Source organism: Rhineura floridana, chromosome 15, assembly GCF_030035675.1.
Source record: "Rhineura floridana isolate rRhiFlo1 chromosome 15, rRhiFlo1.hap2, whole genome shotgun sequence".
Lineage (NCBI taxonomy): Eukaryota > Metazoa > Chordata > Lepidosauria > Squamata > Rhineuridae > Rhineura > Rhineura floridana.
Genome location: NC_084494.1, coordinates 25,450,104 through 25,522,007, shown reverse-complemented (window position 1 = coordinate 25,522,007; position 71,904 = coordinate 25,450,104). Strand labels below are relative to the sequence as shown.

Sequence of the window (71,904 nt, the reverse complement as noted above, 5' to 3'; positions counted from 1 at the left end):
ATGCTTCCCCAAAGTTATCACATTATTGCCATCTAGAAGACCGCTCTTGTGGTACAACACAACAGAAGTGGAACAAAACAATGAGACTGGGACATTTGTGGTATAACACACAGCAGGATTTTGGCATGAAGTTACAAGACATTCATCAACTGGGAAGAAAGTAGTATGTCCATCCCAAAACCTTTGCGGGTGCAAACAGTACAGACAGCAGGAACATGTATCATCTCCCCAGTATCATCATGCACACAAATAATCATGAATATGCAATTAAAAAGACATCTGGGGGGACCCCAAGTGTATCCCGACTGCTACATGACTAGATTAAGGGCATATCTTGAAGCTGTAACCAGTAGGGACACCCCTCGTCCTTTGAAGAGAAGTCTTGACAAGAGGAGGGTCAAAAAGTGCCATTGTTTCATCCTCATGCTTTGCTAAGATTGTCTGAAGGGACATTGTCACCAGGGAGGTCAGTCTGGCCTTCCAGGCTGCAATTAGCCACGTCTCCCATTGTTATCTGGTCCCTTTATGCAATGCTGCAGTCCTCTCTCTCTGGCTGAGGTCCCCATGCTCCTTTGCTCGCAGTAATGGTGCCTTTACAGAGCAGCCGTGCAGATCACAAGCTTGATGGCTTTTGTTCTTGATGTAATAGGTAACTCATAAGTGCCTCAAGGCCTTTTTTAAAAACTTAGGCACTGGACAGTTCTAGTTTCCAGTTACCATCTCTAATACAGCTGGAAGGTCCCTGAAAAACATCTCACACATGTAGCTCATCAAGAAAAGAGTCCTGCTAGATCAAGTCAATGGGCTGTCCAGTCCAGCATCCTATTTCCCACAAGGGCTCATACTATCACTCCATTGGCAGTATAAGAGGAGGTACCAATTTCAGACATTCTCGGATCTTAAGATCACTTCAAGGAGGTCCCCTAGCAGGATGACCTGATCCTGAAGTTAGGAAATAAGTACATAGAAGAGCCATGCTGGATCAGTCCAAAAGTCCATCAGGTCACATCCACACCACACATGTAAAGTATTCTTATACCACTTTAACAGGCGTGGTGTCGCCCAAACCACATGCTGGGAGCTGTTGTTTGTTACAGGTTCTGGGAATTGTAGGTCTGTGAGGGGTATCCTAACAACTCTCAGCACCTTTAACAAACTATACTTCCCAGGATTCTTTGGGAGAAGCCAGGAGGGTTAAAGTGGTATAAGACTGCTTTGAATGTATGGTGCAGATGTGACCCTAGACCGGCATTCTGTTTCCCACAGTGCCCAACTTGATGCCTCTGGGAAGCCCACAAGCCAGACATGAGCACAACTGCACTCCCCTGCTCATGATCCTCAATCTTCTGTAACATAACAAGGGATTCTGGGTTGCAACTGTCTGCAAGGCCAGCCCATGACATTTTGCTGACTGAAGCAAAGCCTAAGATGGTGTCTCCACCTAGTTCCTCATACAAAAGCTAACTGAGCTGGCAGGTGAATCCTGCTTCACCACTGTTGATGGGACAGTCTCTTCTACTGCACCTTAGGATGGCAGGATGGCTTAAGGTGTGCAAAGCAGGCCTGCTCTATGACTCTCAGAGTCTGCTGCCATAGGTAGCTGCTTCACTCTGCCTAATGGCAGGGCTGGCAGTGTGTTATATGCAGAGTTTGGAAAAGTTACTTTTCTGAACTACGACTCCCATCAGCCCCAGCCAGCAGGGCCAGTGGATTGGGCTGATGGCAGTTGTAGTTCAAAAAAGTAACTTTTCCAAGCTCTGGATATGGGGCTGCCTTTGAAAACCATCTGGGGAATCTGCTCCAAAGTTTGGCAGCAAGACTGTTGATTGGGGCTATTCACGAACAGCCACGTTACACCAGTGCTCTTCCATCAACAGTGGCTGCCAGCTCCATTTCTGGGCCTAGTTCAAAGCATAGATTTTAGCCTTTCAGCCCTAAACCACTTGGGGCCCTCCCAGCTACCAGAAAAAGGATCTTTTCGGTGTCAGCACTTTTGATTGTAGAATGCCCACCCACAGAGGTTTGCCTGATATTCAGGTTATAGTGTTTTCACTTTCTCAGGCATTTTATACTTTTAATTTTAAGCCCTTTCAGAGCCTTCTGCTATTATTTTCCCAGTGGCCATTTTATTTAGTTGTAGTTTCATGCTGCAGTTGATGCTTTACTTCTTATAGTTAACATGTGTTATTGTATACACATTTTGTAAAAAGGCAGCAGCTCAGCAGAAGAATATCTATTCTACATGCAGAAGGTCCCAGGTTCAATCCACAGCATCTCCAGGCAGGTTTAAGAATGCCCCGTTTGAATTCCTGGATGGCCGTTGCCAACAGGGACAGGTGAATCGGTCATTTTTGGTTTCTCCGTTTGTCAGTTTTCCAGTTTTGAGTTCTGTTCTCCACATACATCAGTTTGCATTAGGAAAAAAAGGCCTCGTGAAAATTCATGAGTGAATTTATTTTATTTATTTATTATTTGATTTATATCCAGCCCATCCTCCAATTTATCCTAATATACAGGCATACCCCGCTTAACGTTGCTTCACTTAACGTCGTCTCGCTATAACGTACATGCTCCATATGTCCCCATCCCCCGCTTCATGTTTGCGCGCTTTGCAATAACGTACATTTTATTGGCATGACGCCGCTGCCGTCTAGTGGTGATTGTGTGCAGTACAAGTGAAGACAATTGCTTCACTTAAAGTAGATTTTTACTCTCCGCCCATTGCGAACGTTAAAGCGGGGTATGCCTGTACACATTTATCAGTACTTTTGCTTAATATATACATTTTTACAAAGCAAATGCATTTTTATACACAGTTTACTTTGAGTATATGCATTTATGTGCATATTACTTAGCTGTAGAACTGGACTGCAAAATTCAGATTCCAACGGATGGCCGTGTTTCAGTCTCTTTTTGTTTGTTGGTTTGGTTTCTTTTTGAAAGTGTGAATTAGGTAGGTTTGCCTTTCCATCCAAACTGAACTGAGTTTCTCGCCCGTCCTCATCAGCTAATTCGTGTAGACAGTACTAGGATGGATGGATTGTCTGACTTGGTAGTATAAGGAAGTCTCCTGTGTTTCTAAATTGTAAATAAAATGAGACATAAATTACTGGCATTCCTGAGAGATCTCTTTGGCTGCTACGGGTGCAGTCATGAGGACCGTGTGTGTTTGGAAGGTAAGATCCACCAGTGTGTCGTGGATTCTCCCACTATGCTTCCACGCTGCTCTCACACTTTGGGAGAGCCATGGCTCAGTGGTAGAGCTTCTGCTTTGCATGCAGAAGGTTCCAGGTTTAGTCTCTGGCGTCTCCAGATAGACCTGGGAGAGAACAATTTTCTGAAATCATGGAGAGCTGAAGCAAATCACTGTAGGCAACACTGATGGGCCAGTGGTCTGACTTGGCAATGGTTAGACCTCATCTTGAGTACTGTGTCCAGTTCTCGACACCCCCCTATGAAAAGAGGCTGAAAGAACTGGGCATGTTTAGCCTTCAGAAGAAAAGACTGAAGGAAGATCTGATAGCACTCTTCAAATATATGAAAGATTGTCACACAGAGGAGGGCCAGGATCTCTTCTTGATCATCCCAGAGTGCAGGACACAGAATAATGGGTTCAAGTTACAGGAAGCCAGATTTTGGCTGAACATCAGGAAAAACTTCCTAACTGTTAGAGTGGTGTGACAGTGGAGCCAATGACTGAGGGCGTGGTGGGCTCTCCAACACTGGAGGCATTCACGAGGCCGCTGGACAGCTACCTGTTAGGTATGGCCTTGTAAGCCCCTTCCAGCTCTACTATTCTATTATTCTGGGATTCTGTTATTCTGTGACTCAGTATACAGCAGCTTCCTATGTCCAGTCAAGTGAAAGTTTCCTAAATGCACACATACTTTTGCATCAGCATGTATGCACCCTCCAGGGCATGATCCAACCACAGTTAAGGACCCTGCTCCATCTGGAGTCGAATCCTATGCATGTTCACTTACAAAGAAAGTCTTACCATGCTCAATGGGGCTTATTCCTAAGTAGAGGCAGAACATATGAAGCTGTCATATAGACAGGTCAGTCTATTTGTCCATCTAGCTTATTAATCTCTGCTCTGATTGGCAGCAGCTCTCCAGGGTCTCAGGCAGAGGTCTCTCCCATCACCTGCTACCTGATCTTTTCAACTGGAGAAGCCAGGGATCAAACCTGAGATGGAATGCATGCAAAACATGCGCTCTACCACTCTATCTGCTCTCCCACAAGGAAGCTGTAGAGTGATAAGAAAAATTTAGCACAGCTCTCCCACTGAAATCAATGCAGAGAAGTACTTAGCTTTGCTTTGCTTTTTCCTGCAGAGTTTAATCTTGAACCACATTTGCTAAATCAGAGATGGGGATATGCAGCCTTTCCCAGTCCCAGCCAGCATAGGCAAAGTTCAGGAATGATGGGAGTTGTAGTCCAACAACATCTGGAGTGCCACAGGTGTTGCACAAGCTTGATTTCCACCAAGGTCCATCCCATTTCCAGTAGAATTCACATGGATTTGATTTCAAGGGCCTTTTTATTTTTATTTATTTATTTATTGCATTTGTATACCGCCTCATAGCCAAAGCTCTCTGGGCGGTTTACAAGAAGTTTTAGTGATGGCACTCCACATTTGGAATAGCCTCATGGGACAGATTCCTGAGGCTCCTACATTTTATTAGCATCCAACCTCCAGATTTTATTCACAAAATACTGTTTTAGTAATCCTATTTTCAAAATGCATATTTTTGGGGGGGGACACAGTGGGGAGGACAGCCTGGCTGGGAGTCCAGAGTCTGTGAGTTCAAATCCCCAGTAGTGTCTCCTGGGTGTCAAGGGCCAGCTAAAGATCACTCCCACAGTGAGTGACTCAGGAGTTACATGCCCTGCCACCTGTGCAGCCGTGGGCAAGCTGCATAGTCCCAAGAGCCCAGTTGCCCCCCAGCTGGCAGTTGCAGACAAGGCAGGGGCTGGCTTGTGCAGCTGTGGCAAGCTGAGCAGGCCCTAGCCAGCTGGGGAGGACTAGCCTCAGAGGGAGGCAATGGTAAAACCCCTCTGAATGCCACTTACCATGAAAACCCTATTCATAGGGTAGCCATAAGTCGGGATCGACTTGAAGGCAGTCCATTTCCATTTTCCAAGGGAGTCTTGTTTGGGACATGAAAATGCCATTGCTCTCATGTCCCTCTCCCACTTGACAAGAGGCTAAGGGCAGATCCACCACTTAGCAGGGACCGAGCGCAACCAGCTCCAGCCTCCTTCCAGGCTGGGAGTGAGATCAATCAGACATCCCAGCCATAAATCTTAGCACAGTGACTCCACAGTGACCGTGTCTTTGCTTTTGATTTGTTCAGCGGTTAAGGAAAGAAAATGCGTAATTGGGTGGCAGTGACATGATCTTGCTTTGACCCATGGCATAATGGCAGACCGTGGCTCACAAATCTGATCAGAGAAGGGCAAAGAAACAATGCCTCTTGGGTTGGCATCATATGCATGAGACCCAGTAAAACCTGCATTTACCACCATGGGACAAAATACTCAAGCGGTATTCATTTTAACTCTCATTGTGCTGTGGCTCTAGCTATAGTCTAGGCAAGATGTTCATTTGGAATAGTTAAGTGGGGGTGGGAATCTATTTTAAAAAGGTCCCATGAAAGCACATTGCAGATTTGGCAGTCAAAAATCAACACTAGCAACTCTATGACCGCCTCCCAGCTGCCAATCCCAAGACTGATTTAAAAATCACAACATTGCCATGTTCATCAATGCTGCCCTCCTTGTGCTTTGAGCAGCAGGGGAGCGACATTATCGTGCTCTCTCAATCTGTCCACATGTTACTGTTTAACCACTGCTGAGAGGAAAATTAAAGATGCAACAAGCAGGGATAAATTCGCCTCTTAAAGAACTTAGGTAGCTGTAACATATAGTCAGTTAATCAGTTAGATTAATTGATTAGAGGGTTGAACCAAACTGGTGGGGTTGACATTTTTCACGAACAACTTAGCCCCCATATGATGATGTCACCAAGAGCAAATGGAGCTAATTCAGAGTGAGAGCACTTCCCTTACTCTGCGCTGGCTAAACTTGCTTTCAGCGAGCTCATTACAGGCAAATCCACTTGCTACCTGAAAACGTCACTGTTTCCACAACAGGAAGACTGCCAATCTGAGCTGTGAACACCAGAGAACAGGCATTAAAGAGGTAAGCACTGGAGGAATGTCTGGGGGACATTTTGGGCCCATGACAAGGCCCCCTTTTTGTACTAAAAAAAAGGTTTGTTATCTAAAATTCAGCTCAGCCCTAATTAAAAACTTTTTTTCAGCTTACCATTTTATTTCCAAACACTTCACAGTATGTTAAAAAATGTTTTCTTTGTTTTGACAATTAAACATTTAACAATTCTTTCAACAATTTAAATGTTTTAACTATTATACATTTAACTAAATATTAACACGTTAAAATTGTTTGCTCAGCTAAAAAGGTACTCCTGATTAACCAGGCAGCAAAGTTGTTTTTTTTTTAAAAAAAATGATAAATATTATTAATGTAAGGCCTTATTAAAACTGCAGGTGACTGTCACTGTCCTAGAAGAGGCAGTAAGCCAGCCCTGCTGACTTTGGGAGCCCTTCTGTTCATTCTCAGAAGAATGCTGACATAGGGCCCTAGATGTCTGCCCCAAAGTCCTGGCCTGAAAGTACCACTGATGCCTTTTCTAAGTTGAGACCTGCTATGAAATGTGCGTGCATCAGCTAAAGATTCCCCCCCGAAAAATGCTTTCTTTCTGTCATGGCTACTATTTTATACATATGCACATTTGGACAGAATTTATCAACTAATGAATGAATTAAAACTTGATAAATTAACTAACATCTATTTTAATTGGTGCCAGGTAGCCCTAACAATTTATAAGAACAAAATGCTTGCCTCCAGTGGCTGTTTTCCAGAAAGCAGAGCAGAGGAGAATTGTGGGATATTCTTGCCAGGCTTCAGGGAATTGATCCATCTTGGAAATGATAAGGAGTGTCTTCCTTCCTTTACATCAGGGGTAGACCCGTGATCCTCCAGATGTTGTTGAACTGCAACTCCCAACAACCTTGACCAATGGCCATGCTGAATGGGGCTGAATGGAGTTGGTGTCCATCGACCTCTGGAGGGCCACAATTTCCCCACCCTGCTATACGTGATGAATTATTGAGCAATTGCTCCTGAATAATTCCAACACAAAGATTTGATCATTGTACCCATTTGTTTGTGCAAATGCAATGTTAGCTGGGAAGCAAAGAAACATTTGCCTGCGTTAGAAGAAGTGGGTCTCTGAAGCAAATATGCTTAAATACGGCAAAAGTCCTCTCAAGGCCCAGATTAAGTGGAGCTTGCTCAAGGATTTCAAAGGCTATTATGATACAGACAAAAGGATCTGCAGCTTCCTATTTTACAGCAACCCCTACTAGGGATGGGAGAGGAATTGGGTTCAGTTCCATTTTTTATGTGAAGCTGGCAAACTTGCACTTCCTGAAACAGTATGCAAATTGAAACAGTTATCCTTGAAATTTGCAGTTATCTGAATTTTGCAGTGCAGTTCTCCAAGCATGTGTACAAACAAGCAGAGCTTGGAAAAGTTACTTTTTTGAACTACAGCTCCCATCAGCCTAATCCAGTGGCCATGTTGCCTAGGGCTGATGGGAGTTGTAGTTCAAAAAAGTAACTTTTCCAAGCTCTGCAAACAAGTGCCTATTACGGGAAAGGGTGTATAAAAATGCATGCATGAATGAAGACAGCATACAGAAATGCATTATATTATGGAGAATTTGTCTAACAGGCAAAAATCGCATACAAAAATATGAATGAATATTAGGAGAAATGCACACTATAATACCAACAAATGTTCATGATTTGTCATGAAATTCTAAACTGATGCAGAAATGCAGGGAGGTGAGCTTAAGAAGGGGAAATTGAGAAACTGAAATTGACAGATTCGTCCATCTTTGACTCCCACCTATGTGACCAATCATGCTGTCTGTTTGTTTTTCTGTACTTGTATATGGCTAGTGGTTTAAGAACACAACACTGTTCAGGCCAGTGCCTTGCTTGCTTGCATCTCTTGAAACTTTGCCAATGCTATATGGTTTGTATCTCCTGATGCATTGCGCTGGAGCTGATTGCTTTCTTTGCTTTTCCCAGTTTCAGCCCAAGAACATTGGCTCTCTGAAGTGGAGTGTGTGTGTGCACACATGCATGTACACACACACGCACACACACTAGGGCTAAACAGCACTGGCTGCACCATTCAGATGTCATTTCTTGCCTTCCTGTATCAGTTTGCAAATTTCTTTGTTTCATTCATTTTTGGAACACTATGAAAATTAAATGTTGGACATTTCCACCCTTCTCTACTATTTAAGTTGTTATTAGGGACAGCAGTGCCCCCAAACAGATCTGAGTGTAGGGATGGAAGGATGTTTCAATTTTGGTTCTCCCAATTTCTCATTTTTTTTCCAGTCTTAAATTCAGTTCTCTAGATTTCTGTAGCAATTTGTGATTTTTTTTAAAAAAATCGTCATGAAAATTCTTCAGTATTTTAGTGCAAACTTCTCCTAATAAACACATTTTGTATGTATGTTTGAGTAGTATATATATTTGCAAGCAATTCCTCTTAATATAATGCATTTTATGTTATTTTCACTATATTCATTTTTATGCACACTTTCTGCTGATGTATGCATTTTTGTAAACATTGGTTGGAGATCTGCTGCACAAAATTCAAAGAAATATGATTTCAAAGGATGGCTGTGTTTTGGTTCTTATATTGTTTCGGAAAGTGTGAATTTGAAAGATTTAGCTTGAAATGAAAACTGAATCAAATTTCTCCCCTATCCCTAACTGAGCATATGGGGCCTTGAAAGATGAGAAGCTCCACACAATTTGCACTCAGGACTGCCCCTATGTGGCAGCTGTGAGCATTACCAGTACCATGTCAAGATTGGTTCCCAAAGGAAGTATGGAGGAAAAAGATCCCGCCTTCTGTTTTATTAAACATCCAATAGGCAAGAGATTCTGGCTTCTACGTAGAAAGGTACAAGCAGAATAGTGCTGAAGGGTGTCAAAAAGGAGTGTTCCTTCCCCCCCATTGGCTGGTACCTTAATCACAGAGACTAGAAAACCAAGATTTTGAGACCAGAATCTCAGCCGGGAGCCAGGAAAGAAGTAAACCAAGACTGGGAAGACTAAGTCAATAAAGGTAGGAAGGAACAGATATTATAAGTGGGAGAAAGCATGGTAGGGATGACATTTAGGGGAATTTAGGAACATAGGAAGTTGCCTAGCAGAAGGAAGAGTCAGACTATTGGCTCATCTAGCTCAGAACTGTCTACAGCAATGGACAGCAGCTCTCCAGCATTTCAGACAGAGGGCTTTCCCAGCCCTGCCGGGCGATGCCAGGGATTGAACCTGGGACCTTCCACATGCAAAGCAGGTGCTCCATCAGTGAGCTACAGCTCCATTCCCCAAATCTCATTTGGTTCACATTTTAAAGCAAGCCAACCTAATTCACTAGCTCTGGACTTGTCTGTGGGCTGGAGAGCAACTTTCAATAAGACCGCACACTTTCGTGAACCTTACGATGCAGTTTCACTTTTTAAAAATTTTATTTTATTATTATTACTTCGTTTATGAATTGTTTCCTATGAAGCTTCTTGAAGCATATATGTGTGTGTGTGTATATATATATATTGTGTGTATATATATAAAGAGTAACAGTAAAATTACATATATGAAAGCAATTACGACAACTGCATATATCAAAATAAGTTCAAATCCAATACAGATACTGACTGGGATAAAAATCTCCAATTAGATGGCTTGTTGTTATTTCATTTTACAGGGAATATGTATAAAAACTGTGTATTTTGGGGGGGATGCATAGAAAAGTGTTAAAAATGCATATTGGGGGGAAATACATACAAAGTGTGTATTTCAGGGGAAAGTGCACATAATTTAAATGTGAATTGTTCATGCATTTTTTTAAAAAAAAAAGTAACCACAGAAAACAGAATGGAACAGACTTATGCACTGGCTCCCAATATGCTTCCGGGCCAAATTCAAAGTGTTGGTACTAACCTATAAAGCCTTATATGGCGCAGGACCTCGATATCTGTCGGAACGCCTCTCCCGCTATGAACCGGCTCGTACACTACGGTCTGCTACGAAGGCCCTTCTCCGGGTTCCGACTCATAGGGAGGCCCGGAGGGTGGTGACAAGATCAAGGGCCTTCTCAGTGGTGGCCCCCGAACTGTGGAATAGTCTCCCTGAGGAGGTCCGCCTGGCGCCGACACTGTCATCCTTTCGGCGCCAGGTTAAAACCTTCCTTTATTCCCAGGCATTTTAATTTTAATTTTTGTTAATGTACTGTAATGTCTGAAACTTGATTCTGAGCCTTTGCTGTTTTAGACTGTGATATTTGATTTTAGACTGTGATGGGTTTTTTTGTACCATATTGTATTTTATTGTATCTATGGTCACCGCCCAGAGAGCTATTGCTAGTCGGGCGGTATATACGTTTTATAAATAAATAATGTTTTGAATGCATGCAAAACTGACACAGGATAGAAATAAGTTGAACTGTCCACTGAGTCCATATCTGTATGAGCATGCAAATTACAGTTACCCACGAACTAACAGCCTATGGGTTCAGCCCATCACAGGCCAACGCAAAAGAGTTGTGCAGCAACTAAAGAACATTTGGTGTGGGGTGGTGAAAACACCTATGTGCATTCTGTGAAAGACATCAACAGCAAGGTTGGAGCCAAAGGCTAGCGTTGGTGGGCACCACCTATAGGGCTGGCATTGTCAAACACCACCTATAGCAGGAAGCAGGGCTGGTGCCAGGTATGACTGGGCTCTTGGGCACCAGCCTGCCCTGGGCCCATGGTGCCCACCTGCACCTAACTCTCCCGCTGCTGTAAATGCTGGCTTCGCTGCATGCACATGCCTACCATCAACCAAGATGGCAGCAGAGGCATCAGCTCCTTAGGGAAGCCTTGACTGCCATCTTGGTTGATGGCAGGCATGTGTGCAGCGTGGCCAGCATTCACCCCAATGGGAGAGGTAGGTGGGGTGTGGAGACGGGCATCACGGGCCTGCATGGTTGGGGGGGTGCGTAGGAGCTCCCTCTCTGTGATCCATGGCAGAGTCAGGAGCCGACGCTGCCATGGATCACAGAATGGGAGTGCTACCCTCCAACCCTAGGGAGGGCCCTTTCAGGGGCCCCTCTGGGACACAGAGGCCCTCAGCCAGGGCCTGACCTGCCCACCCTCTGGTGCCAGCTCTGGCAGGAAGGGGTGTCTTGTGCTCTGTTCTACCAAGCAGCCAGGGAAAAGGTGCTAAGGGGAAAAAGCTTGACTTAAGTTATGGGAACTTGGTGGAACATCACATATCTATTCAGTGTTAGCAATAGCCATCTGCTGAACAGGCAGCAGCGGGTACAGGATCAGCCCCAATAAGTTCATTTTCCATCCCTCCCCAAAGTCCTGTGATTGGAAGTATAAAGGAAAGCCCCAATAACCTTATTCCCCAGTTGGCAGCCAAAGCTAGCAGCCACAAAAGTATGCCACCTATCTCTCCCTCCCTGCTTTGCTCACCCTGGTGTTTTTCTTATATGGACAGTTGGGGGAGAGTAGAGATGGAAAGATCTATCAATTTCAGTCCTCTCAGTTTCTTAGTTTTCCAATCTTAAATTCAGTTCTCCACATTTCTACAGCAATTTGTGATTTTTTTAAAAAAAAATCCAGCATTTTAGTACAAATTTCTCCTAATAAACACATTTTTGTAGGGAGTTTTGACTAATGTACACATTATTGCAAGCCATTTCTCATCATGGAATGCATTTATGCATGTTGTTTTCACTCATATATTAATTTTTACGCACAGTTTCCCCTAACATGCATTTTTGTAAACATTGTTTGGTTGACGAACTATGTTGCAAAATTCAGATAAGTTCGAAGGATGGCTGTGTTTTGGTTTTCATATTGTTTCAGAAAGTTCAAATTTGATAAATTTGGTTTGAAATGCAAACTGAATCAAAATTGTCACCCATCCCTAGGAGAGACACATTGTCATTTTTGCAGACATGCTGCCTGCCTCTCCCTTGCTCTCTGAAACTCCAAATCACTTGTGAGACTTTAGGATGATCTAGATTTAGTTGGGAGTGATTCAAAGGAAGCCTGCTTTGGCTTGGACATCAAATCAGATCAATTCAGTGCAGGATTTGAGATTCATCTGAATCCGATGCACACCCTTGAACTATAACATCACTGGTGGCACACATCCCATACCTGGAGCATTTTAAAACTTTTTTTTAATATGGAGAAATAAGATGGTACAGATTTACTTATGTGTGAGAGAATCCATGCAGCACTTTAAATACATACAGTAGGGTTACCCACACCTCCCAAGAACTTCCTCATTTTTGTAAATTCTAAGTGTCTTACAGTAGTGTTTACGTTTGCTTTCCTGCATAGTCAAGAGTCAGTCTGCCTGCCTGCCTGTCTGCCTGCCTGCCGTTTCTGTTCGGGTGAACTTGACAAAGGGCACAACCTTAGTGGTATTTATACTGGGCTGAGGGGATATAGGATGTGTCGATCTCCAGCTGAGTCGGGGCTCAGCCAGCCCAATCTGGCTCAGCCAGCACAGCTGAGACTGGTATAAATTAAGAGTGTAAATCCAAAAATGTGCATTCTGGAAAAAGCTCTGCCTGCTCAGCTGGTGTTCTCTCCTCCCAAGGGCTCCTGAACAGAGAAGATCTGGCGTACTTTAAGTTGGTTTAAATTAACCTATAGGATTGTGCCCTTAAACTATGCCAACCTCCTTGATGCAGAATTGCTCCCTAAGCCAGAAGCTATTTATAATTTGGTCTAGTCAATTTTACCCTTTCATTGATTTGTACGAGATTAGGGGAAGTAGCTACAACTGGGAATAGTGGACAGGCTGTTTCTCCCTTTAGCCATTCTCTTGTCCTTCCCTCCATTTTATGTTTGCACAAATATTCAGCACCAGTTTGGTTCAGGGTTAATGCCAGAGTAGTGCAAAGGGGGGAAATGATCCTGTTGTCCTACAGAAATAATTGCCCATGCACAGCCTATGGCAGCTTCCTTCCTATATCTGTTCTAGGGTTGCCAGGCTCAGGGCCTGAGAATGATTCTGCATCTTTAAGAGAAGAGACAATTCAGCCAAGTGCAGGTTTCTTGCGACACTGTAATGGGAAAAACCACAAGGTGGAATTCTCCCTTCCCCCTGCACAACTTTGAAAGCTACAGAAGACCTCTTGGTTGCCAGGCCTGGCCTCCAAGAGGTCTTCTGTATCTTTCAAAGTTGACTTTGGGCCAGTCACAGTCTCTCAGCCTAACCTACCTCACAGGGTTGTTGTGAGGATAAAATGGAGAGGGAGGAGAACCATGTACATCACCTTGAGCTTCTTGGAGGAAAAGTGGGATATAAATGTAATAAATTTAATTAATTAATTAAAATCAACAATAAACTAAAATAAGATTTAAGCGGCAATCCTAGACTCACTTACTAAGGAGGAAGTCCCATTGAACACAGCAGGGCTTCCTTCCAAGTAAACATGCATAGGATTGGACTGTTTACTCGGAAGGGAGCCCCACTATGTTCAGTGGGCCTTACTGTCAAGTAGGTGTGGTTAGGACTGCTGCCTCAGTGGCATAGACTTGGACCGAACAACTTCCTCATGTGGAGGAACCAGCAATGATGCCAACGTTACTGCTGAGCACAGTTTATTCATGCATTCCAATACATTTTGTGTTTTCCTTTACATTCCAGTCTGACGTACGACCAAAATGTTGCTTCTGTGGGCCTGGATCACCCTTCTGTGTGGTAAGTATAGTCAAGTCTTAAAACATATGTGTGGGGGATGTAACTCAGAACTACAGAGATCTTATATCAGGAGTGGGGAACCTTTTTCAGACCAAGGGCCACATCCCCTTCTAGTCAACCTTCTGAAGTGCCACATGCCAGTGGTGGTCAGGGACAGTGGCAAACGTGGGAGGAGCAACAAATGTAAAATTTATCATTCTGCGGCCGGCAGCTATATAAAATGCTTAGTATTATTAAAATAATGAGATATAGATTCTAGAAGCATCTGCAGAACCTTTCCCTAGTGTTTTATTTTTAAATAGCTGAGGCACGTCTCTAGTTCTCATGATTGTGCAGCAAAAAAACTGGAAAGGGTGTACTCTGTTTAAGGCATACAACATCAAAATGATCTGTGACCTCTCTTTTTACTGAATGTGGACAAACGAATGGCAATAAAAAGGCTGCCTATTGGCAACATGCCACGAAATTATGTCTCAAAGAGCAAACCATAAATTCTGGTCCTGCCATGCAATAAGGTAACACTAGAGGTCACATTGCCATGTGATCTTTTGGGGTCCTGTGCCATAGGCTTTTGGCTGTGACAATGCCATCACCGGCAACTCCTTGCATGCATACAAGTGTCTCTGAGGGGAAAGCGCCAGAGGAGGTGTTGAAGGGAATTAGAAAGTAAGATAAAAGGTCAGGTATTTATTTATTAAGTTGTTGTTGTTGCTGCTGCTGCTGTTTTGTAAACTGGGAATGGAAAGGAAGGGGATAAGAGAGGAAGCTGTTACAGGAGGCAGAAGGGAACGTAGAAGGCCCAGGGAGGAGAGATGAAAGAAACTTGACAGTTTAGAGAGTGGGCATAAAGTATAAGTTGAACATGGAAGGAAACTGGGAGAAGACATATTGAGAGGCATTTTGGAGTGGGAAGGGGGAAAAAAAGAAATAGTCTTATCCAGAGCTTGGAAAAGTTACTTTTTTGAACTACAACTCCCATCAGCCCCAGCCAGCATGGCCACTGGATTGGGCTGATGGGAGTTGTAGTTCAAAAAAGTAACTTTTCCAAGCTCTCTTCTCCATTTTGCCTTTTTCTCTCTTTCTCTAGACTGTCCCAGATATTGTGGAGTTCCAGGACAATCTAGGGGTAAATCTTGCACTGCCATTAAAAAAAAATGGAGCTCCCCACTGATTGCTGCCATTTTCCCTCAGAATGCCCCGGGATGACTCAGTGTCTGAGACATTTTGGAAAAACAAAATGGCAGCTCTCAGGAAAGGGAGCAGCAACCATCCCCTCCCACTGGAAGTGGGTTTTGTTTTTACATACACCTCTTTAAACATTGCATAGAATTTAAGTAGATGCAGCTGGTCTTTGCAGGTGTGAGATGAGCTGGCATTCTGCCATCACATATCATTTATTTAATATTTCTAGGCTGCCTTTTACGGTGTAGCCCTTAGAAGGCTTACAATATATTAGAAACAAAAAAACCCCATACGTTATAAGTCACAGCATAATATACTTTTAAAAATCAAACAAACTCAGATCCAAACATTGATAAAACCACACATAAATCCCAATAAATAAATAGCACCAAAACCCTTTCAGAACAGCTTGATCATTTTGAAAATGGAAATGGACTGCCTTCAAGTTGATTCCAACTTATGGTAACCCTATGAATAGGGTTTTCATGGTAAGCGGTATTCAGAGGGGGTTTACCATTGCCTCTCTCTGAGGCTGAGAGGCAGTGACTGGCCCAAGGTCACCCAGTGAGCTTCATGGATGTGTGGGGATTCAAACCCTGGTCTCCCAACACTCTAACCACTACAACTCACTGGCTCTCTTGATCATTTTAAACCAGCTCTATTAGGAGACTTCATATAAGGTGGAGAACCTTTTTGGCACGGCAGATTGAAGTCTCCACTCATCAGCTGTAACCATGAGGGCTAGAAACCTAACTTCTTATCTTAAAAAAAATTGATAGTCCCACAATTCCAACAGCAGTCTGTTGATTAGAGTCATGAGCTTTGGGGCCCATGTGCAGCCTGCAATCAGTGTTGCACTCAGATCCTGCTTTATTTTTATTATGTTGTTTAATTTTATATAACAAAATTCATACGTTGCTTGCTAGAACAAAAAGCCTCTAAGTTGTATACAATGAAAAGCCATTAAAATAGCAATAAAAACCAAACATTAAAAGCAAGTCACATTTTTAAAAAAGTGAAATAAAATCAGTAATTATAAAACAAGTTAAAGTTACATGCCTGAGTAGGCCTTCTAAAACAAAAAAAGTTTTTTGGCAAGCATCAAAGAATAGAGCTTGCAGGCTTCCCAACGGAATCTGCTTGGCCATTGTGAGAATAGGATGCTGGACGATGGGCCTTTAACTTGGCTCTTATGAGCTGTCTGATACTGCATCAAAGCCTTCAGAGCCATTTTGATTTTCACTTCGGGTTAATTCAGCAAGTGCATCTGTCTCTTGTCCCTTTAGGCAGAGTTTCTGGGCGGGCCCAAGGGAAGCACTTCATAACTGCCTTCATGCAGAATGGATTGCAGCAAAGCTACGAGGATGGCAAGTTCAAACTCTTTATCACTGGCCTAAAAGATGGCACCTCTGTCACCGTCGCTGTCCACAAGAGCAAGTTTCTGAGGGACTTTGCAGTCAAGCGTGGTGAGACAGTGCCAGTACAGTTGCCAACCAACATCGAAATGGTTGGAACTGCAACATTCCACTCTGCTGTCATGGTCAAGGCCTCCCATGACATCACGGTCCTTTCGCTTAGCTCCAAGCCCAACTCTGTCGCCACCACAATTGTCTACCCCAGGTATTTACTTGGGAATACCCACTATGTGGTGACACCTTCTGGGCACCCTTCCAAGGGCTTCCAGGAGTTCTCTGTGATAGCCTGCCAGGACCCTGCCCAAGTCTACATCTATGTCACGTGCCAAGTGACTTTCCAAGGAGTGACCTACGGGCCAGGAAGCAAGCTCACCATCTTCCTCGAAGCTTACCAGGCTGTCCAGATCCAAAGCCATGAGGACCTTTCGGGCAGCAAAGTGGTGTCCCACAAGCCTGTAGTGCTCTTGTCTGGCCACAATTGCATCTGGGCACACGACAATTGCCAGCACGTCTTTGAACAGCTGTTGCCCATCCGTAAATGGGGCAAAGACTTCTTGATAGCACCACTGCCCTTCCAGACAAATTATGATGTGGCCTATGTGACTGCTTGCCAAGAGACACAGCTCCAAATCCGGGCCGGCACCCACCACACCAAGCACCACTTGCAAGATGGGCAGGTGGTCGTTCTCGAAGTGAGAGCTCAAGCACCTCTGTACATCTCTGCCAATGTGGGCATCCAGGTGCTCTTCTACGCCACAGGCGGGGTGAAAGAGGGTGTTCCCTATGACCCTTTCCTCTCCAGTGTTCCTGCAGTATCTGACTATTCTAAATCCTATGGCATCTTGGGTCAGGAAGGCTTCCACAACCTGGGGCTCATTGTCGCGGAGAGCAGAACATGCCAAAGCATTACCTTAGACAAGCAACCCTTGCACTATGCACATTGGCAGGTCATACCGGGCACTTCATACTCCTGGACTGAGTTCATCTTCAGTGGGCACAAGGCAGTACACTTTGTAGAACACTCCAAGTCTACCTTCAGTCTGCTGAGCATTGGTGTCGCCCCACACAATAGCTATGGCTCAGTAGCCTTTGCCATCCATTGTAAGTCCTGCCTTCCTTCCTCCTTTCCATCCTTTCAGTTCCATGCTCTGCATCCAAAGTTCCCCTGATCTCTCCAACATCTCAAAGTCTTCCCCAGCTGCCGTATCTATTTCTTCCTCTTGACCTATGTCACTATATCCCAGGGATGGAGGAGCCTTGTGGTCCTCCAGATATTGTTGGACTCCAACTCCCACCAGCCTCAGTCAGCATGGCCAATGGTCAGGGATGGTGGGAATTGTGGTCAAGAACATCTTGAGGGCACAACAGTAACTACCCCTGTTCTAAAGCATCAGTTAGAGCAGGGCTGGACAACTTGTGGCCTTCCAGATGTAGGGACGGTAGTAGTTGCAGTCTAGCAACGACTGGAGGGCCACAGGTTCCCTATTGCTGCCATGTCCCTTTCCACCTTCTCCTATAGCCCTATGAGATGTTTTTCTCCACACATTTGCACTGCATATGGAAGAGGGAGCAGGACAGTATCTGTCCTCCCCCACCCCCCGCCTTGTATCCCTATGAAGGGAATCCTGCACCAAATAAAACTAAACATCTCCAGTGATCAGGAGCTCTGCTCAATCGGAGCTCCCAATTGCATGACAGCCTATGTGTGTACACTTGTGTACATATACGTTCGCCCCTACAAATGTTACACCAAACAAGCATGTAGTGTAAACAGAGAGGAAACATTTATATAGGGAAGGGATGGGGAACCTGTGGCCCTCCAGATCAGCCCCAACCACATGACCAATGAGCAATGACAGTGGTTGTAGTCCAACAACATCTGGAGGACCAGTGGTGCCCAGTCCTTCGTTATAGGGTATCTTGTGTGTCTCTTTCAGCTTGAGAACAGTTGCAGCAAACAAAGGTTGCTTCTGCACTAGGGCTGTTTAGCACTGCTGAGGCATTGCTTGTCCTCAGTCAGCTGGAAGAGAAATAAAATGATTTATCCACTTGGTAATTAATGTACAGTCAGCATGGCCAAGATCCTGCTAGAATGTTTAATTGGAGGCCCCATTCAGCAAAGATCCTCTGCAACTTAAATGAGAAGCTTCCTCATTGTGGCTTCTGTCTCTAACAGCTTCTATCAAGTGCAGCTTTCATTTTATTGATGAATTGTCTCTTAAATGCTTCTTAATTGATTCCTGTTACAGTGGAAAGAGCTCTATTTTTTTTTACTTGCAATTAATCAAAGCTTCCCTCCCCTGAGGGAGCAGGAACTGACAAATGTTTTTATGTGTTTAATGATTTTATAGCATGTTCTTATCTTCTGTTTCATTGTGTGTTGTACACCGCTTAATTTTTTTAATATTAATTAGTCTAGAAATTTTCTAAATGAAATGAAATGAAATAAATCAGTAATAGCATGTCCCAACTGAACAGGAAGCAATTACAAGGACAAAAACCCAATAAGGGCATTTTTATTTTAAAGGACCTTAGCCTTGAAAAGGCTCAGTAGCATTAACAGTGCCCACTGGACAACTTCAACTGTATTTTCAATTTTAATCTAATCCATCCACTCACTAACCTTCCAGGCTGCTCTGGCGGTGGTGTGATGGAGGAAAAACTCCCCACCTGCTTTTTGCACCTGTTATGCTGCTATAGGGGCAAGCAAGAGACCACTAATGCTGGGAAATGTAGTTTTCCCCAGCGTGCTGGGAAATCTCGATTCCTCAGTACTACCTTTGTTGATAGTGCTGGGAAAATTGCATTTCCCAGAGCTCCTGGCACCTGGCGCACTCTCATAGCAACATGCCAGATGTCATTGGGTGGGGGTGGGAGTGAGGGGGGAGAGAAGCATTTCTCTCTTCCTCACCCCACCACCTCCACAAAGCTAAACAGGTAGTTGAGAGAACTCAAGCAGGATGGCAGATGGATGGATGGGAAAGGGAGTAGTCTCAGAGTCTCACCAGGGGAAGATGGTGGGGAGAATGACCTTTCCTCATTCTCCTGATGACATCCATCATTGGGGGCATGACAGGATCCAATCTGGCTTTGAATTGGGTCCAGAGTAAAAAGGTTTCAAGGGGGGAAATAGTTTGTTTTTCCTAACCCTGTTCCACACCTGATTGAGAAGTTCACCCTATAAATGAAGAACAAAGAGTACCATTTAAAAGAGCAGACATCCCTCCCTCCCTCCCTCTCTCCCACACACACACACACACACACACTACAGCATGCAAGCCCAATGGGTAAAGATTCGCAACATTTACCTATCCATCCCCAAAGTGATTGAAAATAGGAAGTTTTAAACCTCATTAAAAAGTGAGGCTGAGAAATGTTTAGCCTGCTTTTGTAAGGGAATTACAGAAGGCTGGGAGGAATGTCATGTGGCACGGTGTTCTTCAACCTTGGGTCCCCAGAAGTTCTTTGATTACATCGCCCAGCATCCCCAGCCAGCTGAGCCAATGTTCAGGGATTATGGGAGTTGTAGTCCAACAACATCTAGAGGCCCTAGGCTGAAGAACACTGATGTAGCAGCCAATTTGGCAAATAGCTGTCTTATATCAGGTCAGACCATTTGCCCAGCTAGCACAGAACTATCTGCGTGCCTGTCAGTGGATCTCCAGGGTCCTATCTGACATGTACTACTTGATCCTTGTAAGTGGAGATGCCAAGGCATGAACCTTGGACGTACTGTAGGCAAAGCATGAGCTGCACCACTGAGCTGTGGTCCATCTCATGTACGCCCATTTTTAAAGGCTCATCCCACCCACCCAGACATATATACATTCATCCTGCAACAGGACTAGAATTGGCCACCTTCTGCAAGCAGCACTTCCAACTGATCACCCAGCTTGCAAGGGAGTGAAGGGCACAAACAGTGTAAGTAGAAGGAGAATGGCTATAGCGCAGCGGTAGAACATCTGCTTTGCATGGAAAAGGCCCCAGGTTCAGTTTTTTGTATGGTCAGTTGCCCTCCACTTTGGATGAACCATGATTCCCAGCTTTCATTTTTTATAAAAGGGTAAGCCTCTAGCATTTGTGGAACCTCAGATTTCAGACAAAATGTGCAATTTTTCCTGAGAAATTAGCATGCTCCCACTGTCATGTTTTAAATTGCCCTACTTCTACAGATGTCATTGGCATTGCAATGAGCAGTGCCACACAAACAGAACAACTAGAGCTCAGTGTGTGATGACTAAAAAGTCCACAACTACTATATCCAGCAGGGCAGGGAACAGGTGACCTTACACACACACACACACACACACACACACACACACACAATGTTGCTGGACTCCAACTCCCATAATCCCAGACCATCTGTCATGCTGACTGGGGCTGATGGGAGCTGGAGTCCAGCAACATCTGGAAGGCCATGGGATCCCCATCTGTGATGTACAAAGATGGTTGGTGACGCAGAGGACAGGCTTTGAGATTCTGTGGAACTGGGAATTATTTCATAGCCTATGATCTCCCCTTCTCCTTCATGACTTTCTGGGGCTTCCACGATATTTGTGTACTGGTAGCTCTTCCATTTATCCTCAGTGATTCTTTGTGTCTTCTAGCAGCCCTGCCTTCACTGAGCCCTCATCCCATCCCCTGCAGTGGAACGAGTTGTGGAAAGGGATACGTATGCAGCATTGTGCACAATCAGCCCCAATGCATCCCAGAACCTCAGACCTGCAATACCACCCAATGCCAAGAGGGAACGCTATGTGCGATAGTAGAGGGCCTGCCCAGGTGCATCCCTTCCCCGCCATCTTGTCATCACATCCAGTGTCAAGAAGGGTCCATATGTGACCTAGCTGATGGCTTCCCAAAATGTGTGCCAGCACCACGCTCATGTGCTGCCATTCAGTGCAAGGAAGGCACCATCTGTGTGATCACTAACAGCTGGCCTGAATGTATCCCAGCACCTGCATCCTGCCAAAACATTCAATGTAGTCCAGAAACAGTGTGCAACCTCATTAATGGCTGGCCTCAGTGTGTGCCCGTCCAACCTTCCTGCCACAAAGTCCAATGCGAAGTTGGAACCAACTGTGAGATTGTTCACGATCAGCCTAAATGTGTCCCAGTAGCAGCACCGTGCAGTGTTCTTTTGTGTGAAAAAGGGACCATGTGCGAGATGATCGACGGCCACCCAACTTGTGTACAATTGCCACCATCGTGTCTGCATACTGAATGCAAGAGAGGGGCTGTGTGTAATATCGTCGATGGGTGGCCTAAATGCATCCCAGGGCCATCCTGTGACAATTTAAATTGTGTGGCTGGTACTGAATGCAAGACTGTGGATAGCTTGCCCAGGTGTGTACCTGTCCCACTGTCCTGTGAGAAAGTGCACTGCAAACAGGGTGCCGTGTGTAAGCTAGTTAATAGTAAGCCAGTCTGCCTGCACATTGCACCTTCCTGCGACACGATTCATTGCAAAGAAGGAACAATCTGTGAGATTCTAGATGGCATGCCCAAGTGTGTGCCCGCCAAAACATCCTGTGACAGGATCCAGTGCCCGCTGGGAAAAGTCTGCAAAATTGTGAACAAATGGCCCACATGTGTGCCCATCCCTCACTCCTGTAAGAATATTGAATGCAAAACAGGGACCATGTGTGATATTGTAAATGGCTGGGCGACATGTGTTCCAGATACACTGGCATCTTGTGCATCCTTTTTTTGCAAAGAAGAAGCCATGTGTGAAATGATTAATGGAAAGCCAACATGCACACCCTTCCCACTTTCCTGTGAAAGATATAAGTGCAGAGAAGGAACTGTATGTGAGGTTGTGCACGGTTGGCCCATGTGTGTATCTTTGCCATCTTTGTGTCAGGAAACAAAGTGTGCACAGGGGACTGCTTGCAAAATCACTGATGGATTGCCGAAATGTGACCCCATCCCTTCCACCTGTAACAAGCTGCAGTGTCAAGTGGGAACCATCTGTGAAATAGTTGATGGTTGGCCGAAGTGTGTTCCAGTCCCTCACTCCTGTGAAAACATCTACTGTAAACAAGGGACAATTTGTGAAATTGTCCAAGGTTGGCCTAAATGCACACCCATCCAACCATCCTGTGACAAAATCCATTGCGGAGAGAGGACCACTTGCAAAATGGTTGATGGTGGGCCTCAGTGTGTTCCTATTCCACCAACATGTGACAAAATTGGTTGCAAAGATGGGGCCACTTGTGAATTTATTGATGGTTGGCCCATGTGTGTTCCTATCCCTGCCTCTTGTGCCAAAATCAAATGCAAAGAAGGAACGCTTTGTGAAATGGTTGATGACTGGCCCACCTGTATTCCCATCCAACCCTCCTGTGAAAAATTTACCTGCAGCACAGGGACCATGTGTGAGATATACCAAGGGCAGCCAAAATGTATTTCCCTCACACCTTCCTGTGACAAATTCCAGTGCAAGGAGGGAACTATTTGTGAAATCAGTGGTGGTTGGCCCAAATGTGTTCCCAGGCCCGTCCCATCGTCTTGTGAAAAGTTGACCTGTGATGCAGGGACTGTGTGTGAGATATACCAAGGGCAGCCAAAATGTATTTCCCTCACACCTTCCTGTGACAAATTCCAGTGCAAGGAGGGAACTATTTGTGAAATCAGTGGTGGTTGGCCCAAATGTGTTCCCAGGCCCGTCCCATCGTCTTGTGAAAAGTTGACCTGTGATGCAGGGACTGTGTGTGAGATATACCAAGGGCAGCCAAAATGTATTTCCCTCACACCTTCCTGTGACAAATTCCAGTGCAAGGAGGGAACTATTTGTGAAATCAGTAGTGGTTGGCCCAAATGTGTTCCCAGGCCCGTCCCATCGTCTTGTGAAAAGTTGACCTGTGATGCAGGGACTGTGTGTGAGATATACCAAGGGCAGCCAAAATGCATTTCCATCACACCTTCCTGTGACAAATTCCAGTGCAAAGAGGGAACTGTTTGTGAAATCAGTGGTGGTTGGCCCAAATGTGTTCCCAGTCCCGTCCCATCGTCTTGTGAAAAGTTGACCTGTGATACAGACACCATTTGTGAGATATACCAAGGGCAGCCAAAATGCATTTCCATCACACCTTCCTGTGACAAATTCCAGTGCAAAGAGGGAACTGTTTGTGAAATCAGTGGTGGTTGGCCCAAATGTGTTCCCAGGCCCGTCCCATCGTCTTGTGAAAAGTTCACCTGTGATGCAGGGTCCGTGTGTGAGATATACCAAGGGCAGCCAAAATGCATTTCCATCACACCTTCCTGTGACAAATTCCAGTGCAAAGAGGGAACTGTTTGTGAAATCAGTGGTGGTTGGCCCAAATGTGTTCCCAGGCCCGTCCCATCGTCTTGTAAAAAGTTCACCTGTGATGCAGGGACTGTGTGTGAGATATACCAAGGGCAGCCAAAATGCATTTCCAACACAGCTTCCTGTGACAAATTCCAGTGCAAAGAGGGAACTGTTTGTGAAATCAGTGGTGGTTGGCCCAAATGTGTTCCCAGGCCCGTCCCATCGTCTTGTGAAAAGTTCACCTGTGATGCAGGGACCGTGTGTGAGATATACCAAGGGCAGCCGAAATGTATTTCCATCACACCTTCCTGTGACAAATTCCAGTGCAAGGAGGGGACTATTTGTGAAATCAGTGATGGTTGGCCCAAATGTGTTCCCATCCCCTCCTCTTGTGGAAATGTCAGCTGCAATGTAGGGACTGTGTGTCAAATGGTTTCTGGTTGGCCAACATGTGTTCCCAGCCCACTTTCCTGTGCAAAATTCAGCTGCATCCCAGGGGCTATGTGCCAAATGGTTTCTGGCTGGCCCACATGCGTTCCCATCCCGTCCTCTTGTGGAAATGTCAGCTGCAGCACAGGGACTATGTGTCAGATGGTTTCTGGTTGGCCGTCATGTGTTCCTAGCCAACCTTCCTGTGATCAATTCAGTTGCCAAGAGGGAACAGTTTGTAGAACGGTTGAATCCTGGCCCAGATGTATTCCCATCCCACTCTCCTGTGACAAGGCACATTGCCAAGAAGGCACTGGTTGTGAAGTCATCCATGGTTTACCAACATGTGTACCCATTCTGTCTTCTTGTGACAAAACTAGCTGTGCACAGGGAATGGTGTGCCAGATTGCACATGGCTGGCCAACATGTGTTGCAGCAGCAGCACCATCTTGTGCTTCTACACATTGTCAAGTGGGGACTGTGTGTCAGCTTGTTAATGGAAGTCCACAGTGTGTGCCGATCCCACCTTCCTGTGACAAATTCCACTGCAGTGCAGGGACTATCTGTGAGATGGTGAATGGCCGCCCCCAATGTGTTCCTGTGCCAAGCTCCTGTCAAAGCACCCATTGCCAAAGAGGAACTGTATGTCAAATTATAAATGGCTGGCCCAAATGTGTGCCGGTGGCTGTGCAATCATGCCACACACTTCAATGCAAAAGAAGGACTACCTGTAAGGTTGTGAATGGTACACCCAAGTGTGTGCCTGTTTTGCCCACCCAACCTATCTGTTGGGCTTCTGGTCAACCCCACTACCACACCTTCGATGGACACAGCTATGATTTCCAAGGTACCTGCACTTACACCGTGGTGAAGACCTGCCGGCCCACTTCCAAGCTACCATTCTTCCACATCTCCACCAAGAGCCAGAAGAGCTCCCCATTCTCTTTCGTCAGCCAGGTCACCATCTTCATTTATGGATCCAACATCACCATGGTCAAGTATGAATACGGCCTGGTCAGAGTAAGTGCCCATCTCTGTGCGGTTTTATTCTTCACGTAAAGAAGTGGTGATTGCTTAAGTCAGGGATGAAAAACCTGTAACCATCCAGCTGCTGCTGGACTACAGCACCCACCATCCCTGACTGCCAGCCATGGTAGCTGGGTCTGATGGGAGGTGAAGTCCAATAACAGCTGGAGGACCACAGGATATTATGACATTCATTCATTCATTCCTTGATCCCTTCATTCATTCATTCAATATCTTACCTGCCTTTCACCATGAGGTTCGAGGGTAGTTTACAACAATGTAAAAATGCAATGTCAAAATCAGTTAAAACAATTTACAATCAGAAAAGTCGGGTGAGTCATATATAGATATAGATATAATCAGAATCATTATTTTCCACTGCTTGGTCTAATATTTGGAATAGCTGGCTCATTGCACTTTTTTATTATTGTTTACCCAGGAAGTGGGGAGGCAGATGGCTTGTCTGCTATCTACATTTGTCAGAATCCACTTATCTGAAATCATCCTTTTTTATTGTGCTATTCTCATTTTATTTTTCAGTCACAAACTCCCTCATTTTCCAGATTTGGTTATTATCAGCTCTGGGTGCTTTTCAATGAAAGTACTTGGGCGTCCCAAATCAAAACTCCATACAGGACATTTTGATGGGGTTGGGAAACATTTATAAGGTGCTCCTCCCTAGGTATGACGAAGGACTGTGGTCGCTTCAATGTGAGCCTTCCAAATTGCAGTTTCTGAAACAATGTGTGAACTGAAGCGCAACTCTCTTTCAAAAATGTGCATTTCTATGGATTTTGTGATGCAGCTCTCCAACCAAAAAATGTGTAAAAAAAAAAAGGTGTGCGTAAAAATACAAATATTCATGAAAAAACATACAAAAATGTGTTACGTTGAGGGAAATTGCTTGCAAAAACATATATATTAGGAGAAATGCACACTAAAATGCTGACAACCTTCATGAGAACTTTTTTTTAAAAAAAAATGCAAATTGATGCAGAAATGTGGGAAACAGAAGGTTGGGAAAATGAGAAATTGACAGATTTTTCCAAACCTACTACTTGGGGAGGGGTTAAGTCAATAGGTTCTGACTGAATCTCAGAAACATAAGAACCTGCCTTGACACAAGTCCGTCTAGCCTAATATTGCCTTCTTTGGCTGGGAGCGAGTCTTCAGGTTCTTAGACAGAGGTCTTGATCCTTTTCATAACTCGGAATGCCAAGGATTGGACCTGGAACCTTTAACATGCAAAGTAAGTGCTCTGTCTCTGAGCTACAATCCTTTCCTCAATGGACTGTTTTAAAGTCAGAGATCATGTTTTCATATCACCTGGAAGGCACAGGATCAGAAAAGAACTCTATTTTATTAGTCAGAATCACAACTAAATTTGTGACTTAAAAAAAAAGTTTGGGAAAAGATAAATTTCATCTCACTAGACATGTTACTGTTTTATTGCCTTCCCAGATCTGATTTTCTCCAGATGCTGTATCATTTGAACACAATATGTGTATGTAATCTTAACTCGAAACAGTGAATACTCTTCATCTGCCTCTGCCACTTCCAGGTCAACCAAGTACGCTCCCGCTTGCCCATAGCCATGCATGAAGGGAAGCTCTCCTTATACCACCGAGGAGGCCAACTGGTTATTGAAACAACATTTGGTCTGAAAGTTTACTATGACTGGAACTATTACTTAGTGGTGAAGGTCACTCCAGCCTTTCGGAACCGTATCTGTGGCCTCTGTGGCAACTACAATGGGGACCCCAATGATGACTTTGTGACATCTTCAGGAGGCTTTGCCACTGATCCTGTGGAGTTTGGTAAGAACTGGAAGGTGGAAGATGGAGATAGTAAATGCCGTCATGGCTGCCACGGCAAATGCTATCACTGTTCTTTGGAGCTGGTGGCCAGATACAGTGCAGAGACCTTTTGTGGCCTGATTGCTAAACATAGAGGTGGCCCATTCCGACACTGCCATGCCTTGATTGACCCCAAGCCCTATTTGAATGACTGTGTGATTGATTTGTGTACCTTTGAGGGCTACAAACAGATCTTGTGCCGAGCATTAAAGACTTATGCTGATGCCTGTCAAAGAGAAGGGGCAGCAGTATCCGCCTGGAGAAAACACGCCGGCTGCCGTAAGTACAGCAGGGAATGCATGGAGAGGAGGGGGGGGATCGAACTACTAACACAATGATGGGCACTTTGAGCAGGGTGCTATAGAAGTTACAGAACGCAACATGTTTTGTAAGTAACAATGCTATGCAACTGTCTGGGCAACTATTTTTAGATTTAGGTTGATTACATTTACATATGTTCCCCCACTACATAAAGCAATTTACAACCAAAGTAAAAAGAAATGCAATAATAAACATCACATAAACATATGAAACACATTTTCAAGAATACAGTATCATAAAAGGGTTTTCATAGACTCTCAGAGCTATGAGACAACTAGAAAAGGTCCTCAAATGCAAAGATATATCACTGAACACTAAAGTCAGGGTCATTCAGGCCATGGTATTCCCAATCTCTATGTATGGATGTGAAAGTTGGACAGTGAAAAAAGCGGATAAGAGAAAAATCAACTCATTTGAAATGTGGTGTTGGAGGAGAGCTTTGTGGATACCATGGACCACGAAAAAGGCAAATAATTGGGTGTTGGAACAAATTAAACCAGAACTATTAATAGAAGCTAAAATGAAACTGAGGTTATCATACTTTGGACACATCATGAGAAGACATGATTCACTAGAACAGACAATAATGCTGGGGAAAACAGAAGGGAGTAGAAAAAGAGGAAGGCCAAACAAGAGATGGATTGATTCCATAAAGGAAGCCACAGACCTGACATTACAAGATCTGAGCAGGATGGTTCACGACAGATGCTATTGGAGGTCACTGATTCATAGGGTCTCCATAAGTCGTAATCGACTTGAAGCCACATAACAACAACAACAGAGCTTACAAAGTTCTGTAGTCCTGAACCCTCTTGGGAACATTTTTGTCTGGATAGATAGATAGATAGATAGATAGATAGATAGATAGATAGATAGATAGATAGATAGATAGATAGATAGATAGATAGATAGATAGATAGATAGATAGATAGATAGATAGATTGATTGATTGATTGATTGATTGATTGATTGACTTACAACAAGAATGGGGAATTCTAGCCCTCCAGATGTTCCTGGACTACAATTCCCACAGTCCCTGACAGCTGGCCATGCTGCCTGATGGGAGCTGGGAGTCCAACAATATTTGGAGGACCACGAATTAGCCAACCCTGATTTAGAACTTTGATGTGTTATATAACTTTTGCTGTAGAGCAAAGATGGGGCTTTGTGTAAGAACAGCATCTGTTGCTCACCTCCTCTGCTTTCCCTTTTACAGCCATGTCTTGCCCTGACTATAGCCAGTACATGCCCTGTGGCTCAGCATGTCCTGCCACCTGCACCAACCCTGATGCTCCAAAGCAATGCCACCTGCCCTGCATGGAGACCTGCCAGTGCAAAGCTGGCTATGTGCTGGATAGTGGCAGGTGTATTCCCAAAGACCGCTGTGGCTGTGTCTATCATGGTCGACTATATGCACAGAAAGAGCAGTTCTGGGGTGACCAGCAATGCCATCAGCAGTGCTCATGCAAGGCGCAAGACAGAAAAGTGATTTGCCATGAGTCCCATTGCGGGGAGATGGAGGGGTGCCATGTGGTCAATGGCCTGAGAAAGTGCTATCCCACCATCTATGGAACCTGCTCTGCCGTGGGCCAATTGCATTACATCACCTTTGATGGGTTGCGCTACGACTTCTATGGGACCTGTGTTTATCGCCTGGCTGAAGTCTGTCACAAGAGAGCAAACATGACTCAGTTCCAAGTCCTGGTTCAGCATGAAAGGCAGGGACTCAAGAATCCCTCTGCCACCAAAGCCCTTGAGATCAAGGTCTATGGTTTGACTGTCCTAGTCAGCCATAGTAAAGTCTTGGTGAGTGTACCATAGCAACTTCTGCTTCTCTTATCTGATCTCATGCAATTTCTTGTATCGTTCAGTCAATTCTTATTTCAGGGGAGTTAATTATTGAGTATAGGAGCAAAACAACAATTTATTTACAATTATATGTTGATGAAGAGCTCTTAAAGTTCTTCTGTTTTCATGATATCTTCTTTTAGGTATGGAGTAAGTGTTCACAAAATGTAAGAAGTGCCACTGATCAAGTTAAAAACAGCAAAACAGAGGCAGGCACAACCCATCATTTTTATTTATTTGTTTATTTCCTTTCATTCCTATCCATCTTTCTTCCATCATGGAACCCAAAGCAGCATACATGGAAAAAGCTATGGTTACTAGCCACAATGGCTATGGTCTACTTCCACCGCTGGAAGCAGTATGCCAGTTTCTGGGAATTGCAAGTAGGAGAGCACTGTCTTGGCTTGTGGGCTTCTCATGAGCATCCGGTTGAATACTGGACTAGGTTGGCCTGATCCAACAGGGCTTTTTTGTCTTATGCATGTGTTATGTCACACGCACACACTCCGTGTTTGCTGGGGCAGGAATTGTTCTTTTAGATAATTCCAGATATGCATTAAAGATGGACACCAGCTGTGCTAATTAAGGTTTACTCGTTACTTAGCAGAATAATCAAAGCAGCTACATGCTGCAACACTATTGTGACTCTACAGAGCAGATATAATAATATATTTCTCCATTATACTCATGAGGGAGACTTCCGTCCTAAATCTCAACAGTATTCATTGCTGGCTGTTCCACTCCCTCCTTCTTCTGGCTCTTAATGGTGGTACACGCAATCTCTAACAATGGTACTCCTACCAGCCTCATTGGTATGTAGAGTCTCTCTTACACCCAGTGAGCTATGCCAACTCCCAGGGGCGGATCCATTATAGATGTACCATCCTTGGGAAAAGCAGGTGCTGCATGAGTCAGGTGACTCCCTCATCTACTTCAAAGGAGATTACTGTTTTCTGCATGACTGACTACTTTTCCAGTTTTGGCCGCATGAAAGAGCCATTGAGACTCTGTGACCAGCTGCATGTCTGGCACTGCCCAGTAGCCCCTACTCCTTTCTTACAACATTCTGTGGCATCATTCATTCTTTCACAGCCCTAACAAGCTTCTAGGTTCTACTATGACATAATATGTCATAATTAGCATATTAAGCAGTTTCAAACCCCAAAAGAGGCTCAGATAGGGCATCAAAGGGACAATTTCTGGATTCTTCACATCTCCAGACAATATGACATTACAACATGTCGTTCCCAGGCGGTCACTGATCTGACTCAGAGCTACTTAGCTTCAGCTAGAGGGTGGCCTTGCATGCCTTCAGTCCATATTCTGGCACCATGAGTAGGTGCTTGCCTCCATCGTACTCGCTGGAGCCCTAATCATCCGCTGCCTGCTACCTTGTCCCCCTCCAATAGAGCATCCTACCTGTCATGCTACCACCTTCACTCTTGAGGGCCAGGAGGTGAAGGGGAGAAATCAAGGATCAGGGCAGGACTCAGGATGTGGTCAGACGGGTTCAGATGCAACATCCATGAGACATAGCTGAAATGGGACCATTACAGTTTCTTTCTTCCAAGGGTTCAGTTACACTGGGCTTCTTTATAGGGGTCCCACACACCTCCCCCACAGAAGTCTTCCCAGAGTCTGGAAATTTCAGTACCGCTATATTCCCAACAAAAGATCTATTTCATGCCAACTCTCTGACATCCTCTTTTTTCCCCACTTTCTCTCTCTCTTTTCCAGCTGAATGGCTTGTTGATCAATCTTCCCTACAACATTGAATATGATAAAGTCACCCTTTACCGCCAGGGCTGGGATATTGTGATCACGACTGATTTTGGTTTAACCATCACGTTTGATGGGAAGAACAATATCCGTCTCACAGTGCCGGGAACCTACAGGGGTGACGTGTGTGGCTTGTGTGGCAATTTCAATGGGCAGGCAGATGATGACATGCAGCTCCAACATAGCCAAACACTGACCACTAGCCCAGGGGACTTTGGCAGAAGCTGGAAGTTTCGGGACATCCCAGGCTGTATTGAGAAAGAGAAGGAGGACTGCATGGACCTTGTGAATGTGGAGCGCACACAGAAGACGAGCAAGGAATGTGGTCTCCTGTTGGACACACATGGTCCCTTCAGAGAGTGCCACAGCAAGGTGCCATCTCAGTCATACTTCAAAGACTGTGTCTTTGACTATTGCTCCAACAAGGTCAATAAGAATGCCATCTGCCACATCCTCTCCTCCTATGCCGCAGCTTGCCAAGCATATGGTGCCAAGGTCTATGAGTGGAGATCTGCCAATCTCTGCAGTAAGTTCATGGGCAAGATGCCTGCAACAAGTTATACCCCAATTCCTGGCAAGAAATGATGACCACATACATGCACACATATACACACACACTTTATTCCTGGGTCAAATTTTGGGATTGTTGATGGATAAAGTGGATAGAAAGCAACTTTATTCTCCCCTTTCCCAACACTGTGGTCATCCAACCTGATTGGCAGCAGATTCAGGACAGATGAGGAAGAATTTATGCACACAATTCATGGAATCTAGTGCCACAAAATGTGGTGATAGTTACTCACTTAGCTGGCTTTGCAATGGGGATTTGACAATTTCATGGAAGATTTTGAGATTTTAGGTTGTTTTTAATGTCCTATTTTAAAATTGTTGTAATCCGCCCTGGACGTTTGGGTGCAGGGCAGGTAATAAATGATGATTGTGGTGATGATGATGATGATGATTCTATATTTGGGCTGAAAAAAATGGAAATGGACTGCCTTCAAGTCGATTCAAGGGTTTTCTTGGTAAGCGGTATTCAGAGGAGGTTTACCATTGCCTTACTCTGAGGCTGAGAGGCAGTGACTGACCCAAGGTCACCCAGTGAGCTTCATGGCTGTGTGGGGATTCGAACGCTGGTCTCCCAGGTCGTAGTCCAACTCCTTAACCACTACACCACACTGGCTCTCTTGGGCTGAAAAGTGGTATATAAATACATTGTAAGTAATAAATAAATAATAATGTCATTGATGGCTACTAGTCAGGATAGCTACAGGCAGCCTCCAGGTTTCAGAGGACATATGGCTTTACCAGTTGCTGGAGAGAGCATAATGGGAGAGCCAATTTGTTCATGCTCTACTTGTGAGCTTCCCACATGCATGTGGTCAGCCTCTGTGGGAATAGGATGCTGGACTGGATGGACATTTGGTCTGAGCCAGCAGGGTTTTTCCATGCACTTATTCCTAAACTCAAGATCAGGAAGTCTCTCTGCTTGAAGCAATTTTAATATCTGAGAATGTCTGAAAATCAGTATCTCTTCTTACACTGCCAATGGACCAAGACTTGTTTTTAAGAGTGAGGAGATCAAGATAACTGAGTTTAGAGACACAGGATGGAGCAGGATTCATCCAGGTCACTAATGTCTTCCTGTCTCTCTCCAGCACCCGAATGCCCCACAAACAGCCATTATAAAGTCTGTGCCAGTGATTGCCCTGTGACCTGTCTCAGCCTCTTTAACCCAGTTGCGTGCACTGCTAAGTGCCGTGAGGGGTGTGAATGCAACGAAGGTTATGTTTTGAGTGGTGACCAGTGTGTTCCCATCTCCCAATGTGGCTGCGTCCACCAAGGCTTCTACTACAAGGCAGGTGAGTCTTTCTATCTCAATGGATTCTGCAAGGAGCGATGTGTTTGCCAAGTAGGTGGTATCATGGACTGCCACCGTTCCTCCTGTGGTCCTAATGAGGAGTGTCGCGTGGTGGATGGTGTCCAGAAGTGCCACTCGCTTGGCCCCAGGAAAAGTGGATCATGTCATGTGGCTGGTGACCCACACTATCTCACCTTTGATGGCACCACATTTGACCTCCAGAGCAACTGCACCTACACCCTGGCTAAGAGCTGCACACGCAAGAGCTCCCTTCCGTCCTTTTCTGTCAACGTGGAGAATGAGAGGCGGTCCAGGGGAAAGGTCTCTGTGACAAAGGTCGTTTCTGTCACAGCCTATCAAAACACCATCTCCATCTTGCGGGAAAAGAGAGGCATTGTCCTGGTAAGACTCGGTGAATCCAGAGACTGATGGAGAGAGGGAACATGGTGGCTTGCTAAAAAGAACATGAGTGGTTGGATAAATAGGTGAATGGTGGCAGCAACCAGACAGGTGTAAAGATGTCATAGCTATGAATAATGATGGAGTCAGGGGATAGGCTGTAGTTCAGTGGCAGAGCATCTGCTTTGCATACAGAAGGTGCCAGGTCCAATCCCTAACATCTCCAGGTAGGGCTCAGAGAGACCTCTGCGAAACCCTAGGAAGCTGCTGCTAGTCAGTGTACACAATACTGAACTAGAAGGACCAAAGGTCTGATTCAGTGTAAGACAGCTTCCTGTGATCCAGATGAGCACACTACAATTGATGCGTGGCTGGTGGGTGACAACCATTATATGACAGACATTTGAACAAGGCTGGCTTTATGCTTGAGGGAGCCCTTGGCAATTTTATTTATTTATTTATTTATTACGTTTATATACCGCCCCATAGCCAAAGCTCTCTGGGGGGGGGGGTTACAAAAATTAAAAACACCGAACATTAAAAACAAATAAGACAATTTTAAAAAACCATACAAAGTTTAAAAACGTGAAGCACAGATAAGCAAGTTAAAAGACCTGGGGTCAGAGCTCAGCACATGCTGTTAGAATGCCTGGGAGAAAGGGAAAGTCTTTTCTTGAAAGAAAAGGAAAGTCTTCACTCCTTAGGTGGGCCCATCCTTCTTAGGAGGGTCCTGGTAGCCTTACCCAGCAGTGGGCAGCAGCAGGAACAGCATTACAATCGGTGGTTGGGCAGCTTGGAGATGCCATCTTAATTTCCTACTATAATCACAGAGTAACACTATGTCAGGGGCACTGTGAGGAATCTCCAAGAGTGGTTCCAAGCCATCCAGGACAAGGACCCCGGGGCAGTTGTCAGCACAGTGGGGGGGGCTGTTGGTATACTGGGGGCTCTGGTCAGTGCCCAAGAATGCCAATGATGCCATATCCTGATTCCAGGTTTGTATATATGAGGAACAAAAGTGGATAACAGACCAATAGGCGAGGGCAAAACCGGAACCTTTGTCAGAGGTTGGTTGGAGGGTTGTCTGACATCTTGAATTGTCAGCCTGTCTGATTCTCACCATCTCACTAATTCTCCGCTGTCATAGGTCGATGGTGCAACCACCTACTTGCCTTTCCGGTTGGTGAGTGATGCTATGTGGGTGTACTACCACGGTGATGACATTGTGATTCGGACAGACTTTGGCTTATTCGTCTCCTTTGACCAGCTCTACCATCTTGTCGTCAGAGTGCCCGAATCTTATAAGGGCCAGACCTGTGGCCTATGTGGCAATTACAATGGCAGGGCCCATGATGATCTCTTCCTGCCCACTGGCCACCTAGCCTCCAGTGTGCAAGACTTTTCAGCTGCTTGGAAAGTAGGTGTCCCCACGGCAGTCTGCACAGAGGACTGTGGTGCTTCAGTGTGTGGTGCATGCCAAGAGAGCCAGAAGGCCAGCTATGTACACAATAGCCAATGTGGAATACTGCAGGAGCCGTATGGGCCTTTCAGTGCCTGCTATTCCACCATCAACCCTGCAGACTTCTACAACAACTGCGTGCATGACCTCTGCAAAGCAAGAGGAAACCCTGTTATCCTCTGCAGGGTTATCCACAGCTACGTCACTTCCTGTCAAGCTGCAGGCATTAAGATCAAGCCCTGGAGGACAGCAAAATTCTGCCGTAAGTCCTCCCACAGAGCCAGCCTTCCAGAGAGAGGCTGTCCATCACCTAAGGCCACAGGCATCCCATCTGCACAACCGCTGCCCACATTCTTCATGATCTGTGCACACTAGTATCTATTAACAACCTATTGATACATCCATGCACTACTTCCAAGGAGTTACCATCCTGTCTGCCCATAGCTCAGGTTTGGTGATGGAAGGGACAGCTTTAAGTTGACCCCATCTGGGGCAATTACTATGGCAATATTTGTGCTAATCCCTAGATGGGGAACTTGCAGCTCTCAGCCTAATTTCATGCAGCCTTGGATGGGGTGGTGTGTGTGTGTGTGTGTGTGTGTGTGTGTGTAAGAGAGAGAGAGAGAGATGGGATGGCAGAGAAAGTAAAAGAGAGAGTTGGGGCCTGGCAGAGAGAAGGGGCAGTATGGCAGAGAGAGGGAAAGATATACAATCCTGTAGTGCTGTAAGCTCTGTTCACTTTTGGCTGTGGTCACCCTCAGCTGTGGCCTCACTTAATTTTTCCTATGATGGAACATAAGAAGCAGCCTTATACTGAGAATGTTAAGCTATTTGGAGAAGGGTAGAGTACAACCTGGTTCATTCCCAGTCATCGCCAGGTAGAGATGGGAAAGGTTCCCTGCTTGAACCCCAGAGAGATGCTGCCACTCATTGTAGATTAGGGATGGGTAAAAATTCTGCTAAATTCAGATTTAGCACCAGATTTTTCAATGGTCTACATATTCTCCATCTTTGCAGACTGATCCTGTTTGATCTGAACTTCAATGGCTTTCTCCCAACACCAGATCTCCCTCCCTTGAATATTTTGTTCTTTTATTGATTTTACTCATGGCGCAGCACTACAGGTTTCTTTCTCGCGCACTCTCTCTCTCCCCCTCCACTCAAACAATCTAAGCTTCAAGCAGGAAGAAGCAAGCCAAGCCTACAACAGAGATCAAAAGGCAAGCCTAGCCCTATAGAGTCTCTCACACATTAAGGATTCTAGCCTTGCCAAGGAGGAGGTGGGGGATGGGATGCACTGAAAGCTACATTCCTCCTTTTCTTTCCAAAAGGAAAACAGCCAGTCTCTGCTTGCTAATGTGAAAAATGACCAGCCTCAGTCATAGAGGAGGAGGAGCTGCGTTCCTGTCCTTTAAATCATCGATATTTCCTTTTGAAATATTAATATTTCCTTTCAAAATATCAATATTAATATCAATATTTTTGGGAGGAAAAAAACTAGATCAGTAAAAGCAGCAGATAGCAGACAAAGAATGAACTCAAACTTAAACCACCTGTTAGGTCGATGGAATGCTTTTGAAACAGCATTGGCCAATGGATCCCATCCCTATTGTAGATAACTTCAAGCTAGATGGAGTAATGGTCTGACTCAGTACAAGGCAGCATCCGGTGTTCCTATCCCCTGTTTCTGTTCCTCTTTCATATAGTAACCTAATCTTCCCCAATCTTCCTTGCAGCTATGAAATGCCCTGTCAACAGTCACTACGATGTTTGTGTCAAGGCTTGCTCCACTGGTTGCAGAGAGGCAACCAGAATCACCAAGTGCCCCAACAACTGTGCTGAAGGCTGCCAGTGCAAAAAGGGTTACTTTATGGCTGGATACCACTGTGTGCCTATTAGCCAATGCCGGTGCTTCCACCAGGGTACATGGTTTAAAGTAAGTGACAAGCGCATTCTGAAAGCACCAGAGCCTGTGAGGTTAGAGAGTTGTGTGGATGAAACAAAGCAGGGAGAGGGCATCTGTGGTCCTCTGGATGTTGCAGGATTCCAGCTCCCATCAGATCCAACCACCATAGCCGATGGTGAGAGGTGACAGGAGCTGCCATCCAACCATATCTGGAGAGCTACAGATTCCCCATCCCTGTATTGAAGGAGTCAGATTAGATGCTATCAGTTCCAGGCCTTTCCTCCCCATAGAGACAAGGAGTGGAAGTGGCAGAAAATGATGTTTTGAAATTGAAAGGGGATTTCCTCACCAAGATTTCTGCATACCTCCTTTTTTCTCATTTTAGAAGATTTTGACACATTTGGACCTGTCCAACATACAAGGACTCTCAGGTTCCCCCCAATATGTTATCCCAATAACATGTGTTTCGTCATGGTGGGCTGCTGTATCTCTGAGAAGGGACACTGGTATATCCCTCTGTGTGTGTGTGTGTGTGCACATGCCTGCACACACACCAGAGCTTGGAAAAATTACTTTTTTGAACTTCAACTCCCATCAGCCCAATCCACTGGCCCTGCTGGCTGGGGCTGATGGGAGTCGTAGTTCAGAAAAGTAACTTTTCCAAACTCTGACACACATACATAATTCTTGGTGAGAATGCTTCTGAACCATGGGGGAAATAACACCAGAAGAAGGGCTTTTGCCACTCCTTTTGCTCCAACAGGAAGCAGAAGGAAACAGGGATGGGTAAAGAAGAATGGGAATAAGGACCATGATAAAGACAGAAATGGGAGTTGTGTAAGTTCTAGAAGCCCTCTTGTGGGTGTGATGTGACCCAGATGTTGTTTAGCAAATACCCAGGGCAGAGCTTTCAGGGGGGTGGCACTCATTTGTTTCCCCTGGAAATTAAGATGGCACCAACCGTTTGTTCTTTCAGGAGCTTCCTTAAGGATTTTTATTATTATTATTTAACCAGGCTTTTTCAGGGTTGCATTGTTGGGTTTACAGACAGATTTCATGTATTGTTGTTTTAGCTTTGTAGGGTTCTTTTTGTATACTGTCATAATATTTCCGAATGGTGGTTTGTTTATTTATTTAAAGAATTTACAAATAAATAATGGCAAGATGAGGACAAAAGAGAAAAGGGCCAAAGTTTAGGGGAAACAAGAACCCAAGTTCATATAAGATACCCAAATCCTTAGGGTAGACCCCCATCTCACAGAGTGGTGGAAAAGAAAGATTAAAGGTATTATTTGGGTGGGGGGGGTAAATGAACAGATTTGCAATTGGGGCAGCTTTTTGTTTTGTGAGACTGTCAGAACATTCAAGTAGGGAACATGATAGTCTCCACTCTGACACCAAGTGATATTAACAGAGAGCCAGGATACCATGTTGCTTGTGCATGGTAAAACATTATGGACTTTATTTTCCTACTCCCAACCTCTAACTCCCTGGCACGGGGCCACCTACTGTCCCTTATGCTTATTCAGCTAACACCACAATTATCACATATGGAAAGTGCAATAAAAGCTCGCCCTACCTTGTATGCTATCAAATATGGAAACAAAATCCACATCTAGCTTCACCACTGCCCCTAACCCTGCTGTGTTTTTATTGGCAGGTTGGAGTGAAAGTGATCACAGCCAACTGCAGGGAGCAATGTATCTGCCATCGCCAAGGTCGGGTGGTGTGCACACCACTCCCATGTGCAGCTGGAGAAGCCTGTGTCTTGAGTAATGCCCAGTGGACCTGTGTTCGGCAAGAGGGCCATTGCACCATTTCCCAGGGGCATATTTTCACATCTTTTGACGGGGTCTCTGGAAAGGTTCCCCCTGAAGGGTCCTATGAGATCTCCGCACTCACCAACGCTAAGTCTAAATCTTGGTTCCGGGTGGTGGTGCAATTGCAGAAGTGTCCCACATGTGCCACACCCATTGTGGTCACTGTCACGATCTACTTCCACAAGCTTATTGTGCTGGTGAAGCAGGACAGCTCAGTCTCGGTAAGAAGCAAAGAGCGGAAGCTGACAGTACTCATGTTCCATCCATCTCCTCTGCCACTATCCCTTTCTGTATCCACTTCTCTCTGTAGTCCATTCTTTACTCCAGTTAAAATAACACAACCCACCTACACACACTTTTCTTCCTTCCCAATCAACACACTCCTCTCCCATCCTTACACAATTCTTTCTACTTAGTTGTCATCTTTTGTATGTATCTGCCCTGGATTGCTACAATTAATGAACTTTTAGTGTATAACGCCCCCCCCATGGACCACTTGAAAACTGCTGACGGTCTTGGTGGACCACTTAGGCCACATTCACACCATACATTTATTCCACTGTTATTCCACTTTAAACAGTCCTGACTTCCCCCAAAGAATCTTGGGAAAGGTAGTTTGTGTAGGTTGCTGAGAGCTGTTCGGAGACTCAGGACACTCCTGTTCTCCTCACCAAGCTGCAATTGCCAGAGTGGTTTAACAGTCAGTCCCTCTTCTCAGGGAACTCTGGGAATTGTAGCTCTGTGACGGGACTAGGGGTTTTCCAACAACAACACACCTTCTGAAGTAATGTTGTTTGCCTTGTATTGCCTTTATCATCTGTACATCTGCATCATTGAAAGAAGGAAAGTTCCATGTGACTTGTTTGTTTGCATGTTATAGATTAATGGACACCCAGTGCATCTCCCAGTCCAGCCTTCAAAGGAAGTATCAGTGAGCCTGGCTCAAGATGTGGTAGCAGTGACACATGGATCAGATGTACGGATTCTCTATAGCATCAGAGGAGACCTGACATTGGCCATCAGCGGTGCACTGGCCAACAAAGTATTCAGATCCTGTGGAAACTTCAATGGTAATGGTGCAGATGACCTGTGGTTACCTGATGGTAGAGTAGTACACACCATTACAGAGGTCATCAGCCACTGGCGAGTCACAACAGCGACACAAAATGGTACGTAAGGACAGAGTCATGATCCATTTTTCCCAATGTCTGTGTGTCTCAGTTCACTAATCTATGGAATGAGCCCCACTGCTCACACCCATGGGCAAGGGTGTAAAATCCTCCCACAAAGCCACGATGGGAATTGGCAACTGGACCTTTGGTTGTTTAAATAGCTTTCTGCTGATTCTATCTATGCTGCTCTGTTTAGCATCCCAGGGTCGCATCCAATGGCCCAAGCATGAAGGAGGAAGGAAAAGAGGGGACTTGCTATTGGGACCTAGTGGTCCAAGGATCCCTGGCCTCAGCTGTAGGATATAAATCTAATAAATAAATAAAAATAAATAAATAAACAAGAGATGGATGGATCAACCTATTTCCCGTCCATGTCAATTTCATAAACCCATTCCTTTCCATTTCTGCATTTTTCAGTGTTAAAAAACCCCACCAGAATTGTATCTAAGGATGCACTGAAATACATATTTTGCATGTATTTTCTCACAAAACATTTCTAAAGCTGCGGTCCTATACCCATGTATCTGGGAGTAAAACCCAGGGAGCTCAACAGGACTTTCTTCTGTTGGCTGGTGCTGGTTAAAAATCATTTGGTGAACTTAGCAGTTCGAAATCACTTGGTCAGCCTAACCTAACGGTATCAATTTGCGTTCATTCTTTATCAGCTAGCCACTGCTTTTAACTATCAGTTTTTTCCCTCACAAAAAAAGATATCAATATTTTGAAATGAAATATTGATAAATGAAAGGAAATATCAATAAAATTATTAATATCAATATTGTAGAGGCAGGTTTTTTTTAAAAGAAAAATAAAACACCATTTTTGAAAATGGAAAAAATGGAAATGGACTGCCTTCAAGTCGATCCTGACTTATGGCGACCCTATGAATAGGGTTTTCATGGTAAGCGGTATTCAGAGGGGGTTTACCATTGCCTCCCTCTGAGGCTGAGAGGCAGTGACTGGCCCAAGGTCACTCAGTGAGCTTCATGGCTGTGTGGGGATTCAAATCCTGGTCTCCCAGGTCATAGTCCAGCACCTTAACCACTACACCACATTGACTCTATTTTTGAAAATAGCCACAGTAAATTGCTACATAAAAATCCAATACGCAACTAAGAGAATAAGCAAATAAATGGATAATGTGGTACCAAATCTGAATTGGGTGGAATTCTAGCACATCCCTACTTCTGAACAGAGATTCATAGGATTGCACTGTAAATTTATTTTCTCTCGAAATATGTACTTCTAAGTATGCTTTATCTGAAATGCACATTTTTATGTATTGTGGTCCATTAAACATAAGAATCTAGGAAAGAGTCTTATGCTGAGTTAGATCATTGGTTTAACTAGCTCAGTATTGTCTACACTGACTGCATTGCACCGACTGCATTGCAAAGAAAAATGCAGATCAGATTCATACCAGAATCTGTAAAGAGCAGATCTCTCAAGTACCCCTAGGTCTGTCTGGCCCAGTGATGTCCACTCAGAGTGGCAGTGGCAGTGGCTAGGGATGGGAGGATTAATTCATTTTGTTTGCATTTTAATGAGAAACTACCCATTTCACACTTTTTGAATTAATGTTTGAACCGAAATGCAGCTATCCTTCAACATTTGTACTTCTCAGTTCTTCAACCAACCAGCATATACAAAAAGGCATTGTATTAGGGGAAAGTATGAATAAAGTGTGTAAGTGAAAATAACATTCAAAATGCATTATATTGCAAAAAGTGTATATTAAGACTGTTCACAGGTATGTGTTTATTAAGAGAAATTTGCACTAAAATGTTGATGAATTTTCATGAGGATTCACTTTGGAAAAAATCCCAAATAGCTGCAGAAATTTGAAGAACTGGGTTTAAGTCTGGAAAAATGAGAAAGCAGAATTGACAGATTCAACCATTCATTCCTAGTAGTGGCTTTTATGGTCTCCAGTTCAGGATAATGTCTCCGCCTCATTTGGAATTGCCCACCCTGACAAATGACCAAATATGGGTTTATTCCCACGGGGGATTTGGAATACTGCTGTTTGATGCAAGATATTGAATATTCTATTGTTTTCTTATAATTTTTTAGCTCATTTTAAAATCCACTCCTACTGAAGGTTAGAATTGAGATCACCCTATGGATCCTCATCCCTTTCAGGAGCACTCTCTGGACCAGGTATCACGGCAGAGACACCTTCTCTCTGGGAAAAGGCAGGCAGCTGATCTCGCAAGCACAATGGGAATCTCTTGCTGTTAAATAAATATACCTCCCAGCAGTAAAGCTAATCAGGCGGACTGGCTCACAAGTGCTGAGATTCAACCCCACAGAAATTGTATATAACTTAGGTCACTAGCTAACCCAGTTCCTTGAATTTGCCTTGTCTGATGTTTTCATTTTGTTTTGTTAGCTAATTCATATTTGACTCAAAAGTGATATATACCATATCTAGAGGCATCCCTCTGCCAGGTAGTACAACCCATTCCAATCTGATGTGAGATAGCTGTTCCCCAGGTACACAACAAAGTCTTTCTTAGCTCAAAGGCAGGGCAACTGTTGTTTCACAGCAATGTATTGGCCTGCACCCATTTGAATCTGACAGAAGAATCAATAAAAGCTTTTGGTAAAGGTTTTGCATCTGTGTAAGTCCATCTTCACAGCTTCAGTAATATAATGATTTTTTCCACAGTGGTGGCTATTTACACAGCTGCCTGGTCCGGACTCCAGTGCTGGGCAAAGGATTGCTGAGAGAGCTACCAAACCCGGATGGCTGTAAATGGTATTTTGGGTCAGCACTGGGCCTTCCTAAAAGCTTGGTCTGTCAGCAACTGTCTGGTGATGCTGACCAGAGACACCAGGCCTGATCTGGACCCAACTTTTCCTGGTTTGGACTAAGACTCTAGGGTCAACTGGGATACCAAATAAGAACTGGTTGTCTTGTTTGAAGGAATATGTAGTAGAGGGACTAAGCAACATCAACTTGGTGTAATCAAAAGAGCACCTTCTACTTTCCTACTTTTGTTGAATTTCTTCTCAGCTCCCCACATATTGTTACAGGGAGGGAATGAGGGAGAGTTTACAGCAATGTTTGCATGATAGTCAGGAAAGAGAGCAGGATCTCCCAGAATTTCATAGGCCATGCAGCCATGCAAAATGGGGAGAGTTATGCCACTGGTGCTAGGGACTCTAGAATTTGGGGGTAGATGGGGTATTTTTAGTTTTAATTAGGATATCAAAATACAGTCTTCCTGAAGAACTGAGAAGAAACTATTTCCCAGGAAGTATATTAAGGCAAATCTCCCTCACCCACCCATGACTTTGCTAAAAGTTTAGTCATTGTTATTGATTTAAACTCGGGAGGGATTCAGACAAAATGAAGCCAAAAGAATTTATTAGGCATAATCTGTTCTTTCTTACACACACACCTTAACTGAGAGTTCTGGGGACAAGGATTTACTGAACAAAGAAGTTTCCAACAAGATTTTGCCAAGGATTTTCCAAGTTCTAGTCTTAAATGCTCCATTTCATAATTCCCCCAAACACCCATTTCCCTTTAGTGCTGTTCACCAACTTCAGTTTGAACCTTTCGCTTAACAAGTGAATCTTCTCTCGGTCCACACTGAGAAGGGGAAGGGGAGGGGAGGGGAAGAGAGAAAGAGAGAAAATATAGCAGTTAGAACATAGTAAAGTCTAAACCAGTAGTGCAGTTAGGCCATTTTGGATCTAATGGAAGTCCCCTCTTTTGATCTTTCAAAATGTGATAAGCCACCCCTATTGTATTAGGGACTCTGCTGCTCATTCTCCTGAGTGGAGCCCTAGATGTCTGCCCTAAAGTCTCACTCTGATGGCACTACTGGACCAAACAGGCTTTTACTTTAGCGAATGCAATGAGGCTCCTTGTAGAAATTGGTAATGATAAAGTTAAATATTATTTCTAATTATTATGAGCTGGCGCTAAGACCTTTGGCTTATTCATTTTCGTATCTGTGTGTTAGCCTGTTCGTCAATGGACAACCTTTTGTTCTGGGCCTACAAACCGAGTAACTCTGTCTTATATTAAATAAGAAATTAACACTCATGTAAAAATTGCTCAGCTCACTGTCGTTAAAGGTAGGAAGAAAACCCCTGGGTCCCCTTGATTATATTTTCTGGCCTAGTAACAGCTAGGTGCCTGAGTCTGAAATGGAAACGGACTGCCTTCAAGTCGATTCTGACTTATGGCGACCCTATGAATCAGGTTTTCATGGTAGGCTGTATTCAGAGGTGGTTTACCATTGCCTTCATTTGAGGCTGAGAGGCAGTGACTGGCCCAAGGTCACCCAGTGAGCTTCATGGCTGTGTGGGGATTCGAACCCCGGTCTCCCAGGTCGTAGTCCAACACTCTAACCACTACACCACACTGGTAGCCACCTTTTAATTTTCAACAATGCACCTGATGTAGCATCTCTCTGTGGCATCATGGGAACATAGGAAGCTGCCTTATATGAGTCATGCAGTGGGTCCGTCTAGCTCAGTTTTGCCTATATTGTAGTCTGTGAGTATTTTAGGATTTTTTTTATATTTGTTATAAGTTGCTTTGAGTTTCAATTTGAAAAAAGCGACTCTTAGCTAACAACAATTAGCAACAACAACATACTGATTGTTCTCCAGAGTTTGAGATAGGAGCCTTTCCCAGCCCTGCCTAGAAACACCAAGGATTCAACCTGGGGCCTTCTGCATGCAAGCCACCTGCTCTACCACTGAGCTATACCTCTTCCTCAAATAAAAGGCGTGGCTTGACTCAGCTGCCCTGTGCTGCTCAGGGTGATGGTATTGCTGCCAGGGAAGCCTGCAAGAGGACATTTTGCCCAGGGCCCCTCTCTAACTCTGATAACTAAAACAGCGATTTGTACACTGATAAATAATTGGATCATGTTACACAATAAATAATTTACAAGATGTATATTGGGCACACACACAAAATGTCTTGATTAAAGAAACCCAACAGTAGCACAATTTGGTAAGATGCTAATAAAGAAATCAAATCACAGAGGTTCACAGTGGTTCATTTTCCCTTTTAACCGTCATTAGGAGCAATTTCGGATACACTTCAGAGCAATTTTAATTTAATTTCCTCTGCTCTTCTTAGTGTTTAACGTAAAAGTTTGACTTTTGTTGTATTTTAATTCTGTTATTGTATATCTGTTTCTCCTCGTTAACTGCCTTGGGGGTCCTTGCTGGGGCCGAAAGTTGGTATAAAAAATGTTGGGTTTTTTTGGTAAATAAATGTACTGGTAGAAAAGCACAGAAAGCTTATGTAAGAAGCCCATATGATTTGCCTTTGGGGTCTGCAGTATCACAAGCTCAAATGTCCAATACACAACGCATATGCTAAGTTTGAAAGATTCATTCACCCAGATCCAGAGCTCGTTGTGTTCTGCACACCCAACTTCAATTCATGCAAGTTTCCCCGTTCATTTCAATGGAAGGGGCAGCACTGGCTATGCATTCCCATGAGAGCAAAGAATTGTCACTTCCACTGGAATGAATAGGGAAGCCATTCCAGTTGGGAGACCCCCTATCACTTATAAGACACAGTGGCATCAGGGCATTTACGAACATCCAGTTGGTTCAAAAAAGACACTTGTCTGGTACCTTGGAGAGCATCTGCCATTCAATGTAGACAGTTTTGGCTAGATGGACCAATGGTCTGACTTGATATAAGGCAGCTTCTGTGTTCCTTACTATGGGGTTGCTTGTATGTGTCATTTAGCTCTTAATATCAGATCACTTCTTATATGATCCTCTGAGAGCCATAATTACTGCGAGTATTTCATTGCACTAAAATGCTATGTACACAGAAGCTGTTGAACCTTCTAGACCATATCCCAAGCCCCCAATAGCTCATACTCACAGCAGAAGTCATCCTTCCTCCACTCCTTAATTGGGAAACCCTTGGCCTGGCAGGCAGCAGCATAGGCGGCAATAACGTCACACCAGATGGGCTTGTCTCCCCGAACTTCACAGGTCTTTGTGATGCACTCGTTGAAGAAGGGTGCATAGGGGTTAGCAGCATGGCAGGAGGCAAAGGGTCCATTCAGCTGACGCAACAGCCCACAATACCTGTCTTCTTGGTAACTCTCTTGCTCAGCCAAAGTGCAGGGTGGACAGTCAGGGGCACAGCCTGGAGAACACCCTACACGCAAGGTCTCCCCAGATTCACCCATCTTATCATCACTGGGGTCTCCATTGGCATTTCCACACAGGCCACACAGTGAACCTGCATAGTTCCCTGGCACAGATGCCACAACTCTTAGGTTTTCCTTGACTAGTTGGACTGAGAGGCCAAAGTCTGTCACAATAGTGAACTGGCTCTCATCAGAGCTCACATGGATCTTTCCCTCGTGGCTGAATGGCAGGTCCATTGTGTTGCCATTTACCTGAATAAGACAGAGAATGCAGACTCTTGAGAACCTCAGTTTTCATTTTAAGAAAAGATACATTTTCTAGACCTTATGGCTCTGAAGACTGAAAGTATTCGTTCAATAACAGGTATATATCTCAGAAATCTGAAGGATTTCTGAATGAGCTTTCCAGTGGCTTCATTTGGGGCTTTAATATCCTACATAGCTCAGCATGACACACTGAACCAGGTTGCAGAATCCAGCTTTTCTGGCTTAGAATAGGGAAAGCAGGGTGGCTTATCAACATGAAAGACCCATTTTAAAACATTGGGTCTTACTTCCAAGTAAACATGCATAGGGATACACTGCATGCAGGGCCAGTTCTAAAGGGCGGCCAGGTTGGGCACTGGCCTGAGGGCCCCACAGCTACAGGAGCCCCTGAGGGGCCCTCTGCTCCCCTTCTGCGATCTGCGCCCCCCCACGCCTCCCACTTACCTGTCAGCCAGCTTGTTAGCATTGCCCTTAATGAAGATGGTGGCCACAGCTTCCCTAAGGTACTGAAGCCGCTGCCGCCATCTTAGTTGATGGCAGAGATGTGCACGCATAGCACGCACGTGTGCCATCAACAAAGATGGCGGCGGAGGCTTCATTCCCCTTAGGGAAACCGGGGCCGCCATCTTCATTAAGGGCAATGGTAAAGACTAGACAGGTAGGGGGGCCGTGGGGGGCACAGGGGGGCTGCGCATGTGTACATACATGCAGGCATGCACACCCACCCACCGGGGGGCCAGGGCAAGCTGATGCCCAAGGGCCTCCGCATGCCTGGAGCCGGCCCTGACTGCACGTACAGCTTTTGGTTGCCCTCCCACTGAAAAACCCTTGCTGTGAAACTTGCAAAGAAAAGTGTGAAAAAAGGCAATATATTCTTGGATATCTGCTTCTCGGGATTGTCCCTTTGTTGGCTAATCAGGAATCACAGCAGCTTTGCCAAGGATTTACAAAACAGGCAATCTCCACTGTCTGTTGACTTCTAGCTCTCATTCAATGCTCCAGTTCAAGCCACATCAGATACAGCAAGAACGGTGGACCCTTACCTCTATCTTGTCTCCCCTGTCTGCACGGAGGGTGATGCTCACATCATACACCCGCAATGTCACAGCATGACCATCAGGAGCCGGGCTGTTCTGGACTGAGATGTTAAATGGTATGAGGGTGGAGTCAGTAGAACACACAGCGACCAGTTGGTAGATGCAAGTGCCCTTGAACTCATAATTTTTCCCATCGAAGGTGGTGTAGTAATAGCACCCGGAAGATGTGCAAGTGGAAGGGCTGCTCGGGTGACATCCCCGAACGCCATTGACCACAACACATTCCTCACCAGCTTTGCAGCCACCTGGGATGCACACTACCACACCTCGCGTGGGATCACATGTGCAGCGAGAGCTACACTTTTCATCAGCCCAGAATTCTTCCCCTGGTTTGTAGTTCAAGCCATTATACGTGCAGCCACAGCTCCCAACAGGCACACACTTGTCGGCACTGAGGACGTGGCCATCGTCGCACTGGCAGGTTTCAACGCATGGCTCTTCGCAGGCAGAGGGAGCCATGCGGTCAGCACAGGTGGCTGGGCAAGCACTTCCACAGGCCTCATAGTGGCTATTCTCAGGGCATTCTTTAGCTGTGAGAGAGACAGAATATGATGGTGAGACTCCATCATTTGGCCAGGTCCACTCCCCAAATCTCATGCTCGCATTCAACCTGTGGAATCATGAAATTATACACATGGAGGGGTTCCAATAAGGCATCTAGTGCAGTAATTTTGAAGGATGGGTTAGACATGGTGCTCACGGCATGAATGCAATTTGTGTGCATGTGTTTTGGTTATATAAATAGCAGCCTTGGTGTAGTGATAGCCAGAGCAGCTTTGGAACCAAGGGGAAGGGGAGACAAAGGTTAACTGCCACAGTCCCACCAAAAGCTGCCTGTCTGAAAGTGCTTTTTAAATTTGAAGAGAAGCTCCCATTGGTGCCAATGGAGGGTACTTCATAAAACAGTAGTGTGTTATTTTCCAGGCCCAGCCTGTCATATATATGGAATCAAGCAGTGCTCACCGTAACCCAAAATGGGTTCACAGAGACAAGGAATCTTCACAGTTATGGATTAAAGAGAAATTCGATTCAGTCAGCATCCAATTACCCCTTTCTGAAACAAAATGCGAACCAAAACATAGCCACCCTTGGAAACGTGCCCTTCTCTGAATTTTGCAGTGCAGTTCTCTAGCCAAGTAATGCATTTAAGAAAGAAATACATTTACTAGGGTAAAGTGTAAATGCAAATACTGGTGAAAATAACATGCAAAAATACATTACATTAGGGAAAATGCTGTGCAAAAATGTGTCTGTTTAGGCAAAAATGCATGCAAAATGTGTATTAGTAATAGAAATTCGCACTAAAATGCTGACGAATTTTCATGAGAACTTTCTTTAACAAAGATATTGCAGATTGATGAGAAAATGTGGAGAACTGAACTTAAGATTGGAAAAACAAGAAACTGACATATTCACCCATCCCTAGTCACAGGTTACCTTTGCTGTAGCATTGCATGATGCCATTTTTCACCTCGCAAGTTTCACCAGCTGGGCAAGTTATGGCCTCACACCTGAGCCCTCCGGCTGCAGTGCAGATGCATCTCTCAGTACAGTCATTTAATAGGACAGGCTCATTAGGCTGGAGATCAAGAGACACAATCAGTGGCAGGACAAACAGATCAGAGAACATCGCCTAGAACCATTTGAGAAAGAAAGCGTTCCATAGGAAAGGAAGCCGCTATTCTCTAAGAACCTCTGTAATAGGGATTCCAAGGATTGGGGGGGGTGATAAGCAGTAGGGACACCATCGATTGCTGCAGAGGAGCTTGGGTCTGTGGGTTTTATTCCTTACTCCCAAGTAGTGGGATAGTGCAGGAGCAGGAATTGGGGCCAGAATGGTAGCACAGCTCTAAGACCTTTTTTCAGAGCAGGAGTGATGATATCATCTGTCAGAGCACTGGGATAGTTGACAGACCCTCCTTGCTCTGCCAAATTAATGAAGTGAAGATGAGGCTTTAAAGGAGGAGCAGTCCAACAGAGAGAGGTGCCATTGCACACCTGGCCTCTCATCAGCAGTGTCAAGGCACTTACCAGAAAGGGGAGGGACAAGGCAGCAGGGAGGTTGATGCTGTGGAGATGCAGTGACAGAGTCAATCAGGCACTCCTACCACTGTGCTCACATCATGCTGACCTCCTGGCCATCTTGCCCTCTTCCTCCCACTAAGTACAGCGATGCCACTAATAGGAGGCCAGGTGCACCAAGCCATCCCTCCCCACCAACCACTCCGGCTTTCACATTTTACTGCTGTTTGTGACAGATGAGCACAGAGGAAGTCAAAGAATGAGGCTATAGGAATGAGCTACAGTTCCCAGGAGTCTTTGGGGGAGGGGGACAATGTGCTTTAAATATGCTTTAAATGTACGGTGTGTATGCAGCCTACAAGATTCTTAATCCGAAAACGTCCCCATTGCCACCATTGCCTCCTTCTCCACATACCGGAAAGTACCTGCCGTGCTCAAAGCAGCCGCACTCATCCAAGGGGATGCATTTGAGGCCATCAAAGAAGAAGCCATCATCACACTGGCAGCCCTCAACACAGTTCTCTGGGCATTTAATGTGATCGGTGAGGCCAGCACAGTTGGTTTCACAAATGTTAGAACAGATGGTGTAGTGGCTGTTGGCTGGGCAAGTGATGGCTGCAGGAGAAAGGGCACAGTGGGTTAAATCGCCAGGCATGGCAAAAGTAGCAGAATTAAATCTACATACTTGGGATAGAGAGATGTGATGCTGACCAGAGCAATGGAACATCTGTGGCCCTGGCCAAGTGATGGGAGTGGTGTGCTGAGTGCCTGCCTATCAGATATCACTCTCTTCCTCCAGGGTATAATGGTGGATGGGTGGGGAGTCCAGAGAAAGAGGAAGGAGGAAACCCTCTGCAATGGGCATGGGGGACAAATTTGATTCAGTTCGCCTTTAAAGCCAAATTTATGAAATTCATACTTTCCAAAACAATATGAGAACCGAAACCCAGACATCCTTAAAAATTCACACTTCTCTGAATTTTGCAAAGCAGTTATCTGACCAATGTTTACAAAAATGCACACATCAGAGGGAAGTGCGCGTGAAAATGAATATATGAGTGACAATAACCTTCAAAAATGCATTAGGATAAATTGCTTGCAAAAATGTGTACCCAAAACTGCCTACAAAAATGTGTTTATTGGGAGAAATTGGCACTAAAACACTGGAGAATTTTTATGATTTTTTAAAAAAAAACAAAATTACAAATTGCTGCAGAAATGTGGGAGAACCAAATTTAAGACTGGAATAGTGAGACACGGAGAGAACTGAAACTGACAGATCCGGCCACCCTTACTCTGCAAGTGGTTCATTCAGATCTCTGGCAAGACTGATCTGTTCCTTCCCCAGGAACAGGGTGGGTGGGAAGGAAATGGGGGGGGAGAAAGGGGTGGCAGAAAAAGAGAGGAAAGGAGCAGGTGAAAGACGAAGAGGGGAAAGGGGTGGAAGAGAGAGAGAGAATGGGGTGGCAGAAAGAGAGGGACGTGGCAGGAAAAGAGAGAAAGGAAAAGGGTGGTCCTGCCCACTTTTAAATCTGGCCCTGCCCACCACCAGCATGCAGTTCCCAAAAGATTACAGAGGAAATGCAGCCTTCAATAGAAGAAAGGTTCCCTGGGCCTGTTTTATAGACAGGTGTTCAAATGCTTTTGTCCATTACCCTCCATGGGTGGTATCCAGCGCTAGTTCTACTCATAGAAGACCCAATGAAATTAATAAAGATGACTAAGCAATGACCATTAATTTCAGTGGGACTACTCTGAGTAAGTTGAGGGCAAGCCAGAGTTTGCATTTATTTATGTATTACATTTCTACCCCGCCTTTCTTTTCATGATAGAAACCCAAGGCGGCTTACATATGGTTCCCAGGCAGTCTCCCATCCAGGCACTGACCAGACCTGACCCTGTTTAGTATCAGCAGGGGGCTGGCCTCATGTGCCTTCAGGTCATAGCCTGCATTGGTAAAGCTCCATCTCTGACGTCAGAGGGGGGCATGCATCTGGAATATGATGATACTGCTGCAATTTCAAATTGATGCCTCAGTGTGGCAGTGCCTGCTCTTTGGAAGTCCCTGACTGTTGACATGAGACAGGCACTTTTGCCACATTGATTTTGGCACCTGTGGTGCCTTTGGCAAGCCTATCGAGACATGTAATTCTATATTGCATTTTAACATGTGTGTATTTTTTGAAACCTAAAAAAAGATTCAAAATATACATAAAATCTGCTGAATCTTTTTTTAGGTCAACTTATTAAACATCTGATTTTACTGGTATTTTTAATGTATATTTTATACTATTTTAGGTAAACTGTTGTGATGAAGAAGGTTGAATAAATGAATAAAAATAATTTTATGGTCCCTGGGATGCCCTCTCAGGGCCAATAGGATTTCCCCCTTAAAGAAGTGGAAGCAAGCAATGGATGACCCATTAGGGCAGGTGGGACACTGCCCCACCAACCTCAGTCTGCCCTCAACCAGCCCTCACTTGCCCACCTTCTTACTTACAACCAATCCAGGGGGTGGCACTGGCTGTCACTGGCTATAGCTCCACCTAAAATTAGTCTCCCTGCATAATAATAAATAAATAAAATTTCACCTTACCAGTCCCAGTGGGTTCCAGCCACCACTGGTAGAAAAAAACAGCAGGACAGATCATCAGTTGCTACTCACGGCAGAAGGTGGAGCTCCTCCATGGCTGGATATTGACCCCGGCCTCTTGGCAGGCTTCCGTGTAGCTCTGGAGGCTCAGGCATAAGGCCTGTTGGTCATCCCCTCCTATACACAGCTCAGTGATGCAGTTCTCCAGATAAGCACCAAGGTTCACTACAGCATGGCACTCACTGAAGGGCCCATCAGATGCTGCAAGGAGCCCACAGGACCTGCGCTGTTTGAAAATTTCTTTTTTCTCCTCTTCGCAAACTGGACAGCCCTTCCCAGCACATCCATCTGTGCAGGGTACACCAGGGATTGGAATTTTCCAGGCGGCACCAAATACATCCACATCAGTGACCACCGTGCCATCAGGGAGCTGAAAATCATCACTCTTCTGTCCATTGTAGTTCCCACACAGCCCACCCATGTGGCCCTGGTAGATGTTGGGAATGGTGACCCTCACATGGTAAAACAGGTCATAGGTCAGTGCAAAGCCAAAGGTAGAGTCTATCCTGACACTGAGCCCATGCTGATAGATTCTGAGCTGCCCAGTCAAAAGATTCACAGGGAGGCGTTGGAATATTCCGTTCACCTGGAGAAGTAAAGGGCATTGCCTGTTGAATAGGATATGCTTTGCAGATTAAAGGCCAACATAGCCATGATTAGGGATGTAGGACAATTCCATTAGAATCAGAAATGGGAGTGGAAATTGCTGCAGTTCACATGTTTGTCCAAGGTCAGGAACGGAAATCATACAGCAAATATGGGCAGCATTCACTATCTTTAGTTTTTTTAAGTCCACAAACATGACATAAATAATTACATTATTTTCTGTCTTGTTGATATTGTCCTTACATTGAAATGTGTTTAAATTAATTACTTAATTAATTACGTTAATTAACACTGCAGGTTTTAGGAGAAGCCAAACTGTAGTGGATCAGAAATAGTGCTGATTGTGATGAACTCAGGATGGAACAGAAATTGCTGCCTCGTTACATCCCTAGTCAAGATGCCATTCATGCAATTAGCGACTGGATAGTGGGGAATAAAGATTTATAGGCCCCAATTTTGGTCAAGACTATGCAAGTATGAAGGGGGTGATGGGAAGAGTGACACTGAAATATACTGACAGGATGTTACCTGGAAATGCCACAGAACATTCCGAGAGAACTGGTGGGGCTCAACCTTCTAAATAGATAAATATGTGCGTGACTCTGATCCTCTAGCCTAGTAGCTTGAAATGTTTGTGTTATGCCTCTGAAAGAGAACTATAAGAATGTGCTGGAAAGTGGGAGGGAGAGAAGCTTTGGGGGGGCTCAAGCCTGCCTGACATTTCTCTCCGAACGGCTGTTTGCTTGGTTTTCCTTGGTTTTGTTTGGCTTTCTTTTAATAAAAAGTGTCTCTAGCAGGCCTTGTTGATTCAACACAATGTGAAGCTCTGTTTTCTTCCACAGCAGGCTCAGGACCCTTGATAACAGCTCAGGGCCTTGAAATAAGGGGTCTTTAACCCTTTGCCCCCATCATGGTCCCAAACTAGACAGTGTCCCCTGCAGATGCTATTTGCATTGGGGGGAAAGCTCGTAATTGCTGCACTGGGATCTCTTTTCCAATGCAAATAGCCGGCATGGGGAGGGCCAATCCAGATTGGGACCCTCAGCAGGGTAGTAAATGTGTAAATCATCCCTACCCCCACATACCCCAGGGTAGCAATCTGGATCAGACCCCCTTGCCTGATGACTTTTTAAAAGCCATTCACACAGTTGCCGTTTGCGTGGACACTACTGTGTCTAGTTTAGCCCTAAGAAGATGGACAATTGGCCTCCTAGAGATGAACTACTAGTCTCACAAACAATCTTCTAAACCTGAGGCAAAGGTCTCAGTGTGGCTAGTGGGCATGCCGGCCCTGGAACAAGACTAGCCCCCATGCTTGTGTGGAGGAATTCACTCGGAGGCTTTTATAACTGAAGCAAAAGCCTCCGAGTGAATTCCTGCACACTTGAACACTGAGCAGCATTAAGAGACTCACCTTGACTAGCCCCCATTTGTTCCGTAGCAGAATCAGTTGAAAGTCAAGGACCTCCACATAGACCTCCTTGGTAACGGAGATCTTCCCATTCTTCCAGGCCTCATTCTTGACAACAACAGCTAAGGGTTTCAGGTACTCGTTTGGCTTGTGCAGCTTGGTTAAGAAGTAGGTGCAGGTGCCCGGGAAATGAATGGGCCGCCTATCAAAGGAAAGATAAAGGCTGCCGACCACGGAACAGGTGGCATTCCCAGTTGCATAGCATTTCCGGTACCCCTCCACAATTCTGCATTCTTCGTTGGGGCCACAGGGCACCTTGTGGCACACCACATTTCCACCCGCCTGGCACCGGCAGCGTTCCTCACAAGTCGGATAGAAATATTCCAAGGCTGGGTAGTAACGCCCTTGGTGGAAACATCCACACTGGGCCATAGGGACGCAAGTGTAGCTGCTCATGACAAAGCCCTCGTTGCACACACAGTCCTCCTCGCACTTGTTCGGGCATCGAGGTGTGATGTACAGGCTGCTGCAGGTCTGGACACAGCCCCTGGCGCAATGTTCATAGTGACTGTTGGAAGGACAAAGTGGGGCTGCAGGTGGAGAAAAGAGCGATTAGCCAATGCAATGCTTTTGTGCCCCAGCCAATCATGGTGCTTTCCTTGCATCTACAAAGCAGGAGAGGTTGATCCCCGCCAACCTCAGTCTCCCCTTTGCCAGCTCCCACCTGCCTGCTTTCTCACTTACAACCAGTCCAGAGAGTGACCCTGGCTGCCAGTCCCCAACCCCTTAGCCTTAATGTTGCCCCTGTAGAACTCTGCAAGGAAGAGGGTGGGGACAAAACTAGAATTAGTTAACTCTGCCTGTTGTTGGCTCTGGCTTTGCCTGCCATTGGTTCTGGCTCAGCCCACAGTTGAGCTACCTGCCTTCTGCCCTTCCAGTCCCAATGGGCGCCAACTAACCCCTTCTGTGTTTCTATTGCAATCCAACCCAACACGTCCTGTACTTGAGGGCCATCTCCTGGTGGGCTCTTGAATCTTAAAATAAAGCCTTACGTCCCTCTCTCTCTCTGTCTGTGCAATCTGTTCCTTCATCTACACTATTCTTCCTCCCCTTCTCTGCTCATAGATGCTGCTGGAAATGGGCTTGCCCTTCCCCAAGAGGAGCTGGTTTAGACTATGGAGCACTCACGGCAGAACGTCGAAGACCTCCAAGGATAAGTGGTCACCCCAATGGCTTGGCAGGCTGAGGCATAGCTGGCAATCCCTGCACACATGAAGGCATAGCGCCCCTTGTAGAAACAGTAGTCATAGATGCAATCCTGGAAGGCTCCCTCTTCATCAATCTGGCCATGGCACTCCCGGAAGGGCCCATCCTTGGCGAGAAGGAGCCCACATTCCTTGCCCGAGGCACGCTGCCGGTCTGCTAAGGCTTCTATCCCTGGGCATTTGGGATCCACAATCTCCTTGCATTTGGGGTCAATGACCTCAGTGCCACTGGTACCAAATACCGGCCTGTTGGGAATGAGGATGCCACCAGGCACAAGGGCATCGTCTGCAGCGTTCCCGTTGAAGTTCCCGCACAGGCCACGCAAGGTGTTTGCATAGGTGTTGGGCACCGTGACGGATACCTGGCTGTCCCAGTTAAAAGTGACCAGGAGGCCAAAGTCAGTCTCAGTCACAGCATCCAGGCCCCTCCTGTACAACCTGACTCTTCCTCCAGCTGTGCTGTAGGGAAGGTAGGTGAGCAAACCTCCAACCTATGAAGAAGGTGTTGAACAAATGATAAACTGAAGCAAATGTCTCTGCACAGAGGCTCCTACCTCCCACTCTCATGATCTCTACAGCGGGTGGGGAACCTCAGACCTGGAGCCAAATGTGCCCTCCAAAGCTTCTCTGTCTGGCCCTTGGGCCTCCCCCCAGGCCACACCCTCTCAACTGGCCCTGCTTTGCATCTCCTTGACTGTTTTTGCCGGGCTGGAAGGTCTCCGTCAACTCTGATCGTGCCTCTGGCTTGCCTGGATTAATGCTAGAGAGGAGCGTATGAAGAAAGCAGCTGACTGTACAAAGGCAACACATTCATTGTTCAGTTCTCTTCTTCCTCTGGTCCCACCCACCACTGCCATATGGCCCCCAGAAAGTTGTCCAGAAGGGAATGCGGCCCTTGGGCTGGAAACAGTTCCCCACTTCTGCCCTAAAGGAACCATAAACTGTGGTTTATAGCAAATCTGGCCCATGGGGCATTCTTATCTGGTCCATGACTCTTCTTCTTGATTGCCACCCCTTCTTGATTGTCCCGTTCCTCATTGATCCAAGCCCCCTTGCCTTTTCTGCTATAGCCAAGAACACATGGCATGTCCTGGGTGGAGAAGAAGAACAAATCTCTCTCTCTCTCTCTCTCTCTCTTTCTATCTCTCTCTCTCTCTCTCTCTCAATAGTGGAGGCTGGCCTATTAGGGGCAAATGGGGCCCTGCCCCATCAGCTCAGTCTGCTCTCAGCCAGCCTTCCTGCCTTCTTACTTATGGCCAGTCCAGGGTGTTGGTACTCCCTGCCAGCTTCCTCCCCTTCCTTTGTCTCAGTCCTCGTCCTTGTACAACGTAGCCGGGAGGAGGATGGGGGTAAGACTAGCATTAGGTGGCTCTGCCTGTCAATGGCTGTGGCTCCACCTACTGCTGGTCTGCCTGCTTTCCGCCCCACCCAGTCCCAATGGGCACCAGCCACCACTGACCACCACTGCCCTGGAGGTGGGAAATCATAATGATAACCTAATGTTACCTAAACGTACCAAGGCTCTGCCGGAATATTGTCTGCTGACTATGATCTCAATGTCGTAGACATTGATCTGGACACTCCGGGTCCAGGATACAGCGGTATTTCCCCGGTGCTCATTTTGAACGTAGATACCAAATCCCTCCAGACCCTCGGTGTTGCGGAACACCTCAGCAAACACGTAGGCACAGGCCCCTTGGAAATCAAATCTGTACTTGTCAAAGGTGTAGTAGTGGGGGTCCCCAGATGCGGTGCAGATGCCGCTCCCAGTGGGGTAGCATCCCTGCACGCCTTTCACCACTTGGCACCGTTCCGTTGGTTTGCAAGTGCTGGCAGCACACTCCACTACCCTCTTGGCTGGGTTGCACATGCAACGGTTCCGACACGTATCATCAGCCCAGAAGCTCTCATTGGGGGCATAGGGGCGCCCTTCATAGACACAACCACAGCTGCTCTTTGGAATGCATGCCCCTCGGCTGAGAACAAAACCTGGATTGCATTGGCAGCCTTCCACACACACAGCCGGGCAGAAGTTTTCCTGCTGAGTTCGGTCATCCACGCAAGTGGCCGGGCAGGCTGTTCCACAGCTTTGGTACTGACTGTTTGGAGGGCACTCCAGTACTGTGTAAAAAAAAAAAAGGGGAGTGACTCAGTGGTGATGTAATGTTGAGCACACTGGTAATATAGACTAGTAGCACAAGAGATGGATTCTAAATACAAAACTTGGAAAAAGCCACACACACACAAATTGGAGTGGGGGGGATAGGACTCTGATATCTTAGGTGCCCTGATGGCTGCGGGCTCTTTAGATAGTTGTGTGAATTACACCACTTATTTGGAAATGTGGTAGCCAGCTCTAGCTGCATTTGGAGATACTCCAGCACATCCTGCTAAGACCCTGGACCTTACACACACACACACAAGCCCTACAAAGAGTGCACCACTGTCCATTCATACACTTAAAGCACTCTTATACAACTTTAACAGCCATGATTCCCCCCACAAAGAGTCCTGGGAACTGTAGTTTGTTAAGGGTGCTGAACTACAATTCCCAGTGCCCTTTACAAATTACAGGTGTGGATTTGCATAGAAATCTGCACAAGGTAATTTATGTTTAGATTCACATGCAGAAATAATGGCTATTAGTTCAATACAAATACAACACCTCAAACCATAATGGGGAAAATTGCGACCAGGTCACCTGCTCACTCTGATGTCCTGGTGCTGATGGGCAACATCAAGGGCCCTGATCTCCATTCTTATAGTTCTTTATCTTTACACTGGTTTTGGATCAGACAAATAGAGGGCTGTAAGTAGGACCTTTAGCTAAGCTTTTAATTGTATCTTTCACCAAAGTGAGGTTGCAAATATATGCAATTTAAAGCACTCTTATAGCACTTTTAAATGCAAATAAAAAACTTTGTTATTTCTATTTTCATTGCCCATTTTGTTAGAATAATACACTTTTTTGTTATGCTATGGACCTCTTAAACCTGACTTAGTCTAGGGCTTCACTATGCCTTAATCTGGCCTTGGGGCCACTCCAGTTAGCTCATCCCCTTCCTTGCATTGCTTTGCATACTCACAGCATCCAGACACTGTCCTCCAATCACCAATTTGGGCTCCCTCTCTCTGGCAGGCATCTGCATAAGCCTTCAGGGCATCGCACAGAGACTGTTTGTTGCCTTCGGTGGAGCAGAGATCATACAGGCAACTATCAAAGTAGGCTGTGGGGCTCACCTTGGCATGGCAAGGAGCAAAGGGGCCATTGGAAACCTTGGTTATCAGTCCACAGTAGGCCTCTGCCTCATACATTTTGGCCACATCAGATTGGCAAACCCTACAAGGGCCATGGCAATCATGCCAGCAAAGGCTGTCATCCGTCTTCACCATCCAGCTCTCGCCAAAAGCTGTGATGCTAGGGGCCGTGGTTCCTGCTGGCGTTTCAAAGTCATCTGTGGGATCATCATTATAGTTCCCACATAGGCCACAGACAGCCTCCTGGTAAGCACTGCTGATGGTGACACGAAGGTGGTGACTCCAGTCATAAGACACTTTGAGCTGGAAGTCAGTGTTAAGTATGACAGAGGTGCCAATCTGCAAGAGCTGCAGATTCCCATCCTTCAGAGAGATGGGCAAGTGTGTCAGGATGCCGTTGACCTGCATTGGAGGGGAAGAAAAGTTAGACACTCAGGCAGTTCAAGATGAGCTTCTGCTTGTGGGCAGCTGCAGAAGCATTGCTATTTTGAGTAGGCTGCCTCCATCTCCAGATGGCACGCTTCTTAATGAAAATGCACATGCTCAGATTTTTATCTACTATATATTTTGGAAAGTTATTTGTTATCTTTATGCATCTGGCCATCCCTTAAGATATTGTAACCAAATTTTGGTTCCTGAGATCAAGGAGCAAGTTATCATCTATGTCTGTATATGACTGGATGCCATTTTGAATCAAGATGATGGACTGAACCTTTCAAAACTGCACTGATTTTTATTTTGTTCCTTAGAATTCCCAACCAACAGCAGGTATAAGGCTGCTAGTGGCTTATAAGTAAAGATGCCTTGTAAATAAAGATGGCAGTGCTCCAAGAGTGCCACCTATGTTTGTTTTACAATGTGAACATGTGCAGTAATATCAGCAAACATCGCAGTCAGCGATCAGTGGAGCCAAACTTCCCTTCTGAATCGACCATCACTCACCCGTACAAAGCCAAACTCTGATCTGATCACTGTGATGGTGTATCCGTAAACCTCAATCGTCACTGTCGCCACATAGGACACCTGTTTGTTCCCCCTGTTTTCATTCTTGGCAAAGACATGGAAGGACGGGAGCCCAAAGTTTTCAGCACATGTCTTGGCAACAGTGTAGGTGCAAGTGCCTTGGAAGTCATAATTGCGCTCATCAAAAGTGTGGTAGTGTGGGTCACCCCATGCCCAGCAGGTCGCTTCTGAGGATGGCACACAGTGGGGTTGATCATTTATCATCTTACACACCATCCCTTTACGGCACAGCACAGAACTACAGGTGAGTGGTGGTGCAACTGCAGACAGGAGAGGGAAAGTTCATAATCAGCCCTGTGAACAAATCAGAGCTGAAACAAAGTTTCCTACTATTTTAAAAATTCAGCAAAGCAAAGATCATAGCCAAGCAAAGACGAAGCTGGTCCCATTCATCATCCAGAGAAGGAGCTGCTGCTGGGGGACTTGATTCCTCCCTCCCTGGCTGGGAAAGGACACTCAGGTTTAGCTACCTGTTGCCTTGGGAATGCCCAAGCAAGGGGGAAAGGACACTCCAGTCCCATCCACTGGCCAAAGGAACATGAGCCGTCAACTGCTATTCAAACAAGAAGAGCAGATCAGCTTGTCTTGAACTGGATATAAATGTCCTCTTACAGCTCACCACTGCGCTCTGGCCTTGAAGAACTCTGATTTCCCTCCTCCAGCATTTCCCTCTACTCCCTGATTTCCTTCCCTTGTGGGTCTTGTCTTTTTAGTTTGTGAGACTGATGGCGGGGCCGACTTGCTATTATTTTTGTTATTAGCAATTGTCTGAAAAGTGGGATACAAATATAGCCTGTTTTGGAAAGTTGGTAGTCTGTTACTCTCTGCATTTAGATACCTCTTAAGATATCATGACCAAATTCTGTCCGATGGCTCCTGAGATCGAGGAGCAGGTTTCTGTCCATGTTTGGACACAACTGGATGCCATTTTGAATCAAAAGTGCATAAAATGCTCTCTGACATGATATTAAATGTTAAATATCATTTCATTTCCTCTTATAGCAATGTTTAACTGTTTTACAAGTAAAGCTCTATTTCTTTTAAGAATAGTTATATATTTTATTTATCAATGTTATTAATTTTAATTGTGATTATTGACATTGTATGAAAGTCATTTAATGTCTTAATGTTTTGTATTTATGCAGTGTTGTTCTGCAATGGTCTTTGGACTAAGCAATAAACATATCATATTGAATCAAGGTGGCACACCGCACCTTTCAAAACTGCACTCGTTTTAACCACTGGTTTCAAACCTGCCCTGATTTTTTGTTTGTTTCTCAGAATTCCCAAACAACGGCAGGTACGAGGCTGCTCATCAACACAAAAATATACAAACCTTGGAACGGTCTACTTACTGTCGACGCCAGCACCGGGTGTCCCATAGCTGTTCATATTTGCAATGCCCACACTGAAGAGACAAAAAGGGGAGTGGGGATGTGCCACTCTGTAGGAATGAAGTACTACTGGCAGCTCGTACAGACTCCAAGAGTACTCTGAGCCAGGGACCAGACTCCACTTCACCGTGTCCAGGGGCTTCCCATTCACTGTGAGACCACCAGTCTCTGAAGTCTTTGCCACCAACAGGACAAAGTTCTGAAAGCCGACCTGCCCGTTTATGGTGTACGAGAGGCTGTACTTTTCTGTGTCTGGAATCCCCATCAAGAAGGTGTCATAAGTAAAGGTCCGGACGGCTGCTCCGGTGCTGTAGAGGAACACCTGCACTGGCGCATTGGCCGAGAGGTAGATTGGGCTTTTGGGCAAGACCGAGATCTGCCGGACCTTCCCGCCTCCCAGATTCACTGTCTGCTTAGCTGCGCCCGTCTGGTAGGTCAGCACGGTGGCTTGAGATGCTGAGACATAGAGGATGTCACTTTTGGTCTGCCAGGGCATGGGAGGGACCACAAATGTCTTCCCCCACTTGGACACTGGCAGGAGCTGCTCAAAGACGTGGTTACATTTAGTGTTCTTCCACGAACAGATATGGCCAGATAGGACAGCGACTGGCAGCTGGGAAACAATCTTGGTGCCAGAGAGATCACCTTTTCCTTGCAACTGGACCCCAGTGAAAGCCTTCAGTGTCACACTCAGTTTACTTCCTGCTGTGTATGTTTTCCGGTTGAAGGTCACTGGGCTCGTCGGATAGACATCGACCACATTAGGGCCCTGGGGGGTTAAGATTGCAAACTCTTGCAGAGCTCCTACTGGGCCTGAGACTGGAGCCACAATATAATGCTCATTCCCCAAACTGTTCACGGGATAGAGCAGAGCAGTATCAGCACTGAAGGGCTTGGAGCTCAAGGACACCACAGACACATTCTTGTCTGCCTGGATCTGAACCACATGGGAGAACACTTTGCTGTCGATGATTTCTACAAATTTTGGGAGCTCCACTTGCACCATCTTCCCCCTATCCACATTGATTCTTCTTTCAAACTCCCTTTCTTGCCGGCAGAGGTCACAAGGGACAGAGACTGTCACAGTGGTCGAGTTGTAGTAACCAGTGATCTGCAGTTCAAACCTGCCCTCCTTCTCAAAATTTTGCATATAGGAGGTGATGAACTGTGTCCCCAGGCTCCCACCTAGGCAGGTAACTGTAAGGGGAGACAGAAAGGAGAGTTAAGGAGCTGATGGCGAGTGAGATCATAAGAATGGATGCACTGGATCAGACCAAGCTCAATCTTCTCCAGCATTCTGTTTCCAATGCCAACCTTCCCCCAACCTCCCAAATTCACATGCCTTTCAGAAGCTCATAAAGAGGACTTACAGACATCCCCTGTTTGCTATTCAGATGTACAAACGGGATGTTGAAATGAGGAATGGGGGAGAAATCTGATTTGGTTCACATTTAAAGCCAAATTTATCAAATTTGCATATTCCAAAACAATATGAGAACTGAACACAGCCATCCTTCAAAATTCGCGCCTCTCTTAATGTAGCAGTGTAGTTCTCCAATCAAACATTGTTTACAAAAATTATTATTATTATTATTATTATTATTTATTTATTATTATTATTATTATTTATTAAATTTATATACCGCCCGACTAGCAATAGCTCTCTGGGCGGTGAACATAAAATAGCATAAAAATACAATGAATAACAAAATAATACTAAAATACAATCAACAATCCAATACAATAAACATTTTTAAAATTAAATCAGTGTAACTTAAAATGCTTCAGAGAATAGGAAGGTTTTGACCTGGCGCCGGAAGGAGAGCAGAGTCGGCGCCAGGCGTACTTCCTCAGGGAGACTGTTCCATAGTTCGGGGGCCACAATATAATGCTCATTCCCCAAACTGTTCACGGGATAGAGCAATTTATTAGGGGAAAATGTGCATAAAATGAATATGTTAGTGACAATAACATACAAAATGTGTTGTATTAGTAGAAATTGATTGCAACATTGTGTACATTAACAAAAATGCATAAAAATGCGTGTGTTAGGAGAGATTTGCACTAAAATGCTGAAGAACATTCATGAGGATTTTTTTTTATAAAAAACACGCAAGTTCTTGCAGAAATGCGTAGAACTGATTTTAAGACTGAAAAAATGAGAAACAGAGAGAACTGAAACTGACAGATCCTTCCCTACCTACTTGCAATGTACAATATCCTCCCCAAGCCCCCTAAAATGAGCGCCTCTGTTCAGGACTTCATCCAGCCTGGAACAAGAGCCTTATATTCCCATTGATATAGGAACAGACAGATCAGTCTAGTTCCAGGCAATGACAATTTCTCATGTGTTCATTCGTAAGGATTTCCTGCATCGGCAGGAGGTTCAACAAGAAGACCTTTGAGATCCCTTCCAACTCTATGATTCTATGAATCTGAAGTCCAATCCATCCCAGTGTTGGGCTCTGATCCACCCTCCTTGGGGGAAGATGCCCCGGACCTAGATAACCTCTCAGACCAGGAAGAGGATTTGGCTTCATAAACAGTTCTCAATGTCCCTACCCCCCCAGAATCACCTTCATCAGAAAGATGCATGAGGTCAGCCCTCCCCACTTGAGGCAAAGGAGGTGGCAATGGCAGCCTCTGGCTCCAGCTCCAAAGCTGCCACTATACCATAGTCACTTTTGTGTCATTGCAGTCAAAATGCTCCTCAAAGCACGGCTGGGGAACCTGTGGCCCTCCAGATGTTGCTGAACCAGAACTCCCACCAGCCCTAGCCTGGATGACCAATGGTCAGGGATGGAGGGAGTTGCAGTTCAGCAACATCTGGAGGGCCAAAGATTTCCCAGTCCTGCCCTAAAGAATGCAGGGCCTCTTTAAGGCTGGAGCCTCATTTATTGTGAGGGCAGAGCAAGCCGCCAACACCATCTGCTACTGATAGGCTCTTGATCCTTCAACTGTGTTGTTAGCGGGGACAAGTAGGACCTACAACCCAATGTTGCTTGGGAGGTGTTCTCCCCTCTCCACTGCCACCCTCCAGATTCTTACCCTCCAGGCCTCACTCCTGAGGCAAAGGGTTCCAGGGCTGTTGGGGTGGGAGGAGAAGGGGACAGTCCCCAGCTAGCAACAGTTTCCTGCAACCTCCAAATGTGCCGCTGTGTCTCTGTCTCCCTTCCCAAACACAGCAGCCACTGCTGCTGCTGCCGCACCGTGCCCTTTTCTGATTATGCTACTATAAGGTTATCATTTGTTATCTGGATGGTTTTAAATGTTGTATCCCATCATGGGAGGGATAATCATGAATGCAGCCTAAACAAATATGGAAAATAATATCTTTCCAAACTAGCAAAGGGAGAGCCAGATTAAGACATGCTTCAGCCCTAAACTATGTCATGTTTAAGAGACCCCATAGCATTACAAAAAAAAGATAGTGTATTGTTATCTAAGAGCATGGGCAGTCAAAATAGAAATAATAAAGTTTTAAATGTGTATATACAGCAGGATACAAGTGAGGATGCAACTAAAACTGAACAATCTAAGAAGTTGGGTTTTTGCAGTTAAAGGCCCCTCATAATCTGAGGCCCTAAACTGCAGTGTACTTTGCTTGTGCATTAATCCGGCCCTGAGTGGGCCTCAGTGCTAGTTGAACTGCTGGTACAAGCTGTTGTTCTCCCACCTGGTTCCTTCAACCAGAAATGCATTTTCTCCCTTTTCATTAATACTCACCCCAGCATGCTGAGTTCCAGACCCAGAAAATGGCGAAGAAGCCGCTTATCCTCCCCATAGCTGCACAGAGAAAGACAAAGAAGGAAATGGCTTCAATCAAGTTTTCTCTCTTGGATACACTTGGAAGGGCGCCAACAAATGTGAAGCAAACCTGGGCAAGGGAGGCTGGTTCATTTGGACAAGTGGGGCACTGCCTTGCCAATGTCAGCCTGTCCTCATCTAGCCCCCAGATTGCCTTCCTATTTACTTACATCCTGTTCAAGGAATGGCATTGGCTGTCAGCTTTTTCCTCTTTAATCTCAGTGTTGCCCTTGTAGGATTCAGCAGGGAGGAGAATGGGGACAAAACTACCCTTTGTTGGCTCTGCCTGTCAATGGTTCTGTCTCCACCTGCCTTCCACTCTACCAGTCCCAACAGGCATCAGCCACCACTAAACATGGGTGCCTAGAATGGTACCATACCACCTCCATCTCCACCTGTGTGTCACACTGCTGTCACCTTCCCAAAAGGCATTGAGAACATATTTCAGAAGGGTCTATGGGGGTTGGAACATAAAAGCAAAACACTCCTGTGGCTCCTTAAAGACTAGATTATTATGGTGGCACATGTGAGTTCCCCCCCCCTTAGCAAGAACCAACTTCTCTAAGGGTACCTTTAATGGAAGATAAATCTATTAATGGCTGCTAGCCATCATGCCCTGGTTCTACTTGTAGTGTCATATGCTTCTGAATCCCACTTGGTGGGGAGAGTGCTGTTGCACTCAGGTCCCGCTTGTGAGCTTCCCATAGGAATCTGGTTGGACATTGTGAGGACAGGATGCTAGACTAGATGGGTCTTTGATTTGATTCAGCAGGGGTCTTCTTATGTTCTTACGTAGATATGCAGTAGAGGGAAGCTGTGGTGAAGAGCAAAGCTTTTTACAGAGACCATCCAGGAAACCTGTAACACCTTAAAGACTAAGAAATGCACAGTTGTTGCATTTGCTTTTATGAGCTATACCCCCATATCATCAGTTGAAATTAACATGACAGTAAAACAATGAACAAAGTTTAAGCATACTTAAGCCCTATGAGATCCAGCTGGAGTTCAATGTATGCTGAATTCTTCAGCTGAGCTCAGTGGGACTCAGTGGTTGCTGGACTGCAGCTCCCGTCATCCCTCATGACTGGTCACACTGGCTGTGGCTGATGGGAGTTGAAGTACAACAACATCTGGAGGGCTAGAGGTTGCCCCAGCCCTGGTTTAGTGTGACATTGAAACACACTAAACCTTGTGTTTTTCCCATGTTGTTCTAATTCAAATACCAAACATAGAAACCTTTACTTCCAGCCTTACTATGATTTCTGCTATGACCACCTTCAACCCATCCAGAGATACAGGGCATGAGGTCTGAAGACCATCACCTTAATTCTGCATATACTCACTCACTACTTAATATTAAATCCCACCCCGTGGAGAAATGATTGGCATTCTTCATTGCACCCTCACCCATCTGCCCTCTCACCTGCAGAAGGATTCACTGGGACCCACAATTGGGTTGTTTTTGCCCCTTTATATAGTGTGCGCAGTGCAATCCATAGTCTCCCCTTAGTGTCATCCCAGAAGTAAGTTATTTGCATTTCCCCATGGCTGGGGAGAAAGACAGGTTCAACTGGATACTTTACCCTCATCCATAAAATCACACACTCCAGGTGGGGTATGAAATTCTAGTTAGTGGGGTCTCAATGGAATCTAATATTTCCATGTTCAATGTTGGCCACACATACAGACATTTAAAAGGCAGCAAAAACAAAACTGAATTAAAATTTTAAAAACACTCTGGTGCTATGTTGGTGTATATATTTCTACAGAATATTCTGCAGATCTTAGGGACCGTTCCTTGGTGACAGCATATGGAACAAAGGAAGTGGCCTGCTTCCTATGGGATTGCTAAGCCTCCAGTAGGGATGAATGCATCTGTCCATTTTGGGTTCTCTCTGTTTCTAATTTTTCCAATCCTAAATCCAGCTCTCCACATTTCCATTTTGTTTGCATTTTTTTCAAAAACCCTCATGGAAATTCATCAGCGCGTCAGTCTGGATTTCTCCTGATAGAGACGTTTTTGCAACCTACACAATTTTGTAACAGGACAACATCAAGTCCTGCCCCTTCCAGGGGAACTTGTTATGTGTGCACTGAAGTCATCATGTGTCAGCAAGGAGCCTTGTGCACTAGCCAATCTAGCTGTGGGAGGGGGAGAACTGCAGAGGCAGCTGGTGGCTCCATGGCGGTGGGGCAGTGGCATCCGCTCCAGGCCGTAGTCCGAACTGAAGCACCTTGGACAGCTTTTTAAAAGTTCAGACTAAAATCTGGAGCAGATTCCACTGGCCTCCAGCCATCATGGGGGGGGGGAGGAATGGATGTGCTATTTCTGAAGTTTTAAAGGAAAAAAGTGAGGGAGGTGGGGGACGGAGGTAGCGCACAACCTTCAGACGTCCTCATAAGTACTTTTAATTTATGTGGTTTAAATGTGCATTTTTGTGTGGATTTTTAAGGGTTTTCTATTAAATATCCACCTGCAGATGGGCTGGGATGGAATGGGATAGGCTTTAATGGGTCCATTTATCCCTGCTTCACTGCACCATGAACAAGCCTGGCATCAGCATCTAGCATCTCCGAGCAGCTGCCAGGGCCCCACTGACACCTAGGGATGGGGGAGAAATTAGATTCAGTTCGAATTTAAAGCCAAATCTATCAAATCACTTTTCAAAACAATATAAGAACTGAAACACAGCCCCACTTTGAAATTTGCACTTATTTGAATTTTGTGACGCAGTTCTCCAACCAAGTAATGTTAACAAAAATGTATGTGTTAGGGGAAAGTATGCCTAAAATGAATATATTAGCAAAAATAACATGCATTATATTAGGAGAAACTGCTTGCAAGAATGTGCTGATGAGGAGAAATTCACACTGAAAAGCTGGAGAATTTTCATGAGGATTTTTTTTAAAAAAAAACACAAATTGTTGCAGAATGTGGAGAACTGAATTTAAGACTAGAAAAATGAGAAGCTGAGAGTACCGAAATTGACAGATCCATCCCTACTGACACCTGCCCTGTGGCCTCCTTGGGCAAAAGCGCCGGGCAGCTGGGAGCCTCCATTTTAATTTCCCAAATGCCCAGAGTGATGCTCATTCCCTGATTTAAAAAAAACCCCTATCTCTATTTTGCTTTTTGCAGAGACAGAAGTCCACTGAATTCAGTTCACAAGATTGTAGCCGACCCACGATTACTTAACCTGGGATGAAAGGGAGCAAGACATCACCATCTCCTGTTTTACCAAAGGCTGCAATCCTGTGTATACCTATGTCGCAGTACAGGATCGGGATACATGAATTCATTACATTCAGCTTTCTGAAGCTTCTCGGTTAATGCTTCTCGGATCATGGAGGACAGGGCTATCAATGGCTACTAGCCATGATGGCTGTGCTCTGCCACCCTAGTCAGAGGCAGCATGCTTCTGAAAACCAGTTGCCGGAAGCCTCAGGAGGGGAGAGTGTTCTTGCACTCGGGTCCTGCTTGCGGGCTTCCCCCAGGCACCTGGTTGGCCACTGTGAGAACAGGATGCTGGACTAGATGGGCCACTGGCCTGATCCAGCAGGCTCTTCTTATGTTCTTAATGTTACGATCTGGTAAGCCTGCTAACATGCTTTGCTTCTGAAGCCAATGCAGGACTGATTATTGCAGAGTAAATGAATGCATGCAACAGACAGCACATAGATAAGAACCTTTGGCGATGTATAATGAACAGCGGCAGCAAAGAAGCCAGCCAGGGGAGTTACAGTGCAGTGTCCATTGTCCATCTTTCCCGAAGATAGCCTTGTATTTGAAGAAGAGCTGCTCAGTCAAAGCCTGGCTAGAGATAAAGAACCTTAAAAAGGGAGAGCAGCAGCCTTGAAATTATTGCCCATCAACCCTTAGCAACAAATCAGCAGCAAACTGAGCAGACACACACCTGGTCACAGTCTTCCCCAGGATGGGGAGGTGTATTGCATTTCTATTTAAATTATAGTAATCGCTCCTGCTTTTGCATCGGTGTGCACTAATTAATATATGTACGCTATATGCAAGTCTGTGCTCATTTTTGTCCTCTGTTTTGGTGATGGATTTCCTCTGGAGGATTTTTCGCCATGATCCCTCTTGTGCATACAATAGTGTCCTCATTTTTATCTATGAAACATGGGAGCAGCGCTGGCTCTAGGATTTGGGTGGGGGGAGTTCGATATGGCGCTATTAGTTTGCCCCTTTAACCTGGAAGAGGAGGAACATGCAGACTGAGAATTCTGACAGGCTGCATTTGGATTTCTTGGATACGCTGTGCAAAGGCAAAACAGGAGCACTGCTAGGGGAGCTGGTCTTGGGGCCTTGGCAATTGCCTGACGTTGCCACCCTCTGGAGCCAGACGTGACTCCATCATTGAAGGGTATGAGTTAGAACAGACTCAAGACCTGCAATTTTCCTGCAAGCTATGGTGATAACAAGAAAAGGATATAATATGGCCATACTGACATCCTATGCATGCAAGCTAGATACCATTCCTGGACATGTCTCAGGCCATGCCATGCTGGAAAGCATCAGATCTTGGATTCAATCCAGAAATGCTTCTGCCCTGACTGGAGCCCATCATAAACATGTATAGCCAAGCACAGCTTTCCAACACATGCGCACATACCCAGAATGAAAGAAATGTGGGTGTGACCATCAAACAGGACAAGCTACGTGCAGGATTTCATTATCTTTTCTTGTTTTCTACGTGGAAGTGCTTTTTGCATAAAAATGGGAAACTATTTGAAGCAGCCTTTAAAAGAATTTATCACACTGAATCATTGCTGGAACTCAAGGATGGAAAGATAAGCAAACTGGGAGGTAAGAGACCTCTGTCAGAATAACACCCTTGTTAAGCATGCCTTGATAGCAAAATGATAAACTGGAATCAGGCCAAGCAGTATTCTGTAAGCTTACAAGTCAGGGGCCAAGGAGACAAGTGATCTGATCATCAGAGAACCAGGAAGGGAACACGAGAGTCTTTATCTTCTACTGTCCTGCTTGTAACATTTGACCCAAGACCTCCACCGAAGCCAGTAATAAAACAAGAGATCTGCTGAAAGTGCTTCCCTCCCATCGCAGCCCCATTTTCTTTTACTTGTTGCAAAATGGAGAAACTATAGGAGGCAGCCATTTCCACACACAATCCCAACAATGTCCCTGAAATGGAAATGGATTGCCTTCAAATCAATTCTGATTTATGATGACCCTATGAATAGGGTTTTCATGGTAAACGGTATTCAGAGGGGGTTTACCATTGCCTCCCACTGAGGATGAGAGGCAGTGACTGGCTCAAGGTCACCCAGTGAGCTTCATGGCTGTGTGGGGATTCGAACCCTGGTCTCCTAGGTCGTAGTCCAACACTCTAACCACTATGCCACACTGGCTCTCACAGTGTCCCTGGAAGGATATCAGGCTTGACTCCAGACATTTCGCTGCCTGAGGCAAAGATGGCACCCCCTCCTCGTTCCATGTCCAGAAGCTGACTGGGCTGGCACTTGAATCTTACTACCACACTGGAGGTGAGGGTAGACTTCCTCATTGCCCCTGAATAGGGATGGAAGAAACTGTCTGTGTCGCTTCTCTCAGTTCCTCATTCGTCTCATCTTAAATTCAGTTCTCCACATTTCTACAGCAATTTGCTGGGTGTTGTTTTTTTTAAAAAAATCATCATCATCATCATGAAAATTCATCAGCATCTTAGTGTGAATTTCTTCTAATAAACACATTTTTGCATGTAGTTTTGACCAATGTACACAGTTTTGCAAGCCATTTTTCCTAATATAAAGCATTATGTCATTTTCACGACACTTCTATGGAACCTTTTAAACACTGGTTGGTTGAAGAACTGTATCACAAAATTCCTAATATGAAGCATTTATGTATGTTATTTTCATGACGATATTCACTTCTATGCAACCTTGTAAACACTGGTTGGTTGGAGAACTGTACCACAAAGTTCCAATGTGTGCATTTTGAAGGACAACTGAGTTTTGGTTCTCAAATTGTTTCAGAAAGTGCAAATTTGATAGATTCAGCTTTAAATGTGAACTAAATCAAATTTCTGCCCCATCCTTACCCCTGAGGAAGCAGGCCAGACCGGGGGAGGCAAATGGGACATGAGAGAATGTCTAGGGCCTCAGGCAGAAGAGCCAGGGAGTCCTGGTGCTGCCACCCAGTGTTTGCTTCTTGAGGCTGTTGTCTCACATTGCCGAATGATAGGTCTGAGGTAAAACAAATTTGGAGGGGGGAGTTGCGGTTAGACTCCCCTTTGGTTTGCCTACTCCATACTGCAGGGTTTAATTCAATTCACATTTCGGAGTGGTATGGCTGCTTTGCAAGTTGGCATGGAGTTCAGGCAGGTGAAGAGGCTAGGGGGTGATCATGAGGTTTACTGAGGCATTTAGGGTGTAAGGAGTACCCTTTGGGGATCTCCCAGTGCTTTCTGCCTGGCTTGCACCTAGAGGGTGCCCTTGGGGCCTATCTTGCACATTCAGGTGAACGCTGGTACAGCAAGGCCTGGATGTGCAGGCTGGGTGGCCACGCACAGGCTCACCTAGCAAGGAAGGAGTTATTTCCACCCTGTCCTTGCCTGAGGGGCCACAGCCTACAGCTGGTGACATGCCCAGGGATCTGGGGGGGATGTTTCCCTGCCAGATGTAGATAGAATCTCACCTGCTCGATCTGGTTGAATTCGGTTAATTTGGTTGACTTGACCTGCAGGTCCTCCAAATTCATTGTTATATTTTAATAAATATAACATTTCCCCAATCCTTGTATCTCAAGTCTTCTTTGGTGGTGAGGGAGCAATCTCCTACTCATTTCAGTTTGTATGAGTAAATTGCTATGGTTTCATGTAATATAAAACCCTAAGTAACCCTATGAAATGACTTATTTACATGGGAAAGGACTACGTATAGTTTATCAATTATACTAATTAGTTTAAATGTCTCAGAGGTAAACATGTCTGAGATTAAAAAAAAAGAATGACTTGAAGGAGTCTTAAAGTATAAGAACCGACAAATCACCAGAGGCTTCTGATGCAATAGTCATATCCACACCATACATTTAAAGCACATACAGTAGGGCCCCACTCATACGGTGGGTTACGTTCCAGACCCCGGCTGTAAAGCAAAAACCGCTGTAAAGCGGAACTCATTGAATAGAATGGCGCGCGATGCCCCAAAACCGCCATAAAAGCGGAACAAGCACCGTATGAGTGGGGCTTTAGTCTAATTGCATCTAATTGAGACCGCTGTATTAGCGAAGCGCCGTAAAGCGAAGTGCCTTA

The 71,904-nt window shown here is 45.2% G+C and overlaps 2 protein-coding genes across 2 annotated transcripts; one reads left to right on the top strand and one right to left on the bottom strand.

Moving 5' to 3' along the window:
* The first annotated feature begins 15,231 nt into the window (after positions 1–15,231).
* LOC133370840 (IgGFc-binding protein-like) lies at positions 15,232–39,662 on the top strand. Its single transcript, XM_061597717.1, has 12 exons — positions 15,232–15,250; positions 16,362–17,591; positions 21,098–24,241; positions 24,446–25,230; positions 26,798–27,371; positions 28,630–29,219; positions 30,999–31,566; positions 32,699–33,303; positions 34,448–35,021; positions 36,496–36,695; positions 38,326–38,706; positions 39,366–39,662. The coding sequence occupies exons 1-12, from the start codon at positions 15,232–15,234 to the stop codon at positions 39,660–39,662; spliced, it is 8,967 nt and encodes a 2,988-aa protein (XP_061453701.1).
* Positions 39,663–45,494: 5,832 nt separating this feature from the next.
* On the bottom strand, positions 45,495–70,155 carry LOC133370839 (IgGFc-binding protein-like). The gene is made up of 14 exons (XM_061597716.1): positions 70,007–70,155; positions 64,529–64,588; positions 63,865–63,887; positions 60,764–61,999; positions 59,328–59,668; positions 58,214–58,787; positions 56,644–57,248; positions 55,051–55,618; positions 53,866–54,452; positions 51,858–52,431; positions 49,608–49,807; positions 48,608–48,749; positions 47,117–47,700; positions 45,495–46,058 (listed from the first exon to the last, which is right to left on the bottom strand). Exons 1-14 carry the CDS (start codon positions 70,153–70,155, stop codon positions 45,495–45,497), a joined length of 6,207 nt encoding a protein of 2,068 aa, XP_061453700.1.
* Between the last annotated feature and the right edge of the window lie 1,749 nt (positions 70,156–71,904).

What these genes read in the sequence shown, in the direction of transcription:
- LOC133370840 (XM_061597717.1), top strand. An exon ending in AGTAGCCTTTGCCATCCATT is followed by an intron (nt 17,592 to 21,097) that starts GTAAGTCCTGCC and finishes TGTGTCTTCTAG; the next exon opens with CAGCCCTGCCTTCACTGAGC. An exon ending in AAAAGAGAGGCATTGTCCTG is followed by an intron (nt 33,304 to 34,447) that starts GTAAGACTCGGT and finishes CCGCTGTCATAG; the next exon opens with GTCGATGGTGCAACCACCTA.
- LOC133370839 (XM_061597716.1), bottom strand. Translation starts at nt 70,155, where the DNA reads ATGAGGAAGTCTACCCTCACCTCCAGTGTGGTAGTAAGATTCAAGTGC. An exon ending in GATATCCTTCCAGGGACACT is followed by an intron (nt 64,589 to 70,006) that starts GTGAGAGCCAGT and finishes TTCTCTGTGCAG; the next exon opens with CTATGGGGAGGATAAGCGGC. An exon ending in GAGGTCTTCGACGTTCTGCC is followed by an intron (nt 54,453 to 55,050) that starts GTGAGTGCTCCA and finishes CTCCACCTGCAG; the next exon opens with CCCCACTTTGTCCTTCCAAC.